Source organism: Canis lupus, chromosome 14 (assembly GCF_003254725.2).
Source record: "Canis lupus dingo isolate Sandy chromosome 14, ASM325472v2, whole genome shotgun sequence".
In the NCBI taxonomy this organism is placed as follows: domain Eukaryota; kingdom Metazoa; phylum Chordata; class Mammalia; order Carnivora; family Canidae; genus Canis; species Canis lupus.
The window spans coordinates 39554262-39626350 of NC_064256.1; the positions used below are offsets into that span (position 1 = coordinate 39554262).

The window sequence follows — 72089 nt, forward strand, 5'->3', positions numbered from 1 at the left end:
AGAAAACAAGGTAGTTGGCTGAATAAGTTGAGTTCCTGGTTGTGTTAAACAGAGTCCTGTGGTGTTCTGTTCTATGTCATGGCTTTATTCACCTTGATTAGCATGGAAGTTGGCTGTGCTCCCTGGTTGTTCTCCTCTTTGCCTTCTGAACAAGATCTGTCAATTGCTGTTCAGTCGACTCTGCAAAGCAGCCCAGAAATTGTGGCTGAGACTCCTTAGTTTCAGGAACTGGACCTCCTTACCCCTTTGCACACTTAATTCAAATCTCATTATTGGTTGGGTTGAGGTTGGGAGGCAAAGGGATGATTCATTAGCTGCTTCCCTTCTAGCTTCAGGTGGTTGAGCTACTTACCATTTGGCAAATGCCAGGGTAATAATGTTGCAAGTAAGATCCACCAATGGATGCTAGAATCATAGGTGAAGGTTTGAGGAGAAACAGGATATTTGTATAGTCTTAAAGTACCATTCTCAAGATTTTATTAATCCCAATGGAAAAAAAAAGTAACTTTACAATGGTGAAACCCAGAAGATATTCCCTTCACCAAGTGCTCAAGTAATGAATTCCTTCCACTCCCCTACCCTCATGATGCACTGAGAGGGAGCCAACATTGTTTTGATGATATTCTTACTAAAAATGCATAACCTCAATGAGAAAACATCAGACAAATCCATTCTGAAAAGTAACTGACCAGCAATCTTAAAAAGTGTGATTCACTTTTAAATAATTCACTTCAAAAGACTAATGAGTTATCATGGATTTGAGGGGACTAAGGAGACAAAACACTGTGGGATTCTGGATTGGATTCTAGAAGAGAAAAAGGACATTGGTAGAAAAACTGATGAAATCCAAATAAATGTTAGCACTGGGTGAAGGAAATATGGGACCTAGCTGTACTACTTTTGCAACTTTTTTTAAGTCTCAAGTTATTTCAAAATAAAAAATAAAAAGGGGATCCCTGGGTGGCGCAGCGGTTTGGCGCCTGCCTTTGGCCCAGGGCGCGATCCTGGAGACCCGGGATCGAATCCCACGTCGGGCTCCCGGTGCATGGAGCCTGCTTCTCCCTCTGCCTGTGGCTCTGCCTCTCTCTCTCTCTGACTATCATAAATAAATAAAAAATTTAAAAAAAATAAAAAAATAAAAAAATAAAAAATAAAAAGAAAAAAAAGAAAAAAAAAAGAAATGATGCACTGAATGAAAAAAGAATGGTGTGAATTACAGGGGCATCTGGGGGGCTCAGTTGGTTAAATGTTTGACTCTTGATTTCAACTCAGATCATGATCTCAGGGTCCTGAGATGGAGCCCAGCGTCTGGCTCCACACTCAGCGGGGAGTCTGCTTGAGATTCTCTCTCCTTCTCTCTCTCTACCCCTCCTCCCCACTTTCTCTCTCTCTCCTAAATAAATAAATAAATAAAATCTTAAAAAAAAAAAAAAAAAAAAAAAGAATGGTCTGAGTTCCAAAAGCTGCCACTGTAAAACCCAGCTTTAGCCTGGACAGGTTTTAGGTTTTGTTCACCTTTGTACCTTATTGTAGTCAAAGCTGGAGGTAAACCACTGCTTTCAATGGGAAAAAAAAAAACAAAACAAAAGTCTGCATGGGCCCTTCTTCATAGTTCTTTGTTGTGAATAACGCAATAGGGTTATTGTTTATTGAAAGGTGCATTCACTACGGTTGTCAAAGACAGTCTGTTTGTGGAATGTCATATTCTGAGATTTGTGTTATTTGGATTTCCAGTTTGTGTGAATTATATTATGCTGTCTAGTCTCAAGGATCTGCAGACTGGATGCAGTTGGCTCTGCTTCATCCTGTGGGTCTGGATCTGCTCCGACTTGGACCAAGGGGTTAATTGGGACATAGTTTTCTCAGAGTGGTGGCAGAAACACAAGAGGGCAAGTCTCACCACACAAGGACATTTTAAGCTTTAGTTTGTGTCCCATCTAATGCTTCTTGGTCAAAACCATTCACTTGGCCATGCCTAAAGTCAAGGAGTGGGGAGCTACACTCTGCATGGAGGTTGTGGCAGGAGGGGATAAAGTACATATTTTTGGTAATATAGCTAATCAACCATAATATTTATGGCCTTTGCTGCCTCCACCACATGGCTACTTGTGGCCTGCTCCACAGAACCTTCTTCCTTTGCTTAAGTGCAGATATGGAAAGACTGACCTGCCCCATGGATAGGATCAGTTTCCACAGGTGCTATGACTGCTTGGTGGTTTCTCAGAAGTGAAAATGCTTCTTCCATTACAGTACAGTAAGAGTAGGGTCTCAGAGCATTACAGCCTGAGTGCTGTGGTGTTAAAGGAATGTCTTGCGGTCCTCCTCTTAGTTCCTACAGAGGTACGTGGACACCATCAGGTCAATTGGGCCAGGTGGCTCCAGGTACCAGGCTCCGCTGGTTATCCAGGATCACTACTGGCCCTCCTCATGGACTGGCTTGCCCTACCAGACCCCAGCCTACACAGTAAGTTCTTTTCTGCCATCTGTCCACCCTTCCCTTCAATCTGGCTTCCAATGCCCTCGCTTCTCAGTTATAAATAGAAATGAGGTTTATTGATTTGTTTGTTTGGGTTTCTCCAGGAGGCTCCTTGCCTCCCCCAGATCATTGGGTGCAAATACTCATTTGTCAGGAGACTTAGTCCTCTGTCTCAGAATTCTAGTGTCCTGAACCAGAAAGACCATCTTATTTGTCTTCTACCCATTGCAGTGAGTTACGCGTGACCCCACGTAACTTAAATGATCAAAAGGCATTTGTTCAAAGGAGCTAACCTTCTGAACCTTTCATAATCTGACTCAACCTTATTTCCTTTGATTCTCCAATGTTTTCTATCCACTCAATCTGGCTACTTTTCTCATTGCTCCAAGGTCACAGTGCCTAACCACTGTCTAGACTTCTCAGTCTAGACCCTACCTCTCCCTTCTTGCCTGCAAATCCTGCCTGCCCTTCAGGGCTCACACAGAACTCACATTTCCCCCTGCTGTTCCTGTCTTAGGTGAGTTCTCCATTGTTCTATGCTCTGAAACACATGAATTTCAACTACAGCTTGACCTTTAATAATTCTTTTGTTTTGTTTTTGTAATTGCATGCAAAATATAACAACATAAATTATCTTCAGCAACTAATTAGATTATAATGTCTTTGTGGGCAGAGCCCCCCGATACTGCTTCTGTATCCTCCCTGGCCAGGAAGATGATTTTAAGCACACAATAGGATTTCAAGAAATTCACCACCAGTTTCAAAATTTAAACCACGAAATAAGCCCTTTACTCTCTCCTACATTAACAGACAAAAGCTAAGAAGGAAAGCAGATTAAAAAAGATCAGAAAGAATAACCTCAATGTGGATATTAAATATTTTAAAAGAAATAGTAACTTTCAATTAGAAAGAAAAGTGGTCCTTTGAAGACAAAAAGGGCATTATTCACAAAGAAAAAGTTATTCTGGCTTTATTTTTGTCAGATGATGAATCAATACTAACTATTCCAAACTCTTATCTAAATACAGTAATAGGCTCTGTTTCCCCAGTATTTTATTAGCTGAGTGAGGGCAGACATCATTCATTGCCCTCCACTTAATAGGAAGATAAGGAACCGAGGGTCACAGCACATATATGCTTTGCCCAGCATCTTGGCTTCTAAAGGATGCAACCAGGCCTAAGTTGTCTCCCGACTTCAGGGCCAGGGTTCTTCCCACCACCCTTGTTGCAAATCTCTGTTCCTTGAGGATAAGTCCTTTTTTTCACCCTCCTGGGGTAACTCTGTAGCTTTTTTTTTTTTAAGATTTTATTTATTTATTCATGAGAGACACACAGAGAGGCAGAGACATAGGTAGAGGGAGAAGCAGGCTCCCTGCTGGAAGCCTGATGTGGGACTTGATCCCAGGACCCTGGGATTATGGCCTGAGCTGAAGGCAGACTCTCAACCACTGAGCCACCCAGGTGCCCCAACTCCATAGGTTTTGTAAAAGATCTATCATTCTGAAGATGAATTGAGCTATCAGGTAAACATTTTAGGAAAGGAAAGGAGCTTAGTTGGAATACGAGAGGATTCTGGTGTGGGTAGCTACCTGGCATTGACTGACAACGTAATGACTTCCCATAACATGGAGCAGCAATCACGAGGTGAGAGTAATGGACAGAGGCTCTTAAGTAGTTTCAGGTATGGATAAAATGAGCACTCTTCATTAATGAAGGCAGGTGCAGGTGCTGGAGTTTGCATGTCGCTGGTGGGTGGGATGGTATTAGGGTGCTAAGTGTTTGGCTCAGTCTAACATTCAAGTCCTCTGTTGCATCTATGATCTGCATTTCTGGTGCTTTCTTCCCCCAATTCCCTTTACTTAGCTTACCACTCAGCTCAGCTAGGACACCCAGGGTTCTCTGAACACAGTCCCCCTTCTTCCCCTGTCTCCCCAAGTTTGCACACCTACAATCACTTTCTGCTCTAAGATCCAGCTCAAAGGCAGCTCTTCTTGGAAGTTGCCCTCTTTCCCCAGCAGGAAGTGGGCTCCCCTGTTTCTCAAACCCTAAACCTGCTCTTTCACTTCTCTGATGGCCCATTGTCATGCAGTGTCTTTATTATAGTGTTTGTTCCTCTCTCCTTTGTGAGTGCAAAATCTTTAAAGAAGGCTTATCAGACCCAGCATAGTGCCTGGCACATGGCAATCCTCAGTGTAAACACTGCTTGGGAAAATGACTGAGTGAGCAAAGAACCAAATGTTTTACTTATCTAGCCTGCTAAATATTTTATTGCAAAATTTTCATATGATCATTGGAATCACTATTCTTTTAGAATATGAAAAAAAATCATTTTACCCCAGACATGTGCTCTTCCTTCTTTCCCAAAACTGTTTTATTAAGAACATCATATGGAAGAGGGAAAGTAACCAAATTGAGGGATAACTACTAAGCACCTGAAAATGCCCTGCTATTATATCTTAAGGCTCATTTGGGTAGAAGCAGGATTTTTAAAACACTAGGGGTTGCACTTGTTTCTCATGGATATTTACATTTACTTAAACAACTGCACCAAATACAGAAGTGACTTAGAGTTGGAGATTCTGTTTCTTCCCTTTTGAAAGACTTTCCCCCATGTAGTGAGTCTGCCTGTCTATCTATCTATCTATCTATCTATCTATCATCTATCATCTATCTATCATCTTCTACAGTGTGCCGACATTAGAACAGCTTTGTCCAGTAGAACTTTCTAAGATGATGGAAATGTTCTTTTTTTTTTTTTAATTTTTATTTATTTATGATAGTCACAGAGAGAGAGAGAGAGGCAGAGACATAGGCAGAGGGAGAAGCAGGCTCCATGCACCGGGAGCCTGATGTGGGATTCGATCCTGGGTCTCCAGGATCGCGCCCTGGGCCAAAGGCAGGCGCCAAACCGCTGCGCCACCCAGGGATCCCTGGAAATGTTCTATGTCTGCACTGTCCAGTAGGGCACCACTAGCCATGTGTGGCCACTGAGCACTTGAAATGTGCCCGTGTGATTCAGGAACTGAATTTCAAATTTTATTTGAATTATTTAAAATTAATCCGTATAACTGTAAGTAGCCACATGTGGTTAGTGGCTACTATATTGGACAAGTCAGATTTAGGGCCTCATGGCCTTTCTTACCTCTGGTGTCAGAGAGAAGGGATCCACTTCTACTCCCACTGTGTGGGGCAGCCTGGGGAAAACTCAGGTTTCGAAGGCCTTTTGTCTCCACTCCAGAAGGGTTTCTCTAGCATCTTCAGAGCAGTGAAAGAGAGCAAGAAGAAGAGCCAGGATTTTATGTGTTTATGAGTTAGGTTACTTTTGTCCAGCTTTTTATTTATTTAAAGGCCACATGCCACATAGCATTACTAAGTTGGTATCATAACAGTTCTGTCTATGTTGTTTTCAAAGTTATTGTTCATAGCTTCTTTAATTCTCCCTGAAGACTATGAATCTGCAGAGAATAAGTATGATTAAGTAGAGTAAGCTGAGATTTCCCTGTAAATTACTGGTGTCCAAATGAGATGTCTTCTACCACCCTGTCCTTATCTCCTACTGCTCACACACACAGTTTTATTAGGAGAGACTTTTTTTGGTGATGAGTTGCTACCATTTTGTTTTATGGGGTGGAGAATGTTATTTTCATATTGTAACTGGTACCATGTCTGCCTGAACTTTTTTGATGTTTGGAAGCAAAACAACCACTTACTCCTTGCCTAAAAATTCTTATCAGTGAGGCCCACACAATTGAGCAAGGTGTTTACATGAAGAAATCAACCCACAAAATAAAAACTCTATGAAAGGTGAGGCTGGGAGAAAAGACATACTTTTTTTTTTTTTTTTTTTTTTTTTTTGAGGAGGGGCCGCCTGGAAGCCTCTCTTAGAAACTTTATTCTCATGAAGAAAGATGGGAATTAGAATGAAAATAAACATCTTTTGTTTAGAGCAGCCGGTTTAAATGTGTGCTGTTTCCAGACCCCTTAGCAGAAAGCCAGCCATTTCCATGGCAGCACAGTGACATCATTTCATAGCTCTTCTACGTGGGAATAACAACCAACAGCCCTTCTGCCCTCACCTTCAGATGCCACCCCTCATCCCGGCCTCAACTTGCCATCAGCAGGGGCACCATTGACGGCCCCTGTAACATCCAGGGGGACTGCATTGCAGCGATCGTTTGTTTTTGGGGAGGGGTGGTAATTACCAGCACATGATTATTTTATTTTGTCTGAATTATTTACGATGGAAGGAAGCAGTTTGGAGGGGAGGGGATGCTAAGGAGTGTGTTCAACTCCACTCGCTTGCATTGATTCTAGCCAGAGCGAGAAGAGCAAACCTATTAAGAAGAAAAATCACTTCCTTTCCTTTTTCTCTTTCCTCTCCCACCCCTAGGTCTTGGAAATAAATAAATAATGCAAAGAGAAGCCCTGGTGGCTGCAGGGAGGGGCCAGCAGCTGGGGACTGGTCCCCATTACTGCAGGTGAGTGCCTGGAGCTCTCCGTGGTTCTGTTCTCTCTCCTCCTCCCATCTGGCCTGATGGTGGATAATGAGCACCACGTATGGATTTAAATCCCATTTAGAGGATATTCCCTTATGGAATTTGTGATCAGGAAAGTTGGGTTTTAACCCCAGATGTGCCATTCCCTTGTTGTTTTTACATTTAAGAGTTAGAGCTTCTGACTTCCAAAAGAACTTGTGGATGGTATATAGAGGCAAACAGTGCATGAAGACCCCTTTGGGGATAAAACAGAATGGAAGCTGCGGGAAGAGACAATGACTGTAACAGTTGGCCAATAGGAGCGCAGTGCTTTTGTGCTTCCATTCCTCCTTTGCAAAATAGGAAAAGCAAACCCACCTCCTGCCCTGTGAAGCGCGAGGTACAGAAATCTCTGTGAGAAGAGGTGTCAGATCATTTTGGCAAGATAATGAATTTTTCTATTAAGAAAACAAACAAATATGTAAATAGAGGCCGAGTGCCCCTCTGACCTGACTCTATTGCATACCTGCAGAACAGCCCCTGGCACACTCAAGAGGGGGAGCTGGGGCCTTCTCAGTATGTGTTGGCATGAATGTGTGGGTGAGCCACCTGAGAGACAAGGGGAGGGACCCTAACTAAGCGAGATAGTGGCTATATTAATTTTTTCTTCATTGAAGAACTTTTGAACAGAAGGTTAAAATACTTACAAATTCATAATAGGTATGCATTGGAAGACTTTGTGATAAAATGAATGTCTCTGCATCTACCCACCCAAATTAAGAAATATAGTACATTATTATCACCATTGAGACTCTAATAATGCCCTTCTTACTCCCAGAGGTAACCCCTATCCTGATTTTATGCATGTTATGCTCCAGATATGCCTCTATTTATATGTTGATGATGTGATTTTTTCTATTATGGCTTCATTTTCAAGTCCTCATTATTTAAACTCCTCTCATGCTCCTGCTTTTTAAAAACAAATTTTCCATGTTTGAACCATATGTAAATGGAATCATACTGTTATATTCTTCTATGAATTGCTTTTCTTCACTCAATATTATATTTGTGAGATTTGTCTAAGTTGATACATGTAACATACTTTATTCATACTCACTACTGTTTGTTATTCCGTTGTGTGAATACTCTGAGACTTATTTATCCATCCTTTTCTTGATGACCATCTGGATGTCTCCATTTTTTTGTTATTACAAGCCATATTTCCATGAATATTCTAATCCAATCTAGTCTCTTGGTCTAAAAATTTCTCCATTATATATGCCCGAGAGTAGTGTTGCTAGCTCATAGGGAATGAGCAGCTTCAACTTTATTAGATCATGCCAAGATCTGAGTGGTTGTTCAAGTTGCACTCCCAATAGCGCTTTTTAAGAAGAAACTCAAGGATGTGAATCAACCATGGGCTGATTCAGCTGTTCTCAAATATCTGTGTTAAGAGGAAAGAGAGCCAGCATGGCTAAGAAGAATCCTCAGATAATGATGATAGTGACATGACGTTGGCCAGGCACTGTCTTCGACACTTCACACATGGGGACTCATTTCATTTTTATAATTACTTTAAGAAGTTTGTACTATTATCCTCACCTGCAGGCAAGAAAATCTGAGCCCTGAAAGGTTAATTAATTTCACTGGTAAATGTAGGATCTGGAATTTGAACTGTTGCTCTGAACCCCATGCCTCATTTTAGCCATTAACCTATGAGTTCACTCTAGATGAGCCAGTAATAAGGGCAGCTTCACGACTGATGAGTGATTGGCTACTTTGCCATTCAGGATGGAGCTTACCTTTCCAGTCATACTACTTATCACACACTGCCTTTTGCAGTTCTCCTCACTGAGAGCTTTGACTGTATTTCGACTTCATCAGAATTTGATTGTTAGGAAACAAAGAAAACCATTCTTTCTTGGGCAGCATGGAATTTGGATGACCTCTTTGGCTAATGTCAGAGAAAATGTCAGAAGGAATTCTTAAACCCAACACCCCAAATCCTAACTTAGCATAGCCTACCTGAAGTTGATGCTATGGTTATCGACACTTGGCTAGACAAGAAGAGAAATAATTGCTGCCACTGGCCCATCCTAGGTACTGTAGTTTGCATGACAAAGTGCAGGGGGAGGATATTGACTATTTCAAAGGCTGCTCAAAATTGCTAAAATATGACATAATAATGCTGTCACAAGGCACATAGGCATTGCTATTTTTTGTCATGAAAACATCAGCAGAAATGAAGAACCATACATAAATTCATATCTTAAGATCAATAAAGCTGTATTTTTTTGGTCCAAATTATTCAGATTATTCTTTTGCATGATATTTTCAGTCCTCAACTCTCCACTTCCCTTTGTCTGTACACAGACATTTGAACAGGACAGAAAAGTGATGTTGCTGAAATTTAATACCTGGAATCCTTCTCTATGATCTGTCTTTAAAAGTAAACATTATTTCACATATGATTAACAGCAATGTTCTCAAGACAATGATTTCTATTTTTGTTTGTTTGTTTAAAATAGGGATGTTTATATGAAAACCCAGTACAAGGACTAAACTATTAAGCTCCTCCTAAGTCAAAATAGGCATATTTCATGTTGAAATATGTCATTTTAATGTTGAAAGAAAAGAAAGTTTTTAAAGATTTGGCCTATAGAGTAAATTTCAAAATGGGAAACAACACTGGTCCTGTAACTGATATTTATCTTCTCCTGGTGAGTTCAATTCCCTGTAGCAGCATAGAGAGGAAAAGAAAATATTGGAACTTAGAGTAATAAAGTGAATACAGCAGGCTCTGCATGTGTGAATGACACTTCCTTCACAAAATGAGAGTAACTGGAAGGCCTAAGACATATTCCCCTTTTCTGAAAATATCCCAGATGGTTTGACTTTTACCAATGTATTTACTGTCTTGAATCTCACCAGTGGGAGAATCACTGGGCTTTGGGACAGGCCCCTTTAGGAAGTCAAATGTCTTGGAGACTGTTAAGAAACAATGGGCTATTCATTTGTGACTATGAATTGGATCAATCGGATGGTTTTCCTTTTGGCAACCAATTGGGAGGGGTCTACAATGTGGAGTTCAAAGTTCTGAAACTAGGGGCTGAAGTAATTAGGAGGACGTACATGAAGGATGAGTGAGCACCAAGGTGAGGGGTTTAGGGAAGCCATGATGATGCTGAGTCCACAGGGAGAAATGGGAACAATGTTAAGAGGATAAAGGAAGTGAGCTGGGAAGACAAATTTGGCTTACTTTAAAAAATGTGACTATAGGGGTGCCTGGATGGTTCAATTGGTTAATCATCTGACTTGATTTTGGCTCAGGTCATGATCTCAGGGATCTGATCTCCACGTGGAGTCTGCTTGAGATTCTCTCTGCCTGCCCCTGTCCATACTCTCTCTCCTCTCTCAATATAAATAAATAAAATCTAAAAAAAAAAATAAAAATAAAAATAAAAAATGTGACTGCATCATAGAACTGTCTGATTCTAGGCCACTGATGTTATTCTTTTTAGCATTAAATCAGTTTTGGTGAGCTAATATGATAAACTGTGATTTACAATTTTATTTTTAAGGAAAAATGCATTCAGAAGCTAATAGATTGAATGATTAGCTCTAATTCTTCACTCCCTTACTTTAGGCTCATGTAGGAGGAGTGTATTTTACTATCCCTTGACTTTGGGCTCATCCATAGAACTTGATTTTGGCCAACCGCATGTGGGCAAAGTGTGCCAGTACTGACTCTAGGGCTTTAGAGGCTTTGTCTTTTTCTGCTTGCCTTCTTGTGCCTTATGCACTTCTCCTCTCTCTATGGGATGATCTTTCATGGATAGCTGCTACCCATTTAGCTGAGTTGCAACTTGAAGGAAAGCCATGGAACCTGAACATCAGCTTAAATTTGTTGATGTGTAGCTTACTTGAAGATATGTGAGAATAAATGCTAGTTGGTTTTTAAGTCACCGAGTTTTGGGATGGTTTGTTACACAGAATCTTTGTGGCAATAGCTAACTGATACATAGAGTTCTAAAGAACTCTCTTATAAGTGAATTATTGGAATATGAATTTTCCTGTGTTGCAACAAGATCATTATCCTCTTTTTAAAGAGAATTTTAAAAATTCAGTTCTAGGTCAGTGATAGGACAAGTACACAATTTGTTACCTGATAAGACAAAGATTAACAAAGACTATGTCTTGCACTTTAGCTTAGCACTACAAGCTATTGCATATAGGGATGGTTTTCAGACAACTCTATCAAGTACTGGTGCCTCCAGGGAGTTCTCATAAAGGCTGTCTTGTAGTGGAATTTCCCTCTCTCCCTCCTTCACCTAGCTTCAACCGTATCAGAGCTACTTTTATTTGTTTTGCATAGTGGGCTTCTTTGTAAGGTTTTGTCCAATTAAAAAGCTGAGATAAGTTTGAACACCTTCAGTGAACTCCTTGCTTTTCTTGGAACTCACACTTTCCCACACTTGTACATCTCTTCCTTCTGCCCAGATTGATCTCTTAGCTTCTCTATAGAAAGCTCCTATTCATTCTTCAATACTCATGATCTCAAAATATGTCTTTGATATTTCTTCCTTCAGAAGATGGAGCCTCATTGCCATGCCCTTAAGTGTGGGCTGACCTGAGTAACTTTGAAAAAAGTGGGATATGTAGGAAGTGACAGTGTGGGATGTCTAAGATTAGGACCTCTCTCTCTCTGTCTCCGTCTCAGTCTCTTAGTTCACTCATTCTTGGGAAATCCAGCTGCCATTTTATGAGAACACTCAAGCAACCTGACAGAGAGGTCCAGTAAGATTAACTGAGGCCTCTTGCCAACAGCCATGTGAGTGATCTTGATTGCAACCTAATGAGAAACCTTAACTCTCCAATTCTTGACTCACTGAAATTGTGAGGGAAAAAAAAAGTTAGCTTTAAGCTGCCCTGTTTGGGGTAATTTATTATGCAGCAATATAGGTATCCCCTGCTTTCTGAAAGTTTATGTCACTTCACTTTTATGAAAGGCTATTAGTACACTGATGGCTTTCTTCATAAAAGTGAAAATCTTCAGATTTCTTTAGGTTAGTGAAAAAAGGCACTAATTTTGGTTAGCAAAAACCGGTACTTACGTGGGTCTTTTATAAAAGCTGCTCTTCTGAAATTCCTAAGTATTAATATTTTTCTTCTTTTTCATAACTTTTAATATATACCTGATTTGCATAGTTTATCCCATTGCATTATCTATTTATATATCTGTCTTCCCCATTAAACTATGAGATACTTTGTTCTCAGATGCCTGGCATGGTTCTTGACATTTTATATATTAGATAAAAGATTTTAAAAAATAGCCTCAGCCCAAATCTGAAAAAAAATCACTCAGAGAATAAGACAAAGGATAAAAAAGAGTTATCTCTATCTCCACCACAGTAATTCTCAGTTCAGACCAGAGACGATAAAAAAGCAGAAAACCTTCAAATGAAGTCAATACTATATATATATTTTTATAGCTTGTGAGCATATAAAACAGTTCTCTTGTTTTGGCATATGATAGACATTCCTGCTCAGATGGTGTGTCTGAAATCATGGGGTCTGTAAAAGACTAGGATTGGTGTTTTGGGTTTATAGGTGAACAAGTTGGAAATCTATCACCATCCAAAACAAGCTCTGGATTTATGGCTTTGATCAAGTGTAAATAGAAGGTAGTATATAATTTACTAAGCTATAGAGGATGTTTGACGTTTTTTAGAAGCCGGAGCTACAAAGTCAAATCAAAATGGTGAAGCTGGTATCTGGTTAATTCCATGTGGACCCAGTAATTTGGAATGAGTTTTTGGCTATGCCAGACTATACAGGCCCTGAAAAATTGGGTATTTAAAATTGAGATTTGATGATGATGATTTGTGTTTCTATTTCAGTGGTCATCTAGATATTAGTAGAAAAATACTCTGGAACATCTGGAGGTCAATCGAATAACCTAGAACTGCCATGTAATATCAGGTCTCAAGTTCATGACTCAAGATGGCTCAAATGGCCCCTCAGGTGACAGGGTTTAGCTTCTAATGCAATGTTTTTCAGACTGAGGTCTGTGGGCTTATAATTTTAAGGATCCACAAGTTCTTACATTTAGAAAACTGTGATAGAGACAATAAATGCTTCCTCGGAGGAGGTATTATTGATTTTTCATCTGGGTAGTCAAGGGAAGGTTTTATGAGGGAGCTGGCGTCCGAACTGGCCCTCAAGGACAGGCCCTGCATGCTTTCTCTTAACAAATGACATCAAGTGTCCATTTAAACTATCTGCTTGAGAAAATGCCCCACTTCCAGGGGCCATTCATTACTTCCTGGTTTTCCTTGAGAGCTTCAATGTGTTAGTTATATTTAATTATGGTATGGCCCAGAGAGAAGATGGAGTAGAAACAGTGTGTGGATGAAGCCATGGAGGAAAGGAGAGGGTGGGGCTTGCAGAGGGGAAAGAAAACAGTTCAGGTTGGCTGGAGTGCAGGGCAGATACAGGGTACAGTAGACCAAAGGTGCAAAGTCTATTGTGAAGGCCAAGGCTCAAGAGTGTATATTTATTTTTTCTGTATTTAGGCAAAGGAGGAGGTGTGTGTGTGTGTGTGTGTGTGTGTGTGTGTGTGTCTCAGGATTGGTCATTTTATGCCGATGGGGATGGGTCTGACAACATTACAACTAACATAAATTGATGGTCCTATTGTTGAATAACCGTGTCAGTATCATTTTGTTTTAGAACTGTTGCTCATCAGTAAAACTGTTGGGCATGTGGGGACTTTTCAATGTACATGTCACTTTTGATCCTTGGAGAAGACACGGGAGACACACCCTTGCTGACAAAGTAGACCTGGGCAGTTGTGTCTAAACTGCATCATCCTGCTCACTTTTACCCCCACCCGGACAGGTTAAATCCAACTCAGCAGCTGATTGTGGACGAACTGATCCATTGCCTGAGCTGAGCTAATCAGATTCTGTCTTATGGGGATTTGAAATTCAGGCACTGAGAAACTCAGTGGGTAAGATGAAGATGGTGCTGGAACTGAAAGTTTGTTCCAAGTGAGACCATGTGGAAAGCAGAGGAAGCTTACCGAGAGACCAAAGTGAAGAAAGAAGAAGAGCATGGCCAAGATGAAACCCACAGAGAGACAATAACCCGGGCTTCGTTCCAGTTTCAGTTCCAGTTATGACTTGGCCTATATCTCATTTGTTTCCTGTCTGTACTTTCCATTCTTTTTAGGATTGCCTGTTGCATCTTTACAATAAAATTCTCTATGTGTAAACTAATTTGAGTGGGTTACTCTCTCTTGCATACACACATAACCCTTCTAAAATAATGTTGAATTTTCAAATGGAGCCATTCATTTCCTAGAGACCATCAGGCTGCAGTGAGTATCATCAGTTTCCCAGTGCAGGTGCTAGCTAAATCCTCTTTCACCATGAAGACATGAATTGCTTCAGTTTATTAGTGAGGACTCTGGGAGACAAGTTGGCAAGTGCAACTTGACACTGCTGGATGGGACTCCAACTCGAGGCGCCCAGGGTTGACCAAAGACCTCAGCAGTCACAAAGAAGATCTACACCAACCATAAGCCATGGATATTTGACAAAATCTGTAACAAGTGACCACAGTAACTATTTCTATATGTATATGTATTTATATATATATGTATTTATATATATATTTATTTATTTTACTCTTAATTTGCCATTCTTCTTTGTGAGTCACAAAATCTCACAGCTGAAGAGAAGTCATTGCCATTCTTTCAGACGTCTGATGAAATCTGAAGATCTCTTTATACTAACTGCAGGATTTAATCAGCAGTGGGTAATGTGAATGTGTGTACCATAATGAATTTTAGGTATTGCAACCTGCAGAGGTTGTCAGTGACTGAATTCCTGGGGTATGCGACTTGTAATTGAAAATCTTTACATTTTAGTTCCACCTGTCATTTTTCTAATTCTATTCAAAGAATGTCTATTACAGTAATACTTTTTTCTCTATCAAAAGTTATGCTTTAGTAGAAATATATATCATTAGAAATTATTAATTCCAACTTGTTGATAATTTGGAAATCCTGATGTTTTTTAGGTTCATTGAAACTGGAGAAAAAACTTTCATCTTGATAAATAATAAATTTGGTAAATATGAGGTAGCACTGAGAAATATTGTCTTAAAGTCGATTTCCTTTAAGATGCTGGGAAACTTCTCCAGGCATACATGCAGCAGGCAATATCAGAGGACTACACCAAGAGGGTTAGACACCCAGGGGATCCTCTTGGCACTTCTTTCTTCAAGAAGTGTTGCTCTTCTGCTACTCATCTGTCCATTTGTGGGAATTCTCTTCTTCAAACACAGAGGCTAATGGCAGCATAATGAAGTTTTGCGTATCCTCGCTTTTGCTAGATTTCTTTGAGCAGGGAAATTTTACAGGGAACAACCAAACCACACCACAAAATGATATTGATATTATGGGATTGCATCAATAGCATTGGCTGTTTCATTTCCATTCACTTATCAGACATATTTACTTCTCAGATATTTCCTTAACCGGAATTGACTGTACTATAATTGCCTATTTCTTTGGTCCATTGGCTGTTAACCTTGAAGTGACTGGGGTAGAGCTGGCGAGGCCTTCCCTGTCAGGCCTGACCTCTCACTATGCTGGAGAGAGCGCTACCATGACAACGGCGACAGATGTCAGCTAAGCAATGTGCACCCTAGAAAGACTCCTGTATTGAGAAAATCGATCTTGTAATGGTGCCACGGAGCACATTCGCTGAACTGCCAAGTGTTCTAGGCTTAATCATTTATTTCATCTAGCAGAGAGAAGAAAACATAAAAGAAATGAAATGAATTTGACCTCTGTCTTTTGAGTGACTTTAGTGCTACACTGAATTCTGGCAAGTGCCTCTTATGAATTTTAAAAAATTACATTAGGAATAACATTTTGAAGTGAAATGACTCTTGTAATGCCAACCCTCCAGAAACATGTTATTTCAAATGTCAGACACATAATAGTCATTTGCTACTTTCTGTGTATGTCCAGGGGTTAGCTCTGTCTTGGGTATGTTTCAGGCAAATTATTATAAAGGAACCAGGAATGAAGCAGACCAGAGCCTGCTGCCTCGGCTTTCTCTCTTTTTCTGAGCATAAGGTGACTTCCTTTGTGCTGATGATCACGGGGTTTAGTGAGTCTCATAAACAGTGTTTCGTATTGACAGCTTTGTGCCCCTCTCATTTTTACAGTCTTCCAATAGCGTTCTCGTATCTCTGTCTCCAGAGTGGAGTTTGTCTCTGTGACAGTTAATCCTGGGACAGCCTTCCATCGCCTTGATAGGCTTGTCATTCAAGCCTTGACACCTCTCATTCATTTGAGTCTGGCCTGCTGGATATGCAAATGATCACAGGACTGAAAACCATAATCCCTCAGCCGTGATGGCCAGTATGTCAATGTCACTATTTTTGGAACGACCATTCTGTTAGTAGTCGGGGAGCATTGGAAGGCTAAGCCGGGGGACACGGAATGCACTTCTGACCTTTCCTTTGGCCCAGGTTGGAACTAGATTTTTTTTTTGAAAAGCAAACCCTCAAACCAAGACAAACCTCCAAAGCTTAAAGATTGTAGACAAATCTCTCTGATAACCTTGCCCATATAAATAAATATCACTGAGAGTGATTATAGTGAAAAGGATCTCTTAAGATTTTCAATGCGATATGTCTGTCTCTTGTGCTGTGGGATATTTTATTGCATTTTTGCCCTCAAGTGGAGCTGACGGGAGCCAAGCTTGTAATTTAAATCAATAAGAACCCTTTACCATGGCCATAAAATACTTGGCTAAACCTTTGAAGTGGCCACAGTTGAATGCACAGTGAACACAGTATAAATGTTCCTTAAGATGTATTGTATGAGACCACTACTAAAACAGCATTCAAAGGAACCGGCCTTAAGCATCTTTTGTGACTGATGGGAGAGGGTCCTGCCTGCTTTTGATCATTTACATGCGCTGTTCGCCTTGCCACTCCAAGTAGCTCCAAGCAAGCCCTCTTAATTGGCACGTCACCCTGGCCGCAGCCTTCTGCTTTCTCTTCAGACCTTTCCACTATCTCTTTGGTGGGGTTTCTGGGATCCCGGCCCCCCTCTAAACCAATATTCCACATCGGATATGCTGTTGTGTTGATTACCCCTGTTCACAGAACAAAGGCCGGCTGTTCATCCCCATCAGGGAGCAGGGAGTGCAGCGCGGGTGGTTCCACAAAGCTGGCAGGGCAGTGGGCTCTGCAGGAGGCCCAGGCTGCAGCTTACCTGTTCGTTTCTCCTGCCGTTTTTTGGAGATTTCCTCAGCAAACTGTCAGACCTGAAGAAATGGTGTTTGCCTCCCTCCGTTCCTCTCTCTGCCTCACACCTGTTCTCGCCTATCCCTTTCTCGGCTCCTTCTTGCTGCCTTTGCCTCTCCTTTGGATGGATGGATGGATGGATGGATGGATGGATGGTGGGTGGGTGGATGCTTCCTCAATCTTTTCCTCTCCGTCTCTGTCTCTGTCCCTCTTTGTCTCTGTCTCTTTCTTTCTCTCCCTCTCAGATTCTAAAATCCTCTCTGATTCTGTAATAACAGTAAATAGTCATCATCTGAGTTTGGAATTTGGCCACGATACTTCTGTCACACTTCCTCTCCTGGTTGGTAGGGTTGCAGTTATGCTAAAGGCACAGGCTGAAACCTGGGTTGATCGTCACTTCCTTCCAGAATCATCCACTGATCACCTTTCTTGGTCATTGCCTCACAGGAGTCACTTATTCTTAGTGAAAAGCCAAAGATAGGGACCAGAGTCACGGCCACTTTCCACTTTGATAAAATACAACATTCCCTGCAGTTCCTCAAGTCTCAGAATGGGACCTCCGTGTATCCCAGTGATTATGAAGATGGACACACACTCCTTGCAGCCTTTCTTCTTCTGGTAGGCACCTTCTGGACCTCTGGGTCCAGAACTGACTCCTGTCGTGGGTCACGTGTCATGTGTTTGCTGTGTATATGCTCTGGCCACACATTTTGTTGTCTGGCCTCTGCAAATCCAACATGATTAGGTGGCCCACGACATTTCAGCTGATGTTTATTAAATTTTTTTGTTTTTTGTTTTTGCTTTTATGTGACAGCAGAGTAGGCAGAGCCTTGATGCACTACTTTATATTGATGAAGTTGATGTGTATAAATGGCACTTAAAAATGTGTGCAATGGTAAACTATCAGGGTTGAAATCAGATTTTAAAGACCTACCAGTGAGTTCCAGTGTTTGGAACTTGTTTGGGTCCTGATTTGAACAAACTAACTGTGAAAAGATTTTTTTTTGTGGTTGATACAATTGGGGACTTTTGACTATTGACTGGTTATTAGATTATTTAAAAAATACCACAGGGGAGGGCAGCCTGGGTGGCTCAGTGGTTTAGTGCTGTCTTCGGCCCAGGGCATGATCCTGGGGTCTCGGGATCGAGTCCCACGTTGGGCTCCCTGCATGGAGCCTGCTTCTCCCTCTGCCTGTGTCTCTGCCTCTCTCTCTCTCTGTGTCTCTATGAATAAATAAACAAAATATTTAAAAAATATTCTGTACTACAAAGGTAGAAGTGAGCATGCTACTTCAGGATTGCATTTATACCTCTTATTCAATGGAATTTTATCTCTTAGGCCTTTAACTGTTTTCCTGTTAGCCTTTTACTTCACATGTAGAAATCATGCTTCTGTTATGGGGCCGTTTGAATGATACCTGTATCTGCCAGCTTGTGGCCTGAGCTTTAACATTTGACGTGGGAATATTTGCCCACCTGCTCTCCTGATTTAGACTGTAAGCAGCTTGGAAGCAGGCCTGTTTCAGGGGCACCTCGGTGGCTAAGCTGGTTAAACCACCAACTCTTGGTCATAAGGTCCAGCCCTCCCTCGGGTTCCACACTCAGCAGGGAGTCTGCTTGAGGTTTTCTCTCTCCCTCTTCCTCTGCCCCTTCCCTAACACTTGCATATGTGTGCTCACTCTCCCTCTCTCAAAGAAAAGAACAAGAAAAAGAAAGCAGTCCTGTTTCTTACCTTTTGGGCTTTCCTACCTCAAATCTCACAGCATAAGGCCCAGAACAAGCTGGACTGTGCTGTGGAAACCCATAAACTGCAAAATCTAAGCAACCGAATGCGATAAAAGTCCATTTCCTGTTGATGTAAAATCAGAGGTGTGTCGGGCATCCCTGTTTCGTCTTGTAGCTGTGCTCTCAGGAGCAGGTGGCCTTCGGTGAGACTCCAGCAGGGCAAGAGAGACAGAGATGGAGGCCCCTGGCCGGTTTTGGACTGCCTCGTCCTTGGAACAACCCACAGAAGTTTCCCCCCAGTCCACAGGCTGGAACTAGTAATGTGACTCCACAACAGCAAGGAAGGCTGGGATACGGGAGGGGACATGTGGCTGTTTGGTGAGCATGAATTACCTCTGTCAGACAGAGCTGCATGATGTTTGTTAAAGCTGCTCTTCATTGCACAGCATTGCCTCCTGAATGTCAACATGAGAGAAGGTTGCATTGTGTTATTTGTATAGAATAAGAAAATGACAACCAGATTGTTTCCTGCCTTTTTTTTCCTCTTTCTTTCTTTATTTCCACTTTGTTTTGTTTTTGTTTTGCTACGCACTGCAGTCTTTTCTACCCAGCTAGAACCCTCTCTCCAGTTAATGGCAAAACCCCAGTGGCCTAACTGATCACTGTGGGTCAAGTATTTGGCTCCATGGCTATGACAGTTGGAATTGGAGGCATAAGGAATCATCTCACGTCTGTGCCTAAAGATGTTGTAGCTCTACTCTATCTAGGGTCCACCTCTGGCTGCTACAAGTTGAGGGTGCACCTAGAATGGAGTGGGACACTCCTTGGGGCCTGCACAGTTAACATAGTAAGAACAAAAAAAATATCAATGGTATATCAGGCCATTGCAATTATACATTATAGCAAGAAGTTCTATCTAAGGAATGGACACCACTAACTAAACAGAGAAAATGTAGACTCTTAAGCCAGGTGCACATTGCTCTGTGTGTGCTATGCTACTGTCTTCACTCAAAGGTAGTGACTGACAGGTGCCTATAGATACTTGCTTATAGGTAACTGGTATATATGAATGGGTGTTACAGACCTCGCTACCTGCCCTGTTCTGCCTCCCTTCAACCCTCTTCCTCCATGACTCTGTTCCAGGCTCGACTCTGTTCCAGGCTCACAACTGTGAAAATGCCCTTTCTTATCCATAGTGTAGAATGTGCCCATTAAAACTGTTATGGGGCAGCCCAGGTGGCTCAGCGGTTTAGTGCCGCCTTCAACCCAGGGTGTGATCCTGGAGACCCTGGATCAAGTCCCACGTCGGGCTCCCTGCATGGAGCCTGTTTCTCCCTCTGCCTGTGTCTCTGTGTCTGTGTCTCTGTCTCTGTCTCTGTCTCTCTCTCTCGAATAAATAAATAAAAAAAATTAAAAAAAATAAAACTGTTATGAATGAGAAAAATAATCTCCAATTACCAAACCAGCCATTGTTTTTTTTTTTTTTCCAGCCATTGTTTTGGATGTACATTTCATTCACTTATTTTTTTCCCAACAGGTATATACTGAGCACATGTAAGCCCTGTATTCCAAGAGTGACGCCCAGGAGCGAGAAGTTGTGACCTAGTTGAGTAGCTGTCTGCTTGGATCCTATGGATGCAAGGAACAGAGATCTCTCAGGGTAGTTCAAGCAAGGAAGAATTCAATGGTCAAGATTCACCCGGGGTGACAATGGAAAAGGGATCTGGGCCAATCGGGGCCAGAATGAGGCAGACTATGACCTGGGGCAGGAGAAAGGAGCCATGAAGAGCCAAGGCAACCCAGGTCAAGGAATTCCTATCTCTCTACAGGGTCACAGGATCTGCCTTTGCATCTCTGCTTCTCTCTGGGGCTTTGCTCCATTCTCTCTCTTTGCTGACTGGCTTCTGCTGCCTCATGGCATTTGTCCTCATTTATGTCAAATTGCTGTAGCTTTGGCTTGACATGGCCTTGCCTGGATCTCATGGCACCCTTTCAACTTCTGGTCACTCTCGTGGACTTCCTTACCTCAAATACCTGACAAATACCTTCTGATTGATCCAGTTCTCTCTCTCTCCACTATGTTTTAGGTTTTATACCAGGGGGGCATTAGGAAGCTTCTAGGTTGGCACCCATTGAGTTTGGTGTACATGCCTGGTCTAGTCAGCCATGATGGATTGGGGACTGGGGGCATGTTGTGTTGCGTTGTACAGTACATGGACACCTGGGTGACCAGAGCTGGGGGTGGGGCAGGTTCCCCAGAAGAGGCCATGTGTTATTGCGGCCTTACTGGGGCTAAGAGGTGAAGGGGCTCAACCAGGTAAACACCTTAAGGATGCTGGTCTGAGAGTGTTGTAGAAACAATGCGCAGCTGTTCAAAGGCATTAAGAGGAGGATGATCTGACTATTTGTCTCTTTACATGGCCCCTGTGACTGTGTCCTGGAGAGTGAGCTCGAGGGCCACAGATGGAAGGGAAGTGAGAGACACTAAGGTGACTTTGGAGACAGAAGAACTGGATGGGTTACTCTGTTTGGCAATGAATGGTGGTCATTTCTTGCCCCACTCCCCCTGGATATCTGGGCCTTATCACACTGGTCTCCTTTTAGTTCCTCAGACTTCCTTAGCTCATTACCCCCTCTGGGACTTTGCACCCACTGTGCCCTTTGCTGGAACATTCCAACTACACCTACTTATCTTTCAGTCTCAGCCCCAATGTTACTTCCTCAGAAAGCCTTCTCAGATACCCTTCTGCACATAAAATAGGTAAGACCCCTAATTCACAATTAGTTATTTAATGTCTGTTCCTTCCATTAGAATGAATGTCGTTTGAGTTCAAGGATTATGTTAACCACATTAAAAGAAGAGTCTCCTGTACCAATATGCTGCCTGTAAAACAGTGGGACCTTAACAGTTATTATTATTATTTTTTAAAGATTTTATTTATTTGTTCATGAGACACACACACACACACACACACACACACAGAAGCAGAGACACAGGCAGAGGGAGAAGCAGGCTCCATGCAAGGAGCCTGATGTGGGACTCGATCCCAGGACTCCAGGATCACGCCCTGGGCCAAAGGCAGGCACTCAACCACTGAGCCACCTAGGTGTCCCAACAGTTATTTTTTGAATGAAGTATACTGGCTTTTCTTATGATGTCTTGTTCAATCCTCATTGCAGCTTTATAACCCCATTTTTATGGATGCACAAACCCAGGCTTAGAGAACTCAAGGCGAGAAAGTGGCAGACCCAGGATTTGTTTAACACCAAAGTCCTCACTCTTCATATCACAGGAATAAGGTGAGATTTTTTTTTTTTATTCCAACAACCTAATTCAGATTAGGCCAGAACACTATGAATTCATTTTGTTCTTCTGCTCCATCCTACTGAGATCAATGTAATTCACTTAGTATTTATGGAGTGCCATGAACTCAATTCACTATGTTAAATGGGAGGGCGAGAAGGGACAAGCTGGGTTTCAAAGAAATGTTTGTAGTAGGCTGGACGTAGAAGGCCTCAGGAGGAGGAGAAGCTCGATGCTTCCCAGAGGAGCAGCCTGGCCAAAGGCCCAGAGCATTGAGTCATTAGGAAAGGCTTTTGGGGTTGGCAAGGGCCGGCTGTCCCCAGTGCCTGCTGAGATAGGTCAAACATTGAGGCTGGCTGCTTCATGGGAAGCGCTTGGCTTTGGAGTCCCCCTCTGCTACTTTCTAGCTGAGTAACATTGGGCAAGGTACTTACACTCTCCAAATTTGCAGGGTCACTGTGAAGATTTTATGAGAAAATGCATGTAAAACACTAGGCTCATTGCCTGACATATGGTATTGACTGGTATCTGTGAACTTCTGTTATCACTGAGCCACTGGGCAAGCATCCTGTCTGGTCCTACAGATAGAGCGGCCTGAGGGGGGCCCAGAGAAGCATTTCACAGGGGGGATCCAGAAAGTTAGTGATCAAGAATATCAGAAACAGTGACAAGAAGACACCCCCATCATTTTCCTTTCTTTTTTATTGTTGAGATGACATTTATGTAACATGAGTTAGCTATTTAAAAATGTACAGCTCAGCAGCATTTAATACATTCACAGTGTTGTGCTATTATATTGTATCAAGTTCCAAAGAATTTTCACCACCCTAAGAAAAACCCCATACCTGGGTTTAGAGGTTCATCCATGTTGTGGCGTGTGTCAGAATTTCCTTCCTTTTTAATGGCTGAGTGATATTCCTTTGTATGTACATATTACGTTTTGTTTATCCATTTATTTGGTGGATGGCTATTACCTCTTGCTATTGTGAATAATGTTGCTGTGAACATTTACGAACAAATCTTTTGGGGCTTATATACCTAGGAGTAGAATTGCTGAGTCATAAAGTAATTTTATGTTTAATTTTTTGAGAAACCACCAAACTGTTTTCCACAGCAGCCACACAGTTTTACATTCCCACCAGCAATGCACAAAAGTTCAGATTTCTCTACAGCCACCATTTACTTTCTGGTTTTTTGGATTCTAGCCATCCCAGCAGATGAGAAGTGGTTTTCATTTGCATTTCCTCCCACCTTTATTTTCTAAATGTGGAGGAGTTGGGTCTCCCAGGCTTCTTTGACTTCTCAGACCATCCCTAATGACTGACATGTTAAAAAGGAGTCCACGGGGAAAGAGGTCTACTAATAAACTTTGAGTTGAATTTTAAATTAGGACAAACTGTGGAAGGCCATTTGGTAACACCCCTCGTTGAAATTACAAATGCAACACACTTTGACCCAGAGTTCCAAGTCCAGGAATCTGTTATATGGATATATTCCCATGTGAACAAAATGATGTATCTATAAGGTTATTCACTGCAATGTTATTTATAACAGCAACAGATGGAAAACAAACTAAATGTTCCTCACTAGAAGACTGGTTAAACAAATTTTGGGACAGGCATACAATGGGATACTGTACAGTTGTAAAAAAAAAAAAAGAGAGGCACCTCTTTGTGTGCTGATACAGAAGGAATTCCAAGACATATTGTCAGGTGAAAAACAAAGCAAGATTTAGAACAGTGTATCAATAGGTTGCCCATCATATAAAAATGGGAGAAAAAAAGATATGTATGTGTGTATTTATATGTGTGTGTGTATTTTCTTGCATATTCATGAAATACCTCTGGTAGAGGAGATTGGTGATGGGGACAAGAATAGGAAGGACAGTTTTTACGCTCTAACTTCTTGTGCCTTTGGAATTGCAAACTGTCCAAACATATTTTTCATTCATAAAATAACGAAATTAAAATGAAGACACGGGATCCCTGGGTGGCGCAGCGGTTTGGCGCCTGCCTTCGGCCTAGGGCGCGATCCTGGAGACCCGGGATCGAATCCCACATCGGGCTCCCAGTGCATGGAGCCTGCTTCTCCCTCTGCCTGTGTCTCTGCCTCTCTCTCTCTCTCTCTGTGACTATCATAAATAAATAAATAAAAAATTAAAAAAAAATAAATAAAATGAAGACAGTTCATAAACACCTAAAGATCTCACTGATTTGGGCTCTGATATTTCAATTTTATGGTCAGTTTGATAGGACACGAACTCTAATGTAAGGGTTTTTTTTGTTGTTGTTGTTGTTTTTTTTTTTTTTTAAATGCAAACCAATGCCAGGGATAGGATTGTAGGAGAAGTAATTCAAACTCTCCTCCTTCACCCTCCCACTGCAGTCCTGGCTGCAGCCTCAGCTTGCTGACTTGACCACAATTTGAGCTTGAGTCAGCGGCTGGAGGCCAACCCAAGTAACCTCCTGCAGCATGCCATCCCTCAGGCCAGCTCTCAGGAGAGCCTCCAGGGGGCTCAGACCACAACTGACCAAAGGAGCGGAGGAGCAGCTGTGGGTGGCACTTGGCAGTGGATGGAGATTGTGTCCTAAGAACATCTTTGAACCTGAGACCTGGAGCTTGGTGCCACTCCCCTACTGTGCAGCCAGGAGGGTTCTGAGGAGACCAGAACGCCCTGGACACATCTTACCTCTTGCCATTTTCTTGCTAGGTGACCTTGGGCAGATCACCACAAGTTTCTGAACCTCTGTCTTTTCTCTAAATGGGGCTAATCAATGTAAGATTGTTGTGTGTAAAGGATGAAAACTGTTAAGAGGGCTTTTAAAATATAAGCTCTGTGAAGTGCGTGTAAGAACGTGAAGGGTTATCTTCAAAGTCACTGAAGAGTCCACACTGGCTAAATGTCTCCTGTGTGCTGAGGTGTTTGAGAGCTGAGTAGACAACAGATGAGAGTAACACATTTTCCACCCTTCAAGGGTTTTGAGGGCTTATCGGCTAGTGAGGGAGGCGGATGTGAGACGATTTATTACAGCCATGTGTTCAGCGTAGAACAGAATAGAATCTACTGTGTAAGGGGGCAGAGAGGAGGGCATCCATCCTGCTGGGGACTTCAGCAAAGGTTCCAGGCACCAGACTATATTAGGGTTGAATCTGGAAAGGGAAGTGGGAGGTTGCCAGCCACACACAGAACATTCCAGGTGGAGGCAACAGTCTGTGAAAAGACAAAAGAGGAGAAAGAAGAGTGTCGTTGGGCACTTCCATACAACTGTCTGCTGCAAATAGAGGTGTGAGGGAGGAGGGGAGCAGAGGGGGGATGAGCAGGACTCATATTGGAGGCCTTTTTTATCGTTGGTCACAGCCAGATGGCGCAGTAAGAAATAAAAGGAAAATAGGTCAATATTTTGACCTGTCCTCAATATTTTGAGCAGCAAGGAGTCATTTTATAGATCTCCTGAGTGAGCTGTAAGATACAGAGGACACTGAGCCACCCGGTTTTTCACTCCAGGCACCAGAGGAGTCCATCCCCCAGTCATGAAGTCAGCCTGGGCATTGTGTCTTCCTGGCTGAGATGTCTGTCCTTCCTCCTGACATAGGGAAACCCAGAGACAAGCTGTCCTCACCATCAGTCCCTTGTCCCACAGCATCTATGAGCACAGGAAGTTGCTGTGTCCCTGGATGAAGTCACTGATCTAGAACACAGGGGGGCTCTCTCATTGGCGAGAGCTTCCCTGGAGAAGTCTTCTGCTCTGGGTAAATCCCAAGGTCAAATGTGAGATACAGCTTCATGCTGTGCTATTGGCCTTTCCAAACCCCAGACTCAACCATGACCCTCCCCCAATTTAAAAACTGCCTTGGGTTCTCTCTGACAGCAGAATCCACCTAAACTGCTTGGCCTGATGCCTGGGGATTATTCACAATGGTCCCTCACCTTCCCTGTAGCCTAAGCCACCCCACTCTCCCCAGCACCCCCATGCTCTCTCCTCTTGGCTGTGTGAGGAAAGCATACTCATTACGGAGGGGCTGGCTAAAACCCACTCTCTGTAATGCCTACTCCAACAGCGGAGACTAGGGGGAATCACCTCTTCTTCTGGATTCTTAGCAGTTGGCCCTGTCCTCTCTAAGAGCTCTTTCCAGATTGTTCTTTTTTGTGCCCATATCTTAGCAAGTCTGTGGTTCCTTGAGGACGGGGTCACATGTGATTCACCTCTGTAGTCTTAGGGTCCAGCTGTAGATCTGGCTCATAGTAGGTGCTCAGTAAATGCTTGAAGAATGGATGCCTGGGGGCAATGGGGATGGGGGTGTGCTCTCTGGCAAAGATGTAAGGAATGTTTTCTGAGAAGAGTGAGAGGTCAAGAATGGCAAATGGGACCCTCTTTTTCTTTTTCTCCTGCTTTTTGAAAAATTCTCCCCCTCTTGCACTGCTGCTCTCATATCCATTTTTTATGCATCCTTAATTCTCTAGAAATACCTGCTATCCTGGGCTTCGTGGATTTGGGACATGGATACCCGCATAATCTCTCCACACCAGAAGAGCTATTGTGGTTGATAAATCAGCGATTTCTAATGCAGATTTCTACTTTACCATTCTTCATTGAATATATTAGGAAATATTAGTCACAGTGAAAATGAGAGGTAGGAGAAGCATAATTCAGTGTTCTGACACAAGGTTGTTTTCTATGGTCCATAGGCTAATTTTTTTTCTATTAGAATTAGAAACTGATGATACTTTCACTTTTTCCCTTAAGAAAATATTTATGGATCTAACCATCTTACCTTGAGGGTAATTCTCCAATGATTCCACCTAAATGTTTCTCCTTTAATTTCATCCCAAGGCCAGCTTTAATGCTTGAAATGATTAGTTCACCCTGCAACTAATTTAGAATTTGAGTTAACACAGACACAATTTTCATGTATATTCTCATAAGATTTGAAATAACCCTTTATCTACAAAGTTTCAGAGTTTACATACAAATGTGCAGAATTTCATCCAAGGTCATCACCAGTTTATAAACCAAGGGGTCAACAAAACAAGGCATCCTGAATCATCAGGCCTTACCTACTATTTATTTTTATTTTTTAATTTTATTTTTTTAAATTTTATTTATTTATTCATGAGAGACAGAGACAGACACACACACACACACACACACACACACAGAGGCAGAGACACAGGCAGAGGGAGAAGCAGGCTCCATGCAAGGAACCTGACGTGGGACTCAATTCTGGGACTCCAAGATCACGCTCTGGGCTGAAGGCAGGTGCTAAACAGCTGAGCCACCCAGGGATCCCCTTACCTACTATTTTGAAAGACTTCAATGCTTATGATGCATGAATAGGTATTGTGGGCTTATTACAAATTTCAAATTTTAGTCAGTTGGTATCATTTACTTATTAAGAGCCATTTATAGAAAATTCAATTCACTAAAGTATCTATATAGGGTAATGTGGGCAAAGACAGTGTAAACTAGTGAGAACTATGTACCTTTTGGGTATTATATTAATGTCTGCATGTCATTGCACAGGCCAGACTGCATTTTTAAAAGGTGGGGGCACACTACATATATTTGTGTAGCATTTCTATTACAAATAAATCTTTCTTATTTTCCATTTTAAGATAAATAAAACAGAGAAGGTATTTTTACTTTTTGTTTGTTTCTTTTTTTAAGATTTTATTTATTTACTTTATAGAGAGAGAGCAAGAGAGAGAACGTGAAAATATATGAGTGGGGGTTAGGGGAGAGGGAGAGAGAGAATCTCAAACAGACTCTGCACTGAGTCAGGAGCCTGACATGGGGCTCCATCTCACGACCCTGAGATCATGACCTGAGCTGAAATCAAGAGTCAGATGCTTAACTGACTGAGCCATCCAGGTGCCCCTCATATCTCTCTGTATCCTCAAGACAAACTAACTCTTGTTCTCCAGCTACTTGCATTTTCAAGTCAGGTAATATTCTTGCCATCCAAAGTGAGGGAGCCCTTCCACTGGAGATAAGAAGTGACTCAGGCATAAAACCCAGCACTATCCCTTCCCACAATGCACTTCCTGATGGTCTTCCTTCCACCAAAACTGGTTTGACATCTCTGGATTTTTAGCCCTGGCTTCAGGCTGCTGTCCTATGTGGCTGGCTTCAGAGGACCCTCTGAAAACCCAGAGAAGCTTCATCTGCCAGGACATTAATTTCTTGTCTTAAAATTATTCTTATGGGACAGTGTTTAAAGATTCACTCTCTTAACCCTAGAATTTTCTTCTTGGAGTAATAGATTGATTACACAGAAGGCTACATTCTCCCCACAGCAGCCACAGAGATCATATCTGGTAACCCACCTCTTCATTGCTTTCCATTATCATACTCCTCACCATAGCCTACAAGGTCCTTCAGGACCCTGTGCTGCTCCCTCCACATCCCTCCTTAGCTGACGCCTTTGCCTCTGCCCTTCACCCACCCTTCTTCAGGTTTTCTCTTTTCTTGTCCCTGTCAGCACCATCTTCATTCTCTTCCTGGATCTTTATGTTTGGTAATCATTTATTTATTTATCTATTATCTATTATTTATCTATTTACTGTGAGTTCCGTGGGAGCAAACACTACAGGTCTACTGTCTCACTGCCATCCATCCAGGCCTGGCAGATGCCAGGGTCAAAGCTGGTATTATTGAGAGACTGCCAGTTGTCCATCAGAGTCTGTTCTCCTTCCAATAGTCATAGGATTTAAGGCACATATTGCCTGGTGCCCAGCTAGACCATGCTAGCAGCGTCCCATATGGCTGGGTGTCTAGGTGCCCAAGTCATCAGCTGAGGAGTGAGAGAGGAGGTGATGTGTATAACTCCTGCCTCATTTGCTCAGAAACCAAGCCCTAGCCCCTGGACTATTCACCTTCCTGGAGGTAGGAGCAGGGGGTGCCCATGTTCAGCTTGAGCAGCTGGATGAAAAGTGAAACATGCACCTAAATGACTATACACAGTGGAGCTCCCCCAACCTGGACCATTTGCCTTGTAAAGTTACATGAGTGTGAAATAAACTTGTGCTTTTAAAAGCCACTGTATTGGGGCGCCTGGCCGGCTCGGTCATTAGAGCATGTGACTCTTGATCTCAGGGTTGGTGACTTAGAGCTCCATGTTGGGTGTAGAGATTATTTAAATAAATACATAAATCTTTTTTAAAAATGCCACTGTATTTGGTGGTTTCCTTGTTATTCAGCTTAGTTTTCAATCTGACTTAACATACTGTTGAATAAATAGTTGTTGAATCATCAGGGGCTCTCCCTTTTACCCTATGCTATCGTACGGTATACCACACGGGCAAGACCTCACTGGGGGCAGTCAGCACCAGGAATCATTCACTAGGTACCTGCCAGGCACTGGAAAAAAATACACACCGTGAACTGTCCTATGCTGGTTGTGTATTCATCTTTCCCTGGCCAGAATTTCCCTTGTGGCTTGCAGTATCTCACCACATTGTTGACAGATTTCGCTCTGCCTTTCAGAAGAAGCCAGACTTGAAAGAATGTCACAAACCATGCAGCATGCGTGACGATTCTAGGTCGCTCTGTTATACAAGTTCTTGTGTGAGACAGAAATGCCATCTCACAGCTTGTGGCAACCTGTGACCCACATCACAGGGAAGAGTTCTGCCCATTTAATGGTGCTATAGTGACTTCTGCAGTTAATGTCTGTGACATTTCGTACCTGAACCTTTAATGTTAGACAAGTTTTTCCTGAAACTCTTGTTCCACGTTGGTGGGTGGTTTTGTTTGCTTATTGAACTTTTGGGGAGTATGTCAGCTGGGAGTCATGATTTCCCAAAGGAATGGTCAGTTATGGCTTTAATTATGGAAAAAAGTTTTCCCTTTCTCAATGAACTTTTCTACTGAGGTCGAGTATATTATTAAGCTCTGCTATTTTCGAAGAAAGACATTTAGTAGCCATTCAGTTAATCTCTTACCTCTTCCCAGAGGGAGCATTTAAGAAATTATCAGGATTTAGGCTTGTTTTAGGGCCACTCCTGCCACAAACAGACTCTGAGATGGGGATTTGTGTGCTGGAAGTTGATTGGAGAATGTTCTGGAAATAATACTTTTGAGAAGGAGGAATTGAACTGCAGTGAAGCTAGGCTCTAGAGCTAGAACAGCCCCTCAGAGTGGTCCCATATTAAGATAAGGGGACCGGGCTTTTATATTGCTCCTTCCTCCCATTCCACCTGTCATGAGTTGTGGCTAGAAGGGAAAGTAACCTCTGGTGAGGCAGCTCCCCTGGCCAAGGGCAAGGCCTAGAGAGAGCCTAAGATGCGAGTTAGAAGTAGCTCAAATTCCTTGCAACTAGGTGAATGAGTGTCATGGTTCTCAAGAGGGGTCTAGGTGTACTGTCTGGCACTCACTACAGGGTTTCAGCGTCAAATTAGCACCTGAACAATGCTAGCCTCAGGAAGGCGTGGCCTTGCCCATCTTGTACCCTGCTGTATCTTCTGCACAATGCCCAGCACATAGCAGAAGCCCAGTAGGTATTTGCTGAATAAATAAATGACAGAAAGAACACGCAGGATTATGCAAGGGATATAAAAATTATGGTACCTTTAATAACCTTTGTCAAAATTGAGAAACCTTACTTGACTTTAAACTACCAAGTGGAAACTGATATCTTTATAGATGTATTGAAACTATGTGTGTATCATAAGCTCTACCATTTCCCATGTTTGGACAGATTGTGGGAAAATGTTTTGAGTCCACTTGAGTAGTCAGGCAAGTGACAGATGAATTTCTTTTAAGGTAGGAATGAGTTAATGTGTTTAGGGAAAACTACTCTAAACTCTAAATAAGAAAATATGGTGTGATGAGGTTTGACAACAGAACAGAATATTTTAAATCAGGGCTTCCCTGAATTTAAGGGATCCAGGAGACATCTTTGCCAAACTCATGGGCTGAGGATTCTGAGTTATGGGTTATGACTAAATTTGTGAGAGAGTACGAATGAGTCACTGAGCCTGGTTCCTGACCAGCCTGTGGGCCGTTGCCATGACAGGGGCCACCTTTGTGCCATGCATTGTCATCATTTCTAGCAGGTACAGCATCTTTGGAGGCTATTTGTGGGTCGCACTTTACAATTCTCAAAACATGTTAATCTTTGCAATCTCATTTGATTCTCAAATATAGGAAGAGAGTAAAAAATACCTTTCTTAGAGTATTACACTGATAACGTAGACACAAAATCATTAACAGAATATTAGCAATTTGAGTCTGACAATACGAGGGATTTATCCCAAGAATGTAAAATCCTTTAAATATTTGAAAACTAATCATCGTAATGTATTAAATTATAGAATATAGGAGGAAATCATGAGATCATTTTAATAAAGAGGAAGAGCCCACCTGACAAGACTCAACTAGAGTAAACTAGAATTAGGAGAGAACTACATCCCCCTGATACAAGACATCCATGAAAAGTCTCCAGATAACATCATAGTTAGTGGTAAAACATTAAATCTCTTGCTCATAAAGAATGGGAATAAGGCAACGGCAACGATATTCACTCTCAGCACTTCATTTCAACTTTGTACTGGAAGCCAGTGCACTAAGGCAGGAAAAAAAAAACTGATTGGAAAGGAAGAAGTAAAGTTATTTTGAAGATGCATTTGTAGATAACCTGACTGCCTGCATATTACTGCCATTGCAGTATGGATGAAGCTGGCACTCAAACCTAGATTTTCTGACTTTCAAGCACTGGAATAAGAAGAGGGACTATTCCATTCAATTAAAAAATGCCACAAAGTTAAGTTTCAATTGTGCTTCTTATAAGAGCTCTAGTGACACTGGAATTTTCCAGAGAAAATTAACTAAAATGAAAATGGAGACAGAGAAAGCTTATTGAGGATGGGCTGGTTGACCAGGTTCTTTGGCCAGAGCACCTTAAAATGTGGAGAGCATGCAAGTAGGGTAAACATGGATCCATTCACCAGATCCTGAAATAAATGGAGGGAAACCCTCAGGTAAAATTCAGGGCAACCCTCATTTGACCAAGATAAGGTAAGGATTGATGAAAAGTGATCACTCAGATTAGGTAAGGACTGATGAAAAGGAACTTTAATATACTTAATGAAACTCAAGAGGTGGCACAGGATAGAAAAGATTTAGAGAAAAAGTGTCAAGAGACTTGTAACTAGGGTGATCATATCATTCCTCATCATAACTGTGACCCTTATGAGTGAAAGGAGGTGCTATTAATAATTACTTTAGTCCACATACACAAACCAGGACTGTACTGGGTGAATTGGACATTTGGTCCCCAACCTATAATAGGTACAAAGGAAACTGGCATGTTGGGGGGAGGTTGTCAATAGCATGTGAAGTTTTGTGAGATGTGCTCAGACTCGGGCACAATCTCTCAGGCCAGTCAAACCAGAGGTGGATGGTTTAGGGCCTGGAATCCCTATTAGGGAAGATCAAAACTTTGTTCATCTTCGGGTTTTCTTTTTTCTTTTTAAAAGATTTTATTTATTTATTCATGAGAGGCACAGAGAGAGAGAGAGAGAGGCAGAGACACAGGCAGAGAGAGAAGCAGGCGCCATGCAGGGAGCCCGATGTGGGACTCGATCCCGGGACCCCAGGATCACACCCTGGGCTGAAGGCAGGCGCTCAACTGCTGAGCCATGCAGGCATCCCCATCTTTAGGGTTTTCTCTGCTACTGCTGCTAGTTATAACAAACAAGAACAATAGCTACTGTGTATTGAGTGCTTGCTATAGGCGAGGCACTCTGAGAAGGGCTCTATGTGAACAATATTATCCAACAACCGCAGGACATTATTATCTCCACTTTACAAGTGAAGAAAGAGCCACTCAGAGAAGTTGAGTAACTTCCCCAAGACCACTCAGCTGGGAATCATTGAAGCTGAGATTTGAACCCAGACTTAACCATGATGTTAACCAACTCTTACAACCTCCCTTTCGGGGTGTAGGCCATTTCGAGGACCTAGGTGTGTGGCATAGGATGACCGTATGGTTAGACAAACACTAGAGTGTAAATAGGGGGACCTCAGCAACATTCCAGCCTCTTCTAGTTCTGGTGTTACCCCGATCCCACACTGAGAGGCACAAAAGCTCAGGGTGGGTGTCGGCAGCTGCCCAGCACAGCTATAGCCCAGACTTTTAACCTGGACCAGCACCAGGTTCTTTGTGTTTATTATTTCATTGTGATTCTGTGTGGACTAATGTGTATCACAGACGGGAATCCTGTCCCTCCGGATAGCTGCATATCATTCCTAGAACCACCAGGTCATCACTGGGCCACACAACCCACACTTAATTCTTTTCATCTCTTTCCATCAGTCAATCTGAGGGCCTGCTTAATTATCTTTATAGCTTTTCTCTGAACTCTCTTCAATTTGCCGGTATATCGCTTTTCAGGTAGTGAGATACCAGAAGTGTGCAGAGAAATTATAATCTCCTGTGCATGATGTAATGCTTTGGCCTAGGCAGTTGAAAATCATAGCAGTTGTTTCAACTGCCATTGGTATCATAACCTGCGATCAATTTTGTCGTCTCCAATTAACTTGGCTTTTTTTTCAGTTAAGGTGAGTACATGGCTCAAAGTCAATATAATTTATATCTGGAATATTTCAAGCTCTCTCTCTCTCGTGTGTGTGTGTGTGTGTGTGTGTGTGTGTGTGTGTGTGTGTGTATTAAAAGCAAAAATAATAAAGCAAAAAGAAAAACAGCATTTCTTGCTCATTGCTCATTTACTGATCATCGGCTGTGTCTTGGACCCCAGATGCTATGTTCAAAAGAATTATCGTGGAATGCTTTGAATATTTTAAATATTTGTTCATTAACAATTACTCTTGTCTTCTGTGACACCTCTTTAATGATTACATTTTAACTCTCACGTTTCTAGTTTTAAATTGACAGCTCTTAGTTTCTGGTGACAGTAACCCACTGTGACTCAGTTTATAACCACCTTTGGCTTGCTTATTTTGGAATTAAATATACTTTGGCATGCATAATTATATTGACCAGGGTATCATATTAAAATGCTAACCATGTAACACTCTTTTTCCATAAGTGAAAATGGAAGACTGAGTTAACGGAGTTTAAAAAATTTTTTGAATTCCATTTCACGACTTGAAGTTCCCTCCTTCAGATGTACAACACTTTTTTTTTCCCAAGTCTCTTTGTCTTTAGAGTAAGTTTTGTTTTTTTTGCCTTGTAATTTGCCCAGAGATGGCTATACGAGTATCAGTTCCTGAGTGCTGGAATTGTCTTAGGATAGTGGAGGCAGTTTTAAAGCTCTAATATTTAAAGCTTTGCTAGAGCATAATAAAAATACAAAAAATGCAAAGACTCTCAGTGAGGATGGGCTGTAGCTTACAGAGTCACACACAGCCACATCTGGAGAGCCATCTTCTCTTGCCTGGGTAATGATTTGGAAATGGCCTCTCAGAAAGTCAGTGCTGACCGAGGTTCCATCCACAGCACCAGAAGCTGGTTCCCAGAGCCCAGAAATCTCATGATGGTGCGAGATCTAGCTGCTGTTTTCAGCCCCCACCCATCACTTCCTTTGGAGAGCGAGGCCTAAAAAGGCCTTCTCAAATGCTTTTGTTCATGGGGTAAGAATTCATTTTCTTCTAAGAATTTACCTAGGTTTCAAAGTTAGTCTCATTTTCTGCAAGGTAAGCCTGGGAGTGGGAGAGAGGTGATACAGGGAATGGATTTCATGAGTCCATTTTGTCTGAAAATGAATACGGATCCCAGTCTTTGCTATGCGTCTTTGATTAAAAACAACACGATGCCACCATCAAGTACCACCCTAGAAACTTCTGTGCAAAGTCACGACACATCCTCTCTTGAACCTCCCCTGACTTTGTGTCTTGCTATAGCATACAGTATAATTTATAAAAGTGTGAGCAACTGTGGAATTGTTCTTCTAATAGATTCTGAAGATTCCAATTTCCATTCTGCCACACAAGACTGAAAATCCACTTGTGCTCACTTATCTGTATCTGTACCTCATCCCCACGCTGCATCAAAAATCAGGTTCAGGTGCAGGTTAAGAGCACACATTTACCTCCGGAATATGAGACTTATTAAATATCTCTCCACAATTAACATCACCATATCAATAAGAATTATCATTAGGTCCTGTCAATCAGGTGCTGAATTTTGCTTCAGGGAAACAAAACAATTTAAATTATAGCAAGCGCTCCCCTTCTTTTTTTTTTACATGCTTCTCTTTAAATTGGATAATTATGTGGCTTTTCATTAGATTCCTCTAAGCGTAATAGATCACGATATTCACCCTTTGACCTTGGTGATGAATGTCTCTGGTGAAAACATGTGACAAGCAGTGTTCTAATGAGAACAAAATACTGAATAACTGGAAATCTTGTATAATGAAAGGAGAAAGCAGGAGGGAAACACAACAACCGTTAAGGCTGATGCACAAAATGTATTTGTAATGCAGCAATGATATGGGTTGGGGAGAAAAGAGGCTGTTTTGGGTTCTAATAATGTGGATGGAAATGCTGATTTTTCTTCTTTGGTATGTAAAAAAAAGGGGGGGGTGGGAAACATATTTCGGGAAAGCTACACATCAGAAAATACTGGTCGCGGCTGAATTGCAAGCACAGATGGAGTGAATCCACTGGCTTAAGGGGGGATTCAAATGGCTTGCTGCATCTTGGAACACCTGCAAATGGTAATATGAGGGGACCTCTCATTTTATTGCTGTCTTTATGGGAATTCCAAATGTGAGGGTGGCTTAAAAAGGAAGTGGTTTGGTCTTGGGGGATCTATAATCTTCAAGGGGGCTGTTGAGGAAGCATAAGAGGGGCAAGGAGATCCCGAACCTCTCTACTTTCCCCTCTCTCCCTCAGTGCCTGGGCAGCCTACCCTGCTGGAGCCTGGGCACCATCTGGATCTCCAAAGTTCTCAATCTCTGATAGCTGAAAGGGGCTGGGACACCCTAAAGTTGGCACTGAGATGAGGTCAGAGGTCAAGGGCAAGCTGGTGACCTCTTACTTCTTGATTTCTTTCCTGGTCTCCTCCACACCAAACTTCCCTGTATGACTAGTTGCTGGGTGGATCGAGGCAGAGCTTTTCTCCTGGTGGAAGTGGATGGGAGAGCTCTTGTCAGCTCAGCCCATGACACTGTGATTGCTCTAGGGTAAGGGGAATGGGCAAAGTTTGCTTCTTTTAGATTTCCTAGATGCTTGCCTGTCCATTTGATTTGGGGCTATACAGCACAAGCACAGCACATTACAAAGCTATTTATCAAAGGTATGGATTTGCTGTATCTTCTAAGGACATGAAGTTTGAGGCAGGAGCTACTTGTTAAATGCACAAGCTAGGCTGTGCTTGTTTAGGATTTGAAGAAAGGGAGGAGACAGGAACCACCACTTTTTAAGCCCCTATATTATGTGTGAAGTACTCTACGGGGTTCTTGATACATGCTCTCTTATTTAATTCTCCCATCAAACCTTATTCCACTTTATGATTTATGAAATGGCCTAACTGTGACCCAGAACAACATGCGAGGAGGGCTAGGCTTTGACCATAGGTTGGGCTGACCCTCAAATCCATGTTCTCTATATTGAAGGTAGTACATAGCGTAATGCAATAATGTCTCCTAAGAACTGTGTCTTTGTCACAAACTTCTCCCCAATTTACCTTCCCACATCTCACACGTAAGAATTGATTTGCATTATTATGGACTTAATATTATTACTATCAATCTTGCTAGTTGTGCAATTTATTTTGCTTAAGAGAAGACAAGCAAAAGAACACATCTGCTGCCATAAATTGATTTCTTCCAGTGAATTCCAGTTTGGGATAAGAATTTGCAGTGAGTGATGTGTGTGCTTCTAGAGGATTAAGAAACTGACTAGGTTCAAAACCGTGGTTTCCTTTGTTTATCTGCAGATCTAGTCTGCTGAAGGTGAAGTCCATCCGAGGTCCTCATCCCTGACCTCCACCGGGTGGATTTGAGTGGAGACACCCTTGGTGCCAGCAACCCCTCATCTCTTTGCACAAGAGCCTGCCAGGAAGAGAAATATCCAAAGTCCATTTTGAGCTCTCTGCCTGGGATTTACCTGCAATTTGTCATGGACAGCGGGCAATTACTGGCACATAGAGCTGAAGGAGAACTGAAAGAGGGAAGGTCTCCCTCTCCAGCAAGATCATCATTTTTGTATCAGTCACTGTTGGAGACACCTCTGGTTTATGTCCCCAGCTCAACTACACAGAAAAGAGATCTTTTAGTTTCTACTTAGTCACCCATGGGCTGAGAAAACTGGAAAGGATGGGTAATAGTAGTAGTAAGAGTACTTGGGGGCTCCAGGAGGTGTCCGCAAGAACTGTGTAAAGAGGGGCTGTCATTCTTCTCTGAGATTTAAACCTTCAATGCAGAATACACTAGAGTGGAGGCCCCAGAAGTTGACTGAAGAGCTGAAAGAGTGCCCAGAACCCATACAACTCAAATACAACCGGTTTGAACATTTTGTTAGAAAATCCAAAGAAAGAATGATTTGATCAGAAAGGGGGAGGGTTGTTCACCCCTGGAAGCAGGACAAAAAGAGGGTCTCAGAGGCAGATGTTAGCAGGACCCATCCAGACCTTGCTCCAGGGAGAGAGAGCAGCAGTCAGCTGACTGGTGAATGGTTTCTGATCTTCTTGGAAGAGGCATCTCCAATATGGTGATGGGGGCCATGGACAATACATGTGTATAATAGACTTCAAGGATTCAGGTGCCTTTGGTAAGGACATCCCATCCTCTCATGGTGCCATTTATTATTATTATTTATTATTATTGTTGTTTTTTATAAAGATTTTATTTATTCATGAGAGACACAGAGAGAGAGAGAGAGGCAGAGACACAGGCAGAGGGAGAAGCAGGCTCCATGCAGGGAGCCTGACGCGGGACGCCATCCCAGGTCTCCAGGATCAGGCCCTGGGCTGAAGGTGGCGCTAAACCACTGAGCCACCCGGGCTGCCCTCATGGTGCCATTTAAACATTTAGTTTTCCCTGTCTTGATTCAGTGTTCACCAGACAGCCTCCAGATTGCTTTCCACAAACGTTTACCAACAGAAAGCAGAGAGCGTGGGGGACATTGACTTAGAACATCCCTGCTAGTCACTTCTTGCTAAAAAAAGTTAATGATATGTTTTGGTCTTATGCACACATGCCGCACTCCTTTGTGTGCCCATGAATACTTGGGTCAGTTCTCTTTGTGCTGACAAAGACAGTATCTTGAGCCCTCCAGCTGCAGACCAGACCCCAGGCCGTGGGAATATACCACGATGTTGTGTTCTAAGGAGCCTCCGCCAGGAAAAGCTGCTAGCATGTCACTTTGGCACTTACATACAGTTGCATTCCTGAAAGCATTTTGTTTTATCATTTTAATGATTTTTGAGTGTATGGTTCAGTGTGAATTAAGTACATTCACACTGTTGTACAACCATCACCACTGGCCATCTCTAGAACTTTTTCATCCTCCCAATCTGGCTTTCTGTCCCCAGTAAACGATCCTCCCCACTCGCTGTCCCCACAGCGTCTGGCAACCACCATTCTACTTTCTGCCTCTGTGAATTTGACTACTCTAGTTATTCCATATGAGTGGAATCATGCAATATTTGTCATTTTGTGTCTGATGTATTTCACTTAGCGAAATGTCTTCAGAGGTCATCTATGTTGTAGCCGGTGTCAGAATTTTCTTCTCTTTTAAGGATGAATGATATTCCATTGTATAGGCATAGCACATTTTGTTAATGTTTATCTATTGGTGAGTATTTGGGTTGTTTCTACCTTTTGGTGCTTGTGAATGTGGATGTATAAATATCTGCTTAAGTCCCTGCTTTCTGTTTTTGTTTTTGTTTTTTTTCAGAATGAAAGAAAGCATTGAAAATTTTTGTAGTAGTCATACCTTATCTTTCCATAATGTAGACTATAGAAGTTCACAGAGTATGTCAATATATTTATCTGACCTATGAGGTGGATAGGCAGGGAGGTAGGTAAAGCTATCTCCTTCATTTTGCATAAGGTAAACTGAGGCTCAAAGAGGTAAAGCAAGAGAGCCTGGATTTAAGTGCTGGCCTTCTGACCATAAGCCCAGGGCTCTTTTAATCACAGAGTAATCTCTGTGAGGAGAGCAGTAATGTCTACCTTTTTAACTATTGTACCCCATGTTCCAGCGCAGTGCTGGTCATAGCAGGTGCTTAATAAACGTTTGTTGAATGAATTCCATCCCCTTTGTCTGAATAGCCAATAGAATGAGTGCTGCAGAGTTGCTCAATGGAACACGTTTGTTAATGGTCCTTGGTTGAGGACCTGAGAAGGTCTCAGAGACCACTGTGAGGTTCCTGAGGGAGCCCAACTAATTTCCTGATTGACATGGAAACCCACAAAAGTAGATGTGATAACATCTCCCACTACTTGACCGCATCAGGCTCCACACTCCTTATGTCAGTGGTGACTGCCTTTGTGATTATGCTAAAGAGAGAAATGCTCCTGGACCTACCATTTTTGCACCAGAAGAAAACCTGAACTTGTGGAGGAATGAGAGCTTTAACAAGCTTCCTCTTGCCCTGCGGTTACCCTGACAAGAACCATAGGTACATCCTACTTTCATCTGGCTAATCATGAATCAGGGACCAGAAGGGAAAATGAAATCTCAGGAGTTCAATTAGTATTGTCATCATCTTATTTGGAAGAAAGTGCAATGAATACTTGTTATGGCAGATTACAAAGAAGAGGATCATTGAAAACGGGAGAGGTGCTAGGTTTTTGGAAGTATTTAGAAGGTTTCTCCCTCATTCCCCATTCATCACCAAAACTACCCAGCTTCTGATAGTCACTCACTTTGATAAGTTTGTTGTTGAAAATAAGCATAAAAATGATTTTTCCAGCAAGACACATGTAACTCATGTTGGATTGAACCCTGCCAATGTGGGCTCATAAATAAGTAGGTTTGTAGGAATCTGGGAAGCACGGCAATCAAATATATCTTGAGGAGGAGCAGAGATGTACCCAGACCAAGCTGAGCTCTGAGGGTAGAGCCTGTTATTTGCCAATACCTAAGGAGGTCCATGACCTGTCTCAATGTCCTGGTTTCAGAGTAGTAGCCACAGAATTTTAGTTAAGCCTTCTAATGCAGACAGTACCTGCTCGACATTAGTGCACACAGTCAGTTAGGGGTTCCTTAGCTTTTTCTTTTTTTTATTTTACTTTAGAGTTTTTGCTTTGGAAGCAGGAGGGATGGTGGCAGACTGAAGCCAAAGTTGTGTGAATTACCTGTTTATAGGAATATATTGGGGTGTGGGGATGTAGGGGACAAGTACTAGGGGAGTGGGAAGGGGACAGGCATCCCCCCACTGGACACCCCTCCTCTCCAACCCACTCCCCCAAACGTGTCCTGGAAAGTTCACAGGTATGTTGCTGAATGAAACATTCCAGGAAACGCTGGTATAGACAACTTGTAATTCATTGCATAATTACTGGAATTCATTGGATAATTACCAACTCTCCATGCCACTCTCCTCAGTGGAGACCTGGCCTGACTATTCTCCCCGTCTGAACCCAAATCAATAGAGCTGAGTAATGGAGACTTACCGTCAGAGATCATTCCAGTTAAAGGATTAATGCCAACATCCACATGTATTGATATTTGAGTGCCACGTGTGTATTTAAAGTATTAAACCAAAGTGTAACATGTGCACTCTGCGCTCGTGATATCCTATGCCTATCATTTAAAGTTACTCCCAAAGCAAGTCATTTGGCTTTCTAACAAGGACATTCTTTTATTTTACAACATGCAATATATTTGTAACGACCTGTCATTTTTCTGAATTCAGTTCACCACCCTTGCAGGACGGAGAAGGTCTGCCATAAATGCAGGAAGGATGCCAAGGGCAGTCTGTTCCTCTGTGGGCTTGTGTGAAGGAGGAGGGGGAGGAAAAGAAAGGCCTAAACATTAGGTTCAGCCAGCCTCTGCTGGTCTCTGCCACTGCTGGGCCCTAGCCAGATGTCTCAGGAGGGCCACAGTTGAGTGTTAGGTTAGACATCATAACTTTGAAGTGATTCTAGGGTCACCTTTTGGTGGGACGAGAAAGGAAACCAACATTCAGTGAGCAAGTGCTATGTGTCAAGTGTTACTCACTTTTCATTTCATTGAATCCCATGGCATCTCCAGAAGTCAGCTTTCTTTTTCCTACCTTATTTTTGAGAAAACCGAGATTCAGGAGATTAAAAAAAAACTTGGCCAAAATTACATGGTAAAAAAGTGGAAGAGATGAGACTTGGCATCCCGGCCACGGCTCCCTCAGCTTAATGGAAGGAAACTGTGGGTTACGGTCGATTATGTTTGTTTTGGAGAGAAGCACCCAGGCAGCAGCTGGCATCAGAAAACTCATTTCCCAGGCAAGGGAACAGAGGGTGGAAATACAGTCCTCTTGGTAGTCCTGAGGGGTGTGGGGCCAGAGGACGGTAGGCCAGCAGGACTGGGTATTCAGGAAGTTTTGGTGGCATCTGTGGGAGTTAATCCATGCCTTGGATGTGGAGCCACCTGGCAATGGATGGCTGGAGCAGAGGGGGGTTTTGTGTTCTCCTTGTATATAGCAGGTGCTTAAAAGGGTGGGTTCAAATAAGTGCTGTTCATTCTGCGAGTGTTTATTGAGCTCCTACTCTGTATTAGACGTGGACACAGGAGCCAGCACGACATAGTTGCTGACCAGGTGAACTCTATTCTAGTGAGACACAATGAAAGCTTACCGAGTAGGACTTGGTCTAACTGCTGGTGATAAGTGGAATGGAGAGGAGTCAAGTGCAAGAAGCGAACTACAGGGCAGATGTGTGTGTGTGTGTGTGTGTGTGTGTGTGCTTTGTTTGGGGAGGTCGGGAAGGCTTCACCGAGCAGGTAGGTAGGTGATGCTGAGCAGGGTCTGGTGGACCTGAAGGAGTCAGCCATGTGAGCCTCTGGGGCAATTCCACTGTAGCCAGCAATAACAGTATGTGCAAAGGTATGTTTGAGAAACAGCAAGGGGACCAGTGTGGCTGAGCCAGATGGACAGAGGGAGAGGATAGCCAGAGAAGTAGCTGGGGCCAGAGAGGGTAGGACCTCTTAGGCCATTGTAAGAAGATCAGATTCTATCCTGAGTGATCTGGGCTGTCATTCAAGGGCTTTCAGCACTGAAGTGTCATGATCTGACTTATACCTTCACTCTGGCTGCTGTGTTGAGCATAGGCTATATTAGGGCAAAGAGAGAGGCAGGGAGACCAGCTGGGAGGCTGTCGCAGTCATCCTGGGAAGGATGGTGATTTGGAGCAGGGAGATGGCAATGGAGGTGGTGAGACGTGGTCAGTCCAGATACAGTTTGAAAACAGAGTCAGTTGGATTTACTGATGGATTGGAATGGAGGGTGTGAGAGCAGATGAGGATGGCTGAGGTTTTAGTCCTGAGCAATGGGGAGGAGGGAGTTGCCATTGAGAAGGCTGCTGGGAAGGGGGGTTGTGGTGCATGTGTATAGACATGGGAGTGCAGGGGGTGGGGCAGGGGGATGGGAGGTGGGGCAGGAACCGGAATTCACTTTTGGAAATATTAAGTTCCAGATGCCTGTTAGATATCCAAGCAGAGGCCTCTCCAGAGTTGGGAGTGGTCTAAACTAGAGATATAAATGTGGGACTTGTTAGCAAACAGGTGGTGTTTCCAGCCTCGACACCAGATGAGATCAACTAGGCATAGAGTTTAGAGAGAGAAGAGGCCAAAGACTCACTATAATTTTTAGAGATTGAAAAAATGGGAAGGGGCCAGATGAAGACTGAGAAGGAGCAGCATACTGGGGACTGCCAAGGGTTCAGAGAAGGTGAGAATGGAGAGTTGACCATTGCATCTAACAACACCATGGGTCATCAAGTCTTCCATAACCTGAGCCAGGAGTGTTTTTTTTTTGGAAAGGCTGGGTCAAGCCTTCTTGGAGTGGGTTCTGGAGAGAATAAGAGGAAAAACAGTGCAGTGTGCCAGTGTAGACAGGCAGCTCTTAGAGCAATCGTCCTGCAAAGGGGAGCAGAGAATTGGGACAAGCGCTGAACTTTGAGGACAAGAAAGAATTTTTTTTTAAAAGGAGAGAAATTGCTGCTGTTTGTGTACCAGTGGCAGCGGGAGGAGCATCCTTGAGTAGGGGAGGGGAGATCTGGCCACGGTGGAGGTGTTCACAGAAATGGGAGGGGGCAGAGCACTGGGGCAAAGGCAGATGGTGGGTTTAGAGGTGGGAGGAGCAGGAAGGAGAGGAGAGCTGGGCGCAGAGAGCAGGATGCAAGCAGAGGTGCTGGAAGTTTGAGAAGAGAGAAAAAGCTACAAAATTTTCACTCTGAAACAAAGGGAATGAATGGACGAGGGAAATACAATTGGATTTCTGGGCAGAACTGAAGCCCATTTGAAGTAAGTGGCTTTGAATATGACAGTGAATGAAATTCATGAAATTGAAGGTGAATTAAAATTTGAAACCCAAGCATACTTAAAAATATATATATTTATTTATTTATTCATGAGAGACACACACAGAGAGAGGCAGAGACACAGGCAGAGGGAGAAGCAGGCTTCATGCGGGGAGCCCAACATGGGACTTGATCCTGGGACTCCAGGATCACGCCCTGGGCGGAAGGCAGGTGCTAAACCGCTGAGCCATCCGGGCGTCCCCCAAGCATATTTTTTTATTGTAAAGAAATTCAGTGTCAAGTGATTTGAATTCCTTTAATCACATGATTTTTTTGTGCCTGAAACCAAATAGATTCCCTTTAAATCCAGCATTAAATCCCAACTCCCCCACGTGGTTTTCCCTGCGCCACCCTCTCCATCCTCCTAGGCTTACTGTCTACTAGTTCCCTGCCCAAGGCCTGCCCTCTGCCTGCCCAGGCCCCTTATTCCGCCCAGTGCCTTCCCTCTGTCTTTGTTCTCGAGGTTCCCTCTGCCTTTACTTGACCTAAGCGAGGCGTCCTCCTGTTGTTCTCTGACCACTCAGCATTTCTGTCTCTGCATTTTCATTAGACTATCGGCCACAGCATGCATGGATTGTTTTCTGATGATTTTCCTTGGGAGACCCTTCTTTCCTGCGTCAGTTGGATGTGCTTGAGGTCGAGGGTAACTCTTCTTGCAGCACTGGGCATCTAGACACATTTGCTACTATATGATCAAGATGTGAAAAACAAAACAAGACTGGCTGCTGAGCCCCAGGTAGGACTCCTGACTTGCTTCAGATGGCCCTGATAAGATCCTGTTCCTGGGGATCCCTGGCTCAGCAGTTTAGTTCCTGCCTTTGGCCCAGGGCGCGATTCTGGAGACCTGGGATCGAGTCCCACGTTGGGCTCCCTGTATGGAGCCTGCTTCTCCCTCTGCCTATGTCTCTGCCTCTCTCTCTCTCTTTCTCTATGTCTATCATGAATAAATAAATAAATAAGTCTTAAAAAAAAAAATCTTGTTCCGGAGCCCTAACCATACACCGAAGGCCCCCGAGTGAGAACGGCACATGCTCGGGCTTCCCCGCTCACAGCTGCCCGCTCGCCCTCGGATTCGGTGCAGGGGCGGGCAGGGCTGTTCGCATTTCCTCGGCGACAGTCCTCAGTGAAGCAGGCCTCTTCAGCTCCCCGAAGCCGGCAGAGAGGTGACCTGTATTGAGGCCTCTCTACCCCCTGGGTGGCATCCAATTGAGCCCCCGTGCAGTTATTAGAGGGATAATGGGATTCATTTCAGCAAGGACTGCCTGGCTGGGGCCGAGCTTATTTTAATTTTCAATGTTAATAAACTTGTGGCTATTGCCTTTTTCACACCGATGTGCCTCACACCTCATTTCGCCCGCCCATTAGGCAATTACCAGCAGTGCCTCAGTCCCCAGCACCTCTTCAACGCGGAGCAATTATGCTTATTTGGTGAAGGATGATGAAACTCGGAGGAGGCAAATGCACTGGCGTAGAACTTTCCTCCCAACTTCATCAGGTGTGCGCTGGGTACATCCCTTTAGTGAAAAAACGGGGCCGCGGTTACAACCTTCACCAGAGCAGAAATGCAGGCACCTGGCCCTCCCGGGTCCTCGACGCCAACCCTCCCGCTGGCCACCTGAGCCCGCCCCGCTGACCCAGGCCTCAGACCTCCGGCCCTGGGCTGCGGCAACAGCCTATCTGGCTTGGGAAATGAACGCTAATGCTCTTCATTTATCTTGAAATGGGAAGTTTTCAATAGGTCTTAAGTGTGTATTAATGCATTGAGAGTAATGATCCCTTTATTTACAAAGTTGCTTCATTCCTCACTTTTGTGCTGCTTGTGGGTCTGAGTGGATTTTTCATTTGCCACGTTGCTCCAAAATTTTCACCGCTGCTTCAATAACCCTTGTCTCCTTCCCCCTTCCTGATCCTTCGACAAGATAGCGAAGCAAAGTGATCGCCAGCCTGACTTCTGACTCCGTTTCTGGGTTTGATGAATGGTTTCATGTGAGGGTCAGTGGGGCAGTGTGTGGACTGGAAGAGAGACACAGAACATAGGTCTCTCCTGCTGCCCCGTGATGGCCTCGCCTGACCCAGATAGAGCTGGCCAGCCTGTGTGCCTCCAGGGCCCCGAAGCCCCCGCTTTCTGCTTGGCAGGTTTCAGGAATCTTCAGTGAGTGCCAGGCAGGCAGTGCATGAAACTCCTTTCAGAACAGACTACCTGTTAGTGGTGGGGACATCACTCTAGCAGGTTGCAACTTGTTACTTTTATAAAGAAATGAAAAAGAATAGAAAATAGCCGAGTGCATCGCACCTGGTGAGGTAAGGGTTCCCTAAGGTTTGGTTTTGCTTTCTCCATTTGAGACATACTTACTGAATAGCTATTCTGCAGCAGGCAGTTTGGGGAGCTAGTTTGAGTTACATGTTTATATCTCGGTCCCCTTGTAGCTGGCTATACGTGTACCGGATCACAACATGAAATGTGTGTCTTAGCCCAGATTGGTGTAGAAGGATCATGGGCAATTCCCTGATGTAGTTCCCAGCATGCTCCAAGACCTGAGACCTCCCCATCCACCTTTGGCTCCAAGTTTCTCACCTGCCAACCAGAGCCTCCGTTCTCAAACGAAGCACTCTTGGTTGCCCAGTGCTTGCCTGGCAGGATGCAGGGTGTGCTTTTTAACTTTTTTTTTTTTTCCTGCCCGACTCCCTAGAGGGGGAAGCTGGGGTCCGGTATTTGGAAACACGTGGCTCAGAAAGAAGGAGATCAATGACTCAGGTGGCAGAGACCCAGGTAGCAGATCAGCCACTTGAAATGATAGAGAGCCCAAAGGAAATTTGGGATACTTTGCTAAAAATGCAGCCAAGTAGCACAGGGAAGCTCTTCTGTAAACTTACACACACGTACACACGTAATCATACACCAATCCAGAATTTTTGCAATGAGAAAAAATTGAAGTTTCTTTCCATTTGTGATTGTAGCCAATGCCACAGAGACCATCTGAAGCTACCCAATAGCCGAGAACAGTCTCTACAGGTGATGCTTTCAGAAATTTTGGCCAGCTCACCCCACAGGGATCTCACTGACCAGGCACTATGTGTCTTCTGTGAAAGTGTCTCACTCAGACAGAGACACTTGGATTGAAATGATGCAAGCCCAGTATCGTCTGGTTGATCTGCTACCTGAGTCTCTGCCACCTGAGTCATTGACCTGTTCTCTGAACCACATGTTTCCAAAGTCCTGACCCCCACCCCTCCCTCTAGGCAGGCTCATCGTAGAGACTGAGTCTATAATGGCAGCTGGAGCTTGCATTTGGGACAACACTGGGGCAAGTGGGACATGAATTGATAGGGGACCCAGGCTTACACTCAAAGGGCCTCAACCCAGACTTTGTGATGTTATCTTCAAATGAGGCTGCAGGTAGAGTTGCAGGATAGCAGGCCAGAAGGAAGATGGTTTCCGCACAACATTGTTTCTTATTATGGGATGAAGCTACAGATAAGGCTTTATAAATTAGTATCTTAACACAAATAATGTAATTATATTATGAGTGGCACCATTAGATTGCACTGTATATTTTGGTGTTAAAAATTTTAGGTAGTTGAATGCCAACAACTCCTTGTAATTTTAGTTTTGCAATAGACTGAAGCCTGTGAGGGCTTTGGTTTGGCCAATTTGAGGAGATTGATCCAGGGCATGCCTGAATGTCAATCCCATGAGGATGCTAAATGGAGGCCATTCTAGAAAAATTACTTCATGCCACTCTCTTTATCAACTAAGGAAAGGTGAAAGCGGAATTTAATCTCATTTACAGAGCACTTTGGACACTTTCAGGGCAACACTGAATACCACAGATGATGAGCAACATGTCCCCAAATGGCATCTTCACGAAGTATATGACAGTGCCCTGGGGATCACGAAGTGGGGGAGGGGGACATCTCAGGCCAAACACTGCTTAGCACTGTAGTTCTGAACAGCTCAGGAATTTTGCCTTTTAGTTTACTTTTTCTCTTATATGCAAAAGAGTCTCTCCCCCCACCCCTCACTCCACAAGTAGCAAGAGTCATGCATTCAGAAAACTTGGAAAACCAAAAATACAAAGAGCCAAAGAAAAATAATTACCCATGATGCTCCCTGTGTGCCTCAGCCCCACCAGGCAGCCAGGCAAGGTAGTCATTCTAGCAGCAGGGCTTAGGCGTATGTCCTGCTAGAACTTTCTTTTACCTTTATAGAAATAAGCAGATTGGTGGCTCAGCAGTTGAGTGTCTGCCTTTGGCCCAGTGTGTGATCCCGGATTCCGGGGATCGAGTCCCACATCGGGCTCCCTGCACGGAGCCTGCTTCTCTTCTCTCTGCCTATGTCTCTGCCTCTCCTTCTGTGTCTCTCATGAATAAATAAATAAATCATCTTAAAAATAAAGAGAAATATGCAGATTGCAAGGAGAACCATTCCTTTTTTTCTTCTTATGTTCCTACTTAGGGCTTAATTGGAACTTCCTTTCCTAACAAAGCCCCAAGCAGAGTACTTCCACTTCTCCCTCTCTGCCTCACTTTCTCCCCTGTGCCCCTGGGAAGAGGGATTTGTGGAGGGAAGGGAGGTGAGGGGGATTATATAAGGGTGCCCCATCTACTCATTGTCCATGAGTTTCACCTCAGCATATCCTTGACTCCTCTGCCAGGTGTCAGCTGGGGCAGCTCACCACCCTCGGTTGGGGGAACATTTGGAACATATGGGAAAGACTCCATTGTCACAATGCTTGGGGGATTGACTCAATGGTACCTCATGGGTGACGCCTAGGGGATGCCAACAACCTATAGCATGTCAGATAGCCCTGCGGAACACACCAAGACCGTGGGGTTGAAAGCGCCACACAGGGATAAGCTTTCCAGGGCTGGCCCTGCCTGGCAGTGAGGAGCTGTGGTTCTCGGTGGCTCAGGATAATTCACAGAGGAAAAGTAGGGAGCCCGCTCTGACTTAGGTCCAAGGTACATTTTCCAACCAAAGCTCTTAGTAACAGAGGTCATAATTTGCTCTCCATCCACCCAACTCTTTACTCCACTCTTCAATTAGAGGAGAAGAGAGAAGGGTGCTGAATTATCAACCCCCAACACAGATTTAAAAAAATATACAGTTCCATCATACTATACACGTTGCTTTGTACCTTGCTTTTTTCACACAGAAAAGGATCATGAACAGTTTTTCATGAGAGTATTTTGTTATGACTTCTTTTATTTTAAATAATAAATTTACTTTTTACTGGTGTTCAATTTTTTTAATAATAAATTTATTTTTTATTTGTATTTCAATTTTGTCATGACTTCTAAGCACTGCATGAATTCCCAACGTAAAGATGTGCCCTAATTTACTCGATCATTTCTCTCCTTTTAGGCATTTAGGCTTCATATACATAGTTACTGCACTGAACATCCTTATGCTTCACATCTTAATGTGCACTTCTGATTCTTTGTAATAAATCTTAGAACTCATATTAAGGATTATACATAATATTTAGACTTTTTGTTTTTCTAACTACTTTTTTGAGATATAATGGGCACATAATAAACTGCATGTATTTAAAGTGTACATTTTGACAGGTTTTGACATAGATATGCACCCATGGAACCATCATCACAATCATGAGAGTGAACATATTTGTCACCCCAAGAGTTTCCTTTGTAAATCTACCCTCATGCCCTCTCCACCTTGTCCTCAGGCAACCGCTGATCTGCTTTTCTATTATCATAGGTTAGTTTTGATTTTCTGGACTTTTATATCAATGGAGTTATGCTATATGTACTGTTTTTGTTTGGCTCCTTTTGCTCAGCGTACTTCGAGATTTGTCGACATTGTTGTGTATCAACACTTCACTGGTTTTTATTGCTAAGTAGTATTCCATTGCATAGAGTATAGTTTAATTCTTCATTCACCTATTGATGGATATTTGGGTTGATTTCACTTGGGGGCTATTATAAATATAGATGCCATGAACATTTATTTCCAAGACTTCATGTAGACTTCAGGTTTCATTTCTCATGGGTAAATACCTAGAAGTATAATGACTAAATAGTATGGTGGGGATATGTTTAACTTTTTAAGAAACTGCCAAACTCTTCAATGAAGTGGTTGTACCCTATTAAGACTTTTGAGAATTATTTTAAAATAATGCAAGTAAATTTGAGTTTGTTTTAATTGCCCTTAGATTAGGAGCATAAACTCATAGGACAGTGGAGCTAGAAGGAACTTGATATCACAATCCAGTTCTCTGACTTACTGTAGAGAGAACAGTGATCCAGAAAGGTTAAATGGCTTTTAGGAGCTCTTGTTGCTCACAGGCTAGTCTCTTTACTCTTCTGTAAGATCTTGCAATTTGGGAGAAATTCTACTAGTCGTGTTGCCACTTTCCATCATCACCTTGTGTACGGCTGCCAAGGACACAGCTATCCTTCAGAATAGGCCTCGTTTTGCATGTGTTACATAACTTTGGGCATGAAACATCTTTTGAAATTGGGGGAATTTTTTCAGGACAAGGAGTGAAGAGCATCCAAAGGGTCATGAGATGGTAATCTACAGGAAATCACATGTGACCACTCACAGTATCAATAGCAAGTCAGCAGCAGGTAAAATAAAAATGTGCTATCATCATCCATATATGGTGCTTGGAGGAAATCCCCCTTGTTTCTAAACAAACTGATGCACCCAAAGATTAAGACTACAGAGAGCTCCATTAGAAGTGAAGAAAGCAACATGCCAATTACCCAGCTGCTTTAGCTTACCTTTCCGGTTCCCACCTCTTATTATCATATTCATAAGCATTGTCCCTAATCAGTCTTCTTGAGTAAAGTTAACAAGTGTATGCGTGCACTCTCTTGAAATTGTTGTGCTCAGCCTAAGAAGCTGTCATGGAGTTGAGAAGGCTGCCGCTTTAACCAGATTTCATCTCTGTGTGTCACTGCTCATGTCAAAGTAAAAATGCGCTCAGACATAAGAGTTGTCCTGCTTTCATCAAGAGCGCCAGGCTGCCTCAGCTTCGTTCCGCTTGGTTAATCTTGTTATTTAAATTGTTAAAATTGAGACATCGGCAGTAAATTTCAGAGAAGATATAACAATTATTAGATACAAGCTGGGCTCTTGTACTTGAGAATATACCATGCCCTCCATCCACCGGCAGCATTAGCCACAAATAATTTACAACGGTTTCTTTAAGAAGTGTGCCCTATAGTACTTGAGTGGCATTAAATCACAGTCCATCCCCACCTGGATCATATTTCCAACTTTAAGATAGATTTGGTTCCAGTCAGCAGAGTGGCGGAGCACTCCAGGGGACCACTTTTTAATGCCTATAACTCTTGAAGAGCTGAGTGAGGATTCCCGAAACTGCCTTCTGGTTATGAGTTTTGTGTTTAGGTGACTTTATACACCAGGCAGGGGAGCCACAATCCAGAACAATCGCTCCTTGAGGGTAAAGAGAAGGAAAAGCTGGGAGGCTCTCTGAGTGACCTTGTGCCATTCAATGATCCCATTAAAATCCAATAGGAACACTTGACCTTGTGGCTGTTGTACCCTGTACCACAATGTAATTGTACTGAGGCAAAGGCTAAAGGGATGAGATAAGTGTGAATGAAGCTTAGAATCTTCAGATAGATCACTACGGGCCCTCTGATCCATCTTATCCAACCCCTGACTCAGTGAAAAACCCCACTTAGGACCTTCTTATTGAGCAGTTGACTCATTAGACTTTGAGGTCAACAGAAATCCCAGGCTTGGCTGTTGTTGTTTAATCCAGATGACTCTCAAGCCAAGTCTCCCCTAATCCATGCTTGTAGAATTGGTTGCTCGGTCTCTAATACAGGGCTTGACATTTAGTTTTGCTAAATTTCATCATGTTGATTTTGGCCCCTTATTTCTATTAATGAAATATTTAAAAATTCTGCTTCTGACATTGAATGTGTCAGATTTATATAATCTGTATGTTATCTAAGTGTTATCTAAGTCAGAGAGAAAAATATAAATTTTACAGCTGAGAGAAGGCTTGGACATTACCAATCCAGAATGTTCTCATTTCTAAAACCAATAAACCAAGAATTAGAGAGGCTAAATAACTGGCCGAAGGTCATGCATCTAGATAGTGGCATTCAACCATGGGTACTCTGGAGTATATGCTGTCTCGTTATTTGAAAATTTACCCCACTGTAAATTTACCCCACTGTAAAGTGAGCACATATTTTCTTACCTTACTCATAAACCTACTGTAGGAGGCTTTGTAAGCACCTTTTAAGAATCCAAACCTGGTCTAGGCATTCCCCTTCACGCTGTTGACTCTCACGCATCACCTCACACTCTCTGGCCTGACCTACCTCCCAGTCCTTGGCCACTTGCTTCTCCCAAGTCACCATGGCAACTGCCTTTTATAGGCATAACCCGGTGGTGCCTACCTCATGACTGTCAGTGAACCCTCTGGACACTGATGCCTGAGACTACCTGAAACCCCAGTCTGTACCTCTGTATGAGCAGTTTGGAAATACAGGTATGCGTTAGTCAAGATCTTCCAGAGAAACAACCAATGGCATTAGTGTGTGCACATGCATGCACGCATGTGTATATATGAACTGCATGTAAAAATACATAACGAATTGTATGTATAAAATGAATATACATATATTCATATGTCCATTTAATAAATTGGCTTACCTGATTATGGAGGCAAGTCCAGCATCCACAGTATGGGCTGATCTGAGACAGACTCAAGACCTAGGAGAGTCCATGGTACAGCTCATCAGAAGGCCAGCTGGCTGCCACTGATTTAAATGTTAATCTCATCCAAAAACACCCTCCAAGTTGACACATAAAATAACTCATCATGAGGAGTTAATACCAAACTTTGCCCATTGAGGTATGGGAGCCCATGGACAAGCGATTCTTCCGGACCTTCCCGGGCCCACCAGCGCCAGCAGGCCAACTGGAATGGAGTAATTCACGTGGCCTCGCCCAAGACCATCTTGTACCATTGAGTCGCCAGTTGTGCTGGTACCTCAGCAGAGCTCAGCTTGATGTCTCACCTTCTTATGCTCCCTTCTTCCCTGATTTACTCCCCTTTCCCTCACATTTGCTTCCATGGGATTACACCGCTCAACAACAGCTCAACACTAGGGCTCCATTATCTAGGAAACTGGGCTACTATCTGTCTTCTTATGAGCCAGTAAACCCCTTCCTAAACCTGGTTAAAGCCAGAAGCCCATTGTACAAAATGCACCCTCCCCTCAACTTTGGAGCTTGTACAACTTCCAAGAACCTCCAACTGCAAAGCCTCAGTCGATTCCTTTTTGCTAGTTCAAGACCTATGGTAGATTATATACAAGTTTCCATGTCTGAAAATATTATTACCACTTGCGCATAGAATCTGAACTAAAGCTTCATCCGCCCAAATCAATTCTCTCTGTCTAGACAAAGCAACTTAACTACTTGGTAATTTACCAATTACAGAGCACTTATTTATCAGAGAATCCATAAATGTAGGACAACAGTGAATGGTATGAAGAATAAAAGATATGATTTCTGTTTTCAAATTGCTTGCAGTCTACCAAGCATTTTTGCTTTTTGTTTTCCTATCATATTCAAAATATATTTACCAAATTAGACAAGCAAAGTATTTTTATTAAAGTCTTTTATAAAGATGTTTCAAGATTCAAGTGATTTTGTTGGAACTCCAGAAAATCTTGGTGGCGATGAACAAGCTGATGTAAACCAGGCTTGGAGGCTGGAGAGGAAAAGAGCCACAGCTGGTACCAGTGAAAGAACACTAGTGGGTTAATCAGCCTTTTCTTCTAGTTGCTTACTGACATTTTGAGGGGACTAGAAGAGGGTAGATGCACAGAGATCACAAAAACCAGCAAGTAATCCATAGATAATGCTGGCTCTGAAATATACAAAATAACAACTTTTTTAGTGGTAGAGTAATAATCTGAATTAGATCTTGTTTAGACCAATGTTATGATTTAATTGGATTCTCCAAAGCCCAGGGAGATTTGCAAGATGGAGGAGAGGGTTAAAGCTAAAGTTAGGCTGTGGTGCTTTCCAGCCTGTTTTCTGGCTCCTGGAGAGGAGCCGAGAATCTGAGCTAATAGCATAGTTGGTAGTTGCTGAGAAATCTTGGTCTTCCCACTACCCTACCTCGGTTTTAAGATACAAAGCTTAGCCATTCTGTATTTTTTACCCTATTCTTGCATTTGTCCAAAAAATCTAAAAAAGATGCAGATAGACTCTCTTGAAATAAAGGATTGGACAGAAAACCTTTATCAACAATATATCGCCTATATTATAGTGATGCTACCTCAACATATCTCTGAACTGTGAAAAATTACTATAAGATGTAATGTCTTCAAAAACATCCCCTTGTTCTGTTATGCCTTTCAATAATTGGTCTTGACCCTCACTCCGGCAAAACTCCCACTGACTTTCAATTGATTGAGCTGATTTGACTTGAATAAGGTCAGCTACAAATGGCCCCCTTTCTGCTCTACATTCTGATTGTGTGATGCAACGTGTCATAATGCAGCAATGATATGTATTGGCAATCTTATACTGGTGATTAATTGCTGGGAAAGTAATTTCTTTATAATTGCATGTGAAATGCTTTTGGTGGCCTGACATCACAGGGACTCAGGCACACTGGCCAGAATGGCCCCAAGAAGCTGATTTCACACCGCCTTCCTACCTCAAAATGAACACAAGTTTTTGGAAAACAACAGTAGTTAACATTTCTTGAGGGCTGACTTTGTGCCAGGCACAGTCCAACCATTTTTGCACACACTCCCTCACCTCCTGGAATCTCAATAGCCCCATGAGGTAGGTGCTGTTACTGTCCCATCAGGAGCCCTTTGGAGACCTTTTGTGGTTCAATGTGCTTGCACTTTAAGTAGCTTCTGCTCCTATTTGTCACATGGCTGGGTTCTCTTCCCATTTTAGGCGTTCACCCACATGTCACCTCCTTGGAGGGGCCATCCTTGATCCCTCCACATAAAACAGGCCTCCTAACTCACTGGGTAAGCATCAGTGAGTGTATCAACTTGCTTTCCTTTTCCTATCAACGCTCCTTCTCCTGCCTGATTTATTTCATATTAAAAGGGCTGTCAATCTGTATCACCAGCGTTTGGCACAATCTATACGTCCCTTGTTTGGGATAGCATTGTGTTGCTTTGCTGTCTCCCTCTGCGCTGTAAATTCCATGAGGAGAGCAACTTTGCATTATTTATCACCGTAGTTCTAGCATCCAGGACTGGGACCAGCCTTTCACAGATGCTCAACCACTATTTGCTGAATGCCCAAAGGTCGGCAGGGGCAAGCCTGCCCATCAGAGGTCTGGTGGGTGTGAAGGCTGGGCAGGGTCTCTCAGCTCAAGAGGGGGTGGGGGGTGGGGTGGGGCGGGGAGCCCACGATGCAGACAGCCTTCAGCACCTCTTGCTTCTCCCAAGCTCACCCACGGCCTTGTTCTCTTCTTTTTCCTCCAGCCTGACTCCCGACTCACCCCACACTTGTCCAGCGCTTGCCTGCCTGAGAGCAGAAACCCTTCCCCTGCCCCACGGCTGACGTTGAAAGTGACTCCGGTCATCTCATGACTGATGGGTACTAGTATTTGCTTTGCAGGATGACCGTGAACACTGGACAGCCCCGGAAATCCAAGGAGACAGCTCAGCGAAGGGACTTCAGCATCCTGAAGGCTGGAGCGAGGCGGGGGTGCACTTGACTCCGATGTCCACTGACCGGCCACCCTGAGTGGTGACACGGCTCATTACCAGCGGGTCTTCCTGCAGAGACGTGACTAGGCCCTAACGCCCCCGCGTGAGCACACTGGCTTGGCACGACTGGTTGCTTTTAACTAGGTTATGAAACCAGGTAGCAGACGAAATGCCATTTCGCCCCCAGACCTGGGAGGGAGACGGAAAAAGGGGGCTGGGGCCTGCAGGGCCCGCGGGCTCTGCCCCCCTGCGGCCCATGCAGCAGGGCGAGGAGGCTCCGGGGAGCCCCGACACCCGGCCCTCCGGCTTGGGGCGCAGCCTCGCAACCTCGCAGCCTTCCAAGCTCCCCACGTCCTTTCCAGTTAGCTGCTACGAGGGCGAAGGCAAACAGGGCGCGTTTGGGAGGCGTCCTGTCAGTCAGCTTTCAATCTCTATGTTCTTCTAGACGCTCCTTCTCCTGCCTGATTTATTTCATATTAAAAGGGCTGTCAATCTGCATCACCAGAACAGGTGCAGAAAAAGTGAGCGATGCTCACCCGGTGAGTTTTGTGGTTATTTGTGTTGCTGTTGGACTCGCGGCCCCGCCCCCTCCGGCCGCCGCCCCGCCCTCCGCGGCTCCCAGGCCCTCCTCACCTGTCGCCGCAGGTGTCGCAGGTGTCGCGCGGAGGCCTGAATCCCGCGTCCTACACGCATTTATATTGGAAATGTACTCTGTGCGGCTGTGGCAGGCCCTTTTTTTAAAAATTATTATCCATCAAATATATCTTTTTTTGCCATCTGATGGCTTGGCAACAGGACCATTCTTCTTTCAAATAAAATAAATGTGCCTGCAATGTGGCAGAAAATTCCACGTTGAAAAGGCTTCACCCTGGCTAATGCGTGCTGCATTCTGTGGGCTTCATCACAACGGGACACTCAGGATGCAATATACAGTGCCCCATGGGATTGCTTTATGGTGCCAGCTGCATTATTGTTTTCTGGTAGGATATTGATTATTGCCTTCTCCGGTCATTGGGGCCAGCTTATCTTACTTTTACCTGCTGTTTTTCGGCCTATAAATAGAATTGCTCCATCATTCTGTGCTATTAATTTCTCATTACTCTTGAAGGTGCCTGATTCTCAGAGAACCAATCAAAGCCATCTCACACCTGCCATGTGAAAACTCCCAAATTACAAAGTAACCAGAGATCAGTCTCCACGCATGGGCTCTAAACTAGTGGTCTGTTTTGAGCATGCATGAGAACTACCATGGGGGCTTGCTGACAAGCAGCCTTCTGGGCCCCAGACACGCAGAAGAAGGGAGGCGAGGCTCAGGAAGTTGCATTTTAAACAATCACTCAGGTAATGTGTGGGGTGGCATGAGGTCAGCTGGGGGTGGTGGTTGATCGGGGTTGGCAGGGGTTCATGGGCTCTGCCCCAGGCATCTCCCTGTGGCACAGCCCACCAGGCTCTGTTTCCTCTCCAGCTTTTCTAGAAGCCCCACCTCTTTCGGCTGCTCTCAAGGAATATTTCAGAGAAGAAAGATCACTGAAAAGAAAGGCCCAACTTCAGAATGGTATTAATGCTACTGTCTCCTTTACAAAAGAATTAGGCACATGCTACAATTTTGTGATGAAGAGATGGGAAGGAGAGGAGAGGAAGAAGAAAAATATTCTATAATAAAAATATATGCAAAGGACTGTTTAGTGACAGAGCCTTCCAGAGGCCCAAGGAAAATGCTGCCTCCAAGGAAGCAATAGACCATCTCGTTGAGGTTGGGTCACTGGGAAAACGTTCAGAGCCATCCAGGGAGGGTCAGCTGTGAGAAGAAGCTGCCAGCAGAGGGGCTTTCTCTGGGTATGTGGCACCACACACCTGTTTTGGGGAACACCTGCTAGAAGGTGACTCCTGAAGACGACGGTGCAGGTCTGTGAGGACCCATTGGGACTTGGGAAGAAAACTCATGGCGCACCTACAATGAAATGATTTATGCTAAAAACAAGGATAATAAATATTCAAATCGATCAATTCTTATTTTACCATATTTGACTGTTATGTGTGCTCTTGTGGTTGTTTACTTCTATTGTACCCGGGTGATAGATATCCTTTGCGATGGTGACCCACTCAGTGTCTTATCCTGATTCTGCAATCAATGATGTCAGCTTGAAACTGACCATGGTAGGCATATTTATGCCATGGAAATCAGCAAATACTGCAAATCAGTGCTTGATTTATTGTTTTGTTGACTATCTAGACTTAAGAAAGTGATGGAGAAAATGCTAATAATCCAGATTAAACTTAAAAGTATGTCATATCTATAGCTGCTACATTGTGACTAGCACAAAAATTTGAGAAAATACCCTTCTAGTGTTTGAAAACCATTATCTGATTCAACAGTCACGCATGTCATTGACGAACAAATACAGTTCTGACATATGTCTTCGCTTTTCACTTTTATCCTACTCATTAATGTAAATGAAAATATCAAGCACTATTCATATTGGATCTATACTCACTCATCACTTGTAACCTAGGATGGGTATGGATACCACAGTTCATAAAAAAAAATTGGCAAAAACCTTCTGAGTGTGTGAGATTATAATGAAATTTTGCTTATTTTTATTTGCAAATTATGTGCTATACACCTTTCAGATCAGTAAGGTTTATAATAAACCCATGTACACACACACATATATACGCAGCTTCCCACACCCAACCTCCCCTCCCCACCCATGCTGAGAGCTGGTTGTTAAATGTTCACCAGCACATCATTGCCCCCATTGCATTTACAAATATACACCAGTGAACTCTTCTTTGGGAACCCCAAGTAGGGAGCTTGTTCAGAGGCAATCTTATCTCATCTACTAGATTATATGCTTCTTGAGTAAAGAGCCCATCTCTCATTCAATCCTTTATCTGCTATGTTGCCTAACATAGATCCTGTATTCAGTAAGTGCTCAAAAATGCTGAATGAAGAGTCTAGCTCAAAACAAACATGCCAGTTAATGGTTAATTGCATAAAATACTCATGATAGGGGGAAAACACAGGAAGTTCCAAAAGTAGAGCACAGCCATGTAGACTCCATGGTCCACTATAGTTCAGGACTAGCTGTTATGATGAAATCGCTCTTTTACTTGCAAGAAGCTCTCTGATAGTTCACAAGCGTTGGTAGCTGAGCTTGGCTCTCCATCCCTCAACCATCTTCTCTGCTTATGGTGTGGTCTTTGGAAGCCACTTTATCAAAGGTATGCGGTGTCAGTGCGGTGGGGCATGGCAAAGAGTACAGCTGGAATGAGGAAGGAGAAGGGAGAAGGAATGAGGAGAAGGTGAAGTTATACTGGTTCCACGAGTTATACTGGTGCACATGATATCTTTGCTAGGTGGCAGGGACTGTGCTACATATTCTTCAAACAGTATTTTATTTAAACCTCACAACTGACCTTGTGATGTCACAGTACTGATCCATCTTACACTTCTAAAAATTGAGGCTTGGCAACGTGAACTAACCTAACCAGTAGGCGCTGGACCCGCAGACCCAGTGCTGGATACTCTACGGGCTGGGCTGCCTCACTGATGGATGAGGTGTGGCAATAGCCCAGGACCATCTTTTCTCATGCCTCCTGGTGTCCCGGCCATGGGTAATATTTGGGATTATATTTTGAAGTTTATGAGTCTGCGCCAGGAGAACAGCTGGGATTTTGGGGGGCAGCTTCTTGAGTTACCGGTGCATCGGGAACTTTTCTAGAGCGAGAGAGGATGCTATAGAGCTCTGCTGCTCTGGGTTAGGAATTTGCCTGCTTCTTTCACACAGGCCAAGTCCTCAGGCCTCAGAGGAGGAGGAGGTCACGAGGAAGCCTGTTGCATGCCAAGCTCAAGCTTAACGTGCCCTAGGGAGGGACGTTCCAGAACATGCCTCAAGTGGCTTCTTCTACTGTTTCACAATTTTTACTTCCAGGAATTCCTAACTGATATCTGTCCTGAATTTCTCACCATGTTTTAGTATGTTTCCATACCCAAGGGCGCCCGGTTAGCAGAGAATTCACACAGTGGTCGTCTCTGGGGACATCATGGGTCTCAGGTTCTGAGACATCCTCAAGTTGTGTTCTCAGAGGATGCTGCAAGCCTCCAGACACCAGTTTTTGTACAAGGCCAGAAAGCGTTGGTGTGTGAGTAGCCCACCATTGGAATGGGTGGCCGCTTCTCACCACCTGGTCTAATTGCAGTGCATTTGTTAATCCTGCAGTGAGTCCTGCGATACAGGCTGCAGTAACATGTCTCACAAACAGCTCACTTGGTCTGAAGGTGAAGGTAATATGCCATCCCATAGGAATTCTGCTGCCGTTTAGCTAGCACGCGTTAATGTCCACTTATTGTAAAGTGTTCGAGGAAGCCCTTTATTGCCCACAAATCGCCAAAGCGATTTCCGCCTGTGTGTGTACAAATGTTGTGTGTGCCATTTAATGAGGTCCTTGTGAACTCAGGAACCCTAGTAAATATAAACTTCATATAAAGTCCCAGGTCATAAATCAAGCAACTATTGCAAATGACCTTACCATCTAAAGGTCAAATGTGCTTGGTCCCATCAAAGGACTTTGATCTTTTGTAGTGTCCAAGGACATTGCAGCATTTTGTTACAGTGGCCTCATTTCAAGGGTCCCTTCAAGCATGTGCGTTTCCTGAGATCTGCTAGGAGCTCCTAAGTTCCCTCATCCGGCCATTTGTTGCATTTCTATCCCCACAGCCCCTCAGAGGGGCAGCCACGTTCACCTCTCCTGTTCATGGAAATTTTCCTCTGTGACACTTGTGAATACTAAGTGAATACTGGCTATTTGAACCCATCCCACTTAGAAGCCAAACCCCTGTCGCTATAGTTTCGGCTAGATTGAAGACCAAAGGCAGAGGTAAAAGTCAGTGTAGCAATGCAAAGCATTAATCTCCTATGTCAGTTGTGTTCACTGTTGCTTTTTTACAAAACATTTCAATAGCTTGACATATTATTCATTTATATGCAATCGGAAGAATTTCCTTTGCTTCACGCTGCACATTTAACCCATGCACCATTGTGGGGCTTTTTCATTGTTGTTGTTTTTTAACAAAGGTCATCTCCGTGCTAAAAATAAACCCAACAGAATAAATGCGAGGCACCACGCCCCTAGCTCTCCTTTATCCTTTTGATACCATTTTCTCTGTGATGTAACTGAGTGATTTTGCAGCAGAAAGCTCCAAAAATTAAACCTGAACTTTCCAAATAGCTCCCTAATAACCGTTGCCCAAATCAATGGGGCTCCATGAATATTTTGACACAGTTTAAATGGGTTTGTATCCTCACCACTGAGATCGGGTGATTTAGCCTGTCAGGCTGCAAATGTGGAAATATCACCTCTCACTGAGCAAAGTCCAATATCTCATTAGAAATGAAAATAGAAGAGAAGGGAAGCACAAATGCTGTCAGTGGCGGTGAGGAAAGAAATTAAACCTCCGGAGGCCTGTATATCTTATACAAAAGATTATGCACTGCCAGGCTATATAAATCATGCCAGGGCTCTGGGGCCGCAATGGACTAGAAAATAAAAAACCATAAAAGTGTCATATTGAAATACAGTCGCCGAGAATTCTTTTATGATGAGTCTAAATTCGCCTGACATTCTCGCAAATTCAGGGGCCTGCTTGGGTTGTTTATACCCGGCCTTTCTCTGACAGTCACCAAGTCCCAGTTTCCACAGCAAATTATTCTAAACAGGGCTTATTATCAAGGCATAAAAAAGTTAAAACACAGATGGCTGGAGAGTTCCTGTTTAATTTAAATGCCCTGTGGCCCACATCAATGTGAGTCTGTCTTGTCCTAGATTTACTATCGATAAATTGGCTGCACTTATTAGATGGCAGAGGCCTAAGATGTTGGTGGGGAGTATTTCAAATAGAATTAACATGAAGAGATGCAGAGCCGTATCCTATCATCTGTGAAATATGGAGAAGGACAAGCCGTACATAAACAGGTAGGACCACTCGTACCCGGGTCTACGTGGGCTGGCGTGACTTCACCAGGAGGGAGAGGAGTTATACCCGTTATAGGAATTAATTACAGACATGGGCTTAATTACTGGTTGTGTTTTCTCCTTGGGTTAAATTTTTTTTTTTTTTAAATAAATGATCAGCATAATCCAAGCAAATGGTGATCCAGATTTTCAGAGCAAATAAAGGAGGTTTGGGCCCAGAGAACCAAACAGGGTCTCTACAAGCATTTTATGTGAAATGACACAATGCCAGTTTGTGAAAATATGGGCCGGCTCTCTCCTTGGCTGATTTATCTTGCGGCCTCGCTTGTACATCAGCCAGTCAGTTGGCAACATTTGCTGGGTCCTTATTGTGCTCATGGCATTGCGGTGGGTGGCTGGGAAGGTTGAAAAGATGCAGGGAAGCCTCTGTGCTAGAGGCCAACCATTATTTTATTTGATATTATTTTTAGATTTTTATTTATTTATTTTTTTAGAGAGAGAGAGAGAATGTCACACAAGGCGGGTGGGGAGGGGAGGGACAGAGACAGAGGGAGAAGCAGACTCCCTGCTGAGCAGAGAGCTCAATGTTGGGCTCAATCCCAGGACTCTGGGATCATGACCTGACCTGAAGGCAGATGCTTAATGGACTAAGCCACCCAGGTGCCCCTAAAGGCCAACCATTAGAGCCGAGGGAACCTAAGCTAGGCACCTGACAAATAAGAGTCTGGGCACAACAAAAGCTGCCATTAAGTATATCCTTTATGTGAAAGCACAACTGCAGGGTGGCACCAGGGTGACAGTGGAGAACTGGGGAGGTTTTACTGTCAACAGTAGTGATTGGGACCCAGGCAGACGGGGTTTTGCCTTTTAGTAGGCGTGTGTCTGTGGGTCCATGGTAAATTCCATGCTTTCTCTGATCTTTCTCTAAGAAAAACAGAATAATCTAACCGACCTCAGGGAGTGTGTATAAGAATCGAATGAGAGGGCACATACAGAGACCCGGCTTAATGCCTGGCACATTGTAAATGTTCAGCTCCATAACCACGGGGCAAGCTAAACTAACACTTGTCACTCTGGCCCTGGAGTTAGGGAGAGCTTTCATGACCCACTGAAGAAGCCAGTCAAACATCCAGTTAAAATGAGAGACCCATGTTGTTCCTTGTGCCCTTAGAGCAGCATTACTCAATTTCCTTCTTGGAGGGCTATGAAGGGTTCACCCATCTGTGCTCTAAACCAAACACCTCCTTCTTCCCCTTTACACAAAAAGATGATCTTGCTTTCAGAAGTGAGAGCACATTCTAACATTTAGGATGGAACATATCAATAGGAGGTGGGTGGCTCACTCCAGTCACGTGGCCTGATCTGCCACCATCACTAAAGGTTATCAGGTGCCTTTGTGGGACCTTCTTCTGGACCCTGTTAGGACTTCAGGTTCCATTTGGAGAAATCCCAGTTTAAATAGCCCTCATGGCAATTAACTTCGGTCAACCATATTGAAGACAAGGGCTCTACCTGCTATTTGTACTGGAATCCAACGTGAACTATCACCATGTTATCCCCCTGAGACCAAGTACTACAAAATGTCCAGCAGAACATGGTGTACTGGTTCCCGGTGCCAGGGGAGGACTCTAGCTCCATGGAATAGCAGAGACCATCACAATGCCAACCATCAGGATAGAAGTCCAAACACTTCACCAAGGAAAACACTCCAGTGCAATAGTGGATGGGACAACCCTTCTGCTCATATCTAGAGAGAAGAGACCGAGCAAAATTGGCTCCAGTAGAGTACTTCAGTCCCTCATGGCTTTAACGGCTAGCAGGTGCCACCGGCAGCCGATGCAAGGCAGTTGTCCTATATGTCGTCTCTCATGCTACAGCAGAAGGCCCCTGAGCCTCTTCCTGTGTAGTCAGAAATATTGACATTTGGTGGTCATTGAGGGAGTGATGGTTCAGCTGAACAAAGAGATACTCACTGAGCCTGAAACAGGGAAGGATACCCTCTCCTTCTGCCCCCACGAGGTGATAAGCCAGGTACAGGCTGTGTGGGCTCCTTATCTCCAGGTGAGGAAGTGTTCCAGGCCCAAGACCCATTGTTATGGAAAGATTGCATGCTTGAGGCTGCCATTACCAAACCAAAAATTATGGTGGGCTTCTCCCTACCTGAGATGAAGGAGAAATGCTCCAGGGTCTACTATGTTTCCCAGAAATGAAGGGATTAAAGGCAAGGTGACTGGTTACAGCCTTTGGCTTTATTACTCACCTGTGTGGTCTGACTCAGGGTGGGGGTGGGGGAACGGGAAGCAGACCAAGGAGGAAATCTGTGGCATGGGCTACTCTTCTTCAGGTTTGCTTTGCAGGCTCGGGCTCCAGAAGTCCCAGCTCCACTTAACCTTTTTCCCAGGTGTAGGGAAAGAAAACAACTGAGCCAATGCTTGGCTAACTGTGGGCAAAGACTCCTGAGTCTTCACTTAGAAGGTTCACCCTAACTCATGCCTCCAAATGTCCTTGCCTTCTGGAAAGTCAGCTTTCTTCAGAATTTGAAACTTGGCTCTGACCAAATAACTTTGAAATTGAACACTGTATCTCTAGACTGATACCCCAGTAGGTGTCAAGGCCACATTTGTTTCCTGCCCAGCACTTTTTCAGTGGAGGAAGGATGAATGCCGAAGCATGCAGAGGAAGAGCAAGTCTACCTTGAGTGTTCTGCTCCCCAACCCCCACCCCCAAAACACACATACTATGTTACCTGCCTTTCACCTTCTCTTTCAGCCACCAGGCCCACTGGTTCATCACTGTGACACGGGTGGAGAAGCCAAGGCCTGATTTCCAGGAAGTTCCTCACTGGAGCAAGAGTGTTTTGTTAAGAGTAAACCCACTAGTGCCTTGCCCTGCAGTCCCACATTCTCATTCACTGTCCAGATCTTGCTCCAGGACCGAGGTGTCATTCCCCCACTGCCAGGAGCTCTGCCTGCTGGTGGCTTACAGCTGAATCCCTGCCCAAGAATTGCCTTTGGCCACAGAGTGCTGCCTTGCCCAAAGTTACGACCTCTGCTGGAGGCATCTTGCATCCAATGACTTGCCAGGGTGGGGAGCTTAAAAACCCAATACTCCTGCCTCTGAAGGGCTGTCCCAGCTCCTGTGGGCCTGGCTGAGGCCTCTGTTATGGCAGCAGCATGGCTTACCCTCTCCTTCTGCCCAGTCCTGATTCCCTTGTGCCCCCATGGGTATGGTTCCTGAGTCCACTCTCCAAAACCCCTCCTGCATACAATCTCATCTCAGAACCTGCCTCCCAGGGAAACTGATCCATGACAACTCTCCTAACGTCTCCTGGGAGAAGACGTTCTGGAAATTGAGAAGGAGAAAATGCAATGACAAGTCATCAAGTGAGGTAGATTCAATATTCAGACCCTATGGCTAACTTCCCCTCCCTCTTTCCTAGGTGGGCAGGTGGGTGGGGGAAATATCGTTATTGGTACAATTAGAATAAAGTGTGTGCTAATGAGGTGGTTGATCCGTATTTCTTTTGCTAGAGGGTCATCACCATCTGAAAAGACCATATCTGTCAAATTCTAAAGGCTATGATATATTCTTAGGCAAATTTTCCATGTTTTGGGGCAATCTAAATATAAATCTGTGGGGAGACCTGAGGCCTGGTTTATGAGGAGGTGATTAGTAGATCACCTAACATATGTGATTTAAATTAAATGGTACAATCTTCTTGCATTATGTCTAAAGTTCCAGTGAAGTTCTGATATTTGAGTTTTGAAAAATTGGTCTCATATCGATATAAAAAATAGGAGATTAATACCTCATCAAGTCTTACTTGTCAACTAGTGTCTATCTATCTATCTATCTATCTATCTATCTATCATCTATTCAAAGATTTTATTTATTTGCTTGATAGAAAGCAAGAGAACACAAGCAGGGGAGCTGCAGAGGGAGAGGGAGAAGCAGGCTCCCTGCTGAGCAGAGAGCCCAACATTGGACTCATCCCAGGATGCTGGGATCATGACCTGAGCCAAAAGCAGACGCTTAACTGACTGAGCCACTAGGCATCCCTAGTTGTCAACCAGCTTAAGCAAGGTTAGTACTTAGAGGGAGTGGGGGATGTGGGTGTGTGGGCATAAGAGGGTGTAAAGTGAAGTGTGGGAAGCAAAGACATAGTATATTTTACGGTTTATAGCTTATGTATACTTTATATTTTAAAAAGTTGATTATTTTCATCATCATGAATTTATTGTTACTGTTACCTTCTATTTGTGTTAAGTGTTTCTGGTCTTCTATTTATGGTTACTGATGTGAAGTTTTCTTTTAAGACAAATTTATCTAAATACAAAATGAATAAAATATTTACTAGTACAAAGTGGCCTGCAGATATTGTAAAAAAAAAAAAATCACAATGGTCACAATGGTGGTATGTAAATAATAACAGTTTAGATATAAAATCTATAGGTCCAAGGTGCTAAAGAGAATTGGAGAAAAGAGATCATTACCCAGCACATTGTGGGAACCTAGCAAATATTAAGTAAAATCCCAAATGACACCATGTGTTTTTGTTAGTGTTTTTCGTATGCACCCTCCCCCACCATTGCATAGTGTGCAAAATTATTTGAGGGCTTTCAGCCTCTAGCACATTTGCACTGTCTACGAAATTTTATTACTTATCATGCTTGTGTTATTACTACTCATTAATTACACACCCAACATGTATCAGGTATCAGTAAAGCTCATTAATTAAACATAAAAGCTAGAGGATTTACAGAGAATTTTGGGGGAAAAAATTCCCAGTCTGGAAGACTTCCAGACTAAATATAGAAACTTGAGACAACTAGTGGTTTTCAAACTTTTGCAGCCACAGAACATTCTGTTCGAATAAATCTTACTGGGAAGCTCAGAGTAATGAGGGGGGAAACTGCACAGAACTGCCTGGGCTGGGGGCTGGGGGGTGGGGAGCACACCTAAGGGTCTTCCTGTGCCACACAGGCAAACTGTCCCCACCCCCTGAGGCTCCCAGGATGTGGCCCTCCATCTGAAAACCTCTGACCTGAAACAATTTTCTTTCTCATTCTGTCTGCACCTGTCATTTTGTGTCCAGGGCCCAGTCAATGGGGATTTATTTTACCATATGAGGCGGTGACCGGATATTCACTCTGAGAGTACTGTATGCATGTCTCGTCCAGGAGACAAAATACATACATAAATAAAAAAAAAATCTGGATTTAAAGGAGAAGCAAACAGCCTTGTAGATCATAAGCTCCATGCAGGGCCTTGCAGGAAAGCTCGTTACCCGTTGCACAGCCCTGGCACCTGGCAGGCCCCCCAAGGCACACGGATGGCACAAATGATAGAAGAACTCAAAGGGAAAAGTTAGGCAATGATACATTTTGAAGAATGGAGTTAATAGGGCAGAGGGGTGCACAGTTTCGGGACTTTTAGCAAATGAGTTCTTGTACAGAACAGCCAGGGCAGCAGGACGGGCCACTGTAATCCAGCTACAAGGAGCCCTGAAGGCTGTGGCGCTGGGGTGAAGGTAGTGGTGATGAAACAGGAGGGAAATTGTGAATCCATGATGCTTAGAAAAGAAAACAGTAGGGGCGCCTGGGTGGCTCAGTGGTTGAGCATGTGCCTTTGGCTCAGGGCATGATTCCGGAGTCCTGGGATCGAGTCCCGCCATCAGGCTCCCTGTAGGGAGCCTACTTCACCTTTTGTCTATGTCTCTGCCTCTCTCTCTGTGTCATGAATAAATAAATAAAACCTTAAAGAAAGAAGCCCCAAAAGAAACAGTAGTGGTAGTGGGTGGGGTTTGGGAAGTGGAAAACTTGGGCAACAAATGATTTTTGTCTCCATCACACAGACACTATGCGAAGGATTGGAAATGTCATAATCATTCCTCATGAAGCTGGTCAGAAGTTTAGCTCATGGTGTAAGGGGAGTGTTGCCTTGGAAGACCTAACTCTAGCTGTGTGGGCACTGTCCAAGTCATGCGGGTTGGGACAGGACGGATAAATGAGCATCCTCATGTCATCCGTGTCAGACTCTCGTCCCTCCACCCTGCCGCTCCTCCCTTCCCCCCTCCAAGCCATCCTGTGAGGCCCTGGGTAGCTGGCACCTCTTCTCCAAGCTTTCCCAGACAACGTAGCCCTTAGAAAGCTCATCCAGCCCTGAACACTTCCAGTCCTCATTGCCTGAGATGTTTATCGACATCCGTCCCTGCCGTGTGCCGGGTGTGTATGTGGGCTGTCTCCCTGCCTGGATGAAAAGGACATTGAGGGGAGAATCTCCTATTTCTTTACACTTCCCATATTACTTTTTCCCAGACCTCTCATGGGGCCGGCACCAAGGCCATGCTGGTTGAATGACACTGATAAATGGCACAGCTTCTGGCATGCTCCATTTCCAGTTCACTTCTATTCACTGTTTTTTTTTTGATTATCCAGCCCATGAAGGCCCACAGACCAGGTCTTGGGACATCTGTGCAGCCTTAGCCTTTCCTGCAGACGGAGGTAGGAACATCACTTTCTAACAAAGAAGAGCTTATGTTAGCAGAGCTCTGGGAGACAGGTATGTTTGGGTTTTCCTGACTCCTGATTCGGAGGTTTGGTTGCAAAGATTCCCTAGAGGGGCACCTGGATGGCTCAGCGGTTGGGCGTCTGCCTTTAGCTCAGGTCATGATCCCAGGGTCCTAGGATCGAGTTCCATATCGGGCTCCCCGCAGGGAGCCTGCTTCTCCCTCTGCTGTGCCTCTGCCTCCCTCTGTGTGTCTTGCATGGATAAATAAATAAAATCTTAAAAAAAAAAAAAAAAGGTTCTCTGCATCTAGCCTCCTACAGACCTCAGAGGTTGATGCAATTCACTCTCAAAATAATAATGGCTGGGGACCCCTGGAGCCTGGGGCCTTTTATCAGTAGGATGAGAATTTGCCTCTTGAATCAGTAAACACATGAAGGGCTGAGGTCATAAGACAAGGTGATTTCCTTGGGCGCAGCACAGCATTAGGAGCAGCTCTGGGACATGCTGAGACCCCTGAACCCAAGGCAGCAACAGCACAAAGAAAACTTTACTGCACCAGGGTTACCTCAATTGGCTACCAATGGGCATTTTAGATTTCTTCAGGAGGAACCATGTACCTGGACCCTGGAACATCTTCCCAACGCTGCCTGCAACTCTTGGGGGGGAGGGTGCCTCTCTCATCCCACTGTGGGCCTGTGGTTTTCTTCTGCACCTCCACCCGAGCTGCTTCCCAGGACACAGCCTCCTTCCCCGTGTCTGCCCACCGAAGCAGAGGGGGCTACACTCAAAAGACGTCCACTTTCACCGAGCAAGCCACCCACGGGGCAAAAATGAATGTTCCACGGGGATGAGAAAGCAGAAAGCTTTATCTCTTGTAGCAAAAAGCACAAATTTAGGAACAAGCAAGCTGGGGCTGGATTACCCTTGAGACTTAATGACCAGAACTAAGATCTGGAGCGTCTACCGAGGGTTTTCATCACCTTGCCTGACAGTTGGATGCCTCTCAGCTCAAGGAGGTCACTGAAGTGAAACTGAAGGCTGTTTTTCACTCGTGTCTCGTTGGAAGCTGGCGGGCCGCTCACCTGCTCCACTTGGCTGCCTCTTGCCTGCCTCTCTGCTCAAACACTGTCTTGGCTTGGCAGCACTACAAGACAGAATAAAAACATACACTTCTACCCAAATTCCTGTCTCCTCTCATTTACACAGCAGATGAAATGATTTCTTTCTTTGTCTTCTACCGGCAAGGATTCTCGCTGCCTTGTTCCTGTTCGCTCTACATCAGGAGGAGAAAAAAAGAGTTATCAGGTAACTAAGATGTCACAGCTGTTCCCACAATGAAGTATTATTCCCATTTCACAGATAAGGGGAGTTACCCATATAACATCCATCCACCCATCTCCACTCAAAAAATGGTCACTGAGTGTCTATTTTGAGCCAGGCAAAGTGCTACTTACTTTGGACTCCAAATCCAGTGCTCTTGCCACCTCACCCTAGATATCTCAGGAATATCCTCTTCGATTATGAGGAGCTTGTTTTATTTGACAATTACTTTTGAGGCATCTCCAATGTGCTGGCACATTCTTTTTTTTTAAGTTTATTTATGTATTTTTGTTTATTTATTTGTTGTAGTGATCTCTACACCCAATGTGGGGCTCAAACCCACAACCCTGAGATCAAGAGTCGCCCACTCTTCTGACTGAGTCAGCCCAGGCCCCTGTGCTGGCTACATTCTAAATGTATACAGCAAAACCAAACAAAAAGAGAAACAAAATCCCAAAGAAAAACTCACGCCTTTATGAAGCTTGCATTCTAACTGGGGGAGACAAACAATAAAAATTATTTTTAAAAAGTTAGATATGGAGCATGTCAGTGACATATGCAGTGGAGAAGAATAAAGCAGAGAATGTGAAGGTGGCGTTTAACAAATATTATGTCAATAAAATTTTTTCCATGAAATTAATGATACCCGAGCAGAGATAACATATTTCCATCCACCATAGAATGTTCCTTGGTATTAGCAATTTCTGCCCCTAAACTTTTTCAGGGGCAGCTAAAACTGCTTTCCTGCTTCTTCTTGCTTGGGGTGTCCATGTCCCATGATATGGCCGCTGTTAGGAGATTCTCCTCATGAATGAAAATAGAACTGCTTGGTTCCTCCATCCATAGCGAAGGAGCTATGGCAGAAGTAACTTCTGTGCATTTCTCTGGCGACATTTAGTTAAGTTATGCTTCTTCTTCTTCTTCTTCTTCTTTTTTTTTTTAAAGATGTACCATAAAACCTTATTGATTTAGCTCAGCAGTTTGAAATTTATGATGCTTTAGATAGGCTTTGGCTTGAGATTGCCTTGAGGAGAGGTGGATGTAAGCAAATTAAGAATAAAAATAAGATTGCTAAACATTGCACTACTTAAGGGAATAAGTTGCTTTTTTATTATTTTGAGTAAGTTGTTTTAAACACATCAGAGGGACTAAATCATACTTGACTGATATGCTCATTATAAATAATTCTTACCTATTTCTAAGAGCAGGAGCCAATTATATGCTTGCTACCTTGATTTAGACTCATAAAATTGTGCTTTAAGCCCATTTGGATTGGCAAGTCACAAAATGGCTTTTATTAAACAAACATTCTAGAATTCACAGTTCACTAAATTGAGATCCACATTCTACCCAAATTTAGCTAGATTTTAATGTGTATGGCACATCTCCAACCTGGGTTTTTCCTGTAGCCCGTTTCAAAAGACATATTTGTTCAGCCTTATCAGTGAGGTACTCAATCATGCTTCCCTTGTATCAGGCACCTCAAGGGCAGGAGATAACACAAATGTGTTTGGTTTTTAATAGCTGGAAATATGTCTACGTGAGGTTGATTGTATTTACCCAATGCCAGATATCTGAAAGGCATGTGAAAAATTAAGGTAATCATTGGTGCTTCCAAATAGCTGGATGTTAGAGTCATATCTGCAAAACATAGGTTATGCTGCTATGTCAGATTTGGGATACTTCGGGAGGTTGGGAGTCGGATGGGGATGGTGGTGGCAAATGTCAGACTGGGTGGGTATGTAGGTGGGTGGCAGATCTGATCCACAGAGATGGCTAGGTCACTGAATCTATATGTACATAGGGATGCATCATTTCATTCCTGAGACACTAATTCCAATGTTGAGAGTTCAAATCTAGTTTATGTTTTCTTTTCATTATTTAAAAAATTTCAGAAATACGCCAAGAGGAAAAAAAATCACCCTAATCCTATCAATCAGATAGCGATGGGGCACCTGAGTAGCTCAGTGGGTTAAACACCTGCCTTCTGTTGGCCATGTCTATGTCTTCCTCTGTGAGATTTCTGTTCATGTCTTTTGCCCATTTCATGATTGGATTGTTTGTTTCTTTGCTGTTGAGTTTAATAAGTTCTTTATAGATCTTGGAAACTAGCCCTTTATCTGATATGTCATTTGCAAATATCTTCTCCCATTCTGTAGGTTGTCTTTGAGTTTTGTTGACATGGACATGGCCAACAAGCACATGAGGAAATGCTCCGCATCACTTGCCATCAGGGAAATACAAATCAAAACCACAATGAGATCCCACCTCACACCAGTGGGAATGGGGAAAATTAACAAAGCAGGAAACCACAAATGTTGGAGAGGATGTGGAGAAAGGGGAACCCTCTTGCACATTGGTGGGAATGTGAACTGGTGCAGCCACTCTGGAAAACTGTGGAGGTTCCTCAAAGAGTTAAAAATAGAGCTGCCCTATGACCCAGCAATTGCACTGCTGGGGATTTACCCCAAAGATACAGATGCAGTGAAACGCCGGGATACCTGCACCCCGATGTTTATAGCAGCAATGTCCATAATAGCCAAACTGTGGAAGGAGCCTCGTTGTCCATCGAAAAATGAGTGGATAAAGAAGATGTGGTTTATGTATACAATGGAATATTCCTTAGCCATTAGAAACGACAAATACCCACCATTTGCTTCTACGTGGATGGAACTGGAGGGTATTATGCTGAGTGAAGTAAGTCAATTGGAGAAGGACAGACATTATATGGTCTCATTCATTTGGGGAATATAAAAAATAGCGAAAGGGAATAAAGGGGAAAGGAGAAAAAAA

The 72089-nt window shown here is 43.5% G+C and overlaps 3 long non-coding RNA genes across 3 annotated transcripts; all 3 read left to right on the top strand.

Annotated features, from left to right (window-relative positions):
• Window positions 1–6552: 6552 nt before the first annotated feature.
• LOC112670880 (uncharacterized) lies at window positions 6553–14190 on the top strand. Its single transcript, XR_003143269.3, has 3 exons — window positions 6553–6670; window positions 6867–6954; window positions 13852–14190. It is a non-coding gene; the product is annotated as an uncharacterized LOC112670880 (long non-coding RNA).
• Window positions 14191–45959: 31769 nt separating this feature from the next.
• Window positions 45960–56837, top strand: LOC112670881 (uncharacterized). Its single transcript, XR_003143270.3, has 3 exons — window positions 45960–46082; window positions 55399–55647; window positions 56599–56837. It is a non-coding gene; the product is annotated as an uncharacterized LOC112670881 (long non-coding RNA).
• A 4320-nt stretch (window positions 56838–61157) lies between these two features.
• Window positions 61158–65543, top strand: LOC118350590 (uncharacterized). The gene is made up of 3 exons (XR_004804655.2): window positions 61158–61466; window positions 64236–64854; window positions 65371–65543. It is a non-coding gene; the product is annotated as an uncharacterized LOC118350590 (long non-coding RNA).
• Window positions 65544–72089: the final 6546 nt, after the last annotated feature.